The sequence below is a fragment of the Capricornis sumatraensis genome, chromosome 16 (assembly GCF_032405125.1).
Source record: "Capricornis sumatraensis isolate serow.1 chromosome 16, serow.2, whole genome shotgun sequence".
NCBI lineage: Eukaryota > Metazoa > Chordata > Mammalia > Artiodactyla > Bovidae > Capricornis > Capricornis sumatraensis.
In genome coordinates, this window is record NC_091084.1 from 22085293 (window position 1) to 22156122 (window position 70830).

The 70830-nt window shown below is 38.8% G+C and overlaps 1 protein-coding gene and 1 non-coding gene across 2 annotated transcripts; both read left to right on the forward strand.

Annotated features, from left to right (window-relative positions):
* The first annotated feature begins 17425 nt into the window (after positions 1-17425).
* Positions 17426-59767, forward strand: ZC3H12C (zinc finger CCCH-type containing 12C). The gene is made up of 6 exons (XM_068989203.1): positions 17426-17449; positions 22687-23435; positions 47736-47875; positions 55222-55456; positions 57445-57551; positions 58368-59767. Exons 1-6 carry the CDS (start codon positions 17426-17428, stop codon positions 59765-59767), a joined length of 2655 nt encoding a protein of 884 aa, XP_068845304.1.
* On the forward strand, positions 35898-35969 carry TRNAS-GGA (transfer RNA serine (anticodon GGA)). Its single transcript has one exon. It is a non-coding gene; the product is annotated as a tRNA-Ser (tRNA).
* Positions 59768-70830: the final 11063 nt, after the last annotated feature.

The following is a 70830-nucleotide window of genomic DNA, read 5'->3' on the forward strand; positions in this document are numbered from 1 at the left end:
GCCTGCAGATCTCTGCACCTCTTGATGCTCATGTGCTCCCTTCTGTGTGTGTTCTAGGATTTCCTGAGGTTGGAAGTTGAACCAGCAGCTGTGTTTTTCTATGCTCTTTCCTAGTTTAAAGTATTTCAGGGCATACCTTCCAGATACTCCCCACTCTTACCCCCCAAATTGTAAAGCTTTGGAAAAAAAACTAGTTCTTTCCTGACCTGTTTCTGGATGGGATGAATAAATTGGCCAAGAGAAATTGCAGAATTACAGAAAGTACTCCACATTCTTTAAAATGGACGGTGGAGACAATTCTAGTTAATCTCTATAAGTAAGAAAAACAAAATGCCTTAAGTTGCTGCCCTTTAATTTCCAATTAACTTTTTTATTTTTCAGTGTTCTTTCAGGCCTTTTGATTACATTAAAGAGACCTCTTTAGAGGTCCTAAGGTCTTTAATCTCTCCCTTTGAATAAGAACATCTATAGGGAATCAGAGGCATGTAGTGTCTGAAGTCAATCCTGATCCACAAATTAAAAAGATTTTCTGTACTAAGAGAGTAGGTTCAGAATATAGTTACTATAAGTGTGACTCTGAAGAAAACATCAGGAGCTGGCTTGTAAGAAAAAAACCTTCACAAAATTAATTTTGTGAATCTGGTTGATGTAGAAAATTTTACTACTGGCCTAGGTGGCTGGGAAGCACATGCCAGGTTGGCAGCTGCAGCTTGGCTTCTAGACCATCACATGCTGGGATAGCACCTGAGTGAAGATCTGGCAGGTAGAAAAAGCACTTTGGAATTCCTGAGTGACAGCCAGAAAGCAGAATGTGAATTTGGCAAGAGCGCTACCAGGTGCTGAGTCTTGGGCCTAAGCATTCCTCAAAATAACAGGTAGATTATAAATGTTTGTTTCCCACATTGATAGCAAATGAGTACTTAAGTTTTATGTGCATTTTAATAGACTGACTACTTACTTGATGATAAGCACCTAGTATATGCTAATTCAGTTCAACATGGATTTATATTTGATCAAAATCCTGAAATAATTTTCCTGTCAATGTGTACTTAGCCTCTTCTGCACTTTTTTGTGTTAGCTCTTAAAAAATAATCAGAATTAGAAGATAAAATAATCAGAATTAGAAGATAAAATAATCAGTTATTTATTTTAGAAATACTAGGTCGAGGGACTTCCCTGCCAGTCCAATGGTTGAGAATCTGTACTTCCACTATAGGGGGTATGGGTTTGATCCCTGGTCTGGGAACTCAGATCTTGCATGTGTGTAGCATGGCCAAAAAAAAGAAAAAGTACTGAATCTAGAGACTGATAGTTTAATTGCTAAATCTTTGCTTCCTAATAAGGTAGCCCTATGCTTACCAAACCCAATGGCTTAAGAATCTCTTCCAAGAGTGAGAAATGTGGTGAACGGGTTCTGTGCTCCCTGCACCCCCTTCTCCCCACGCATGTGTGTGTGCACGCACACACGATGCACACGACATACTCAGGCACAGAGGAGGAAAGGTGCACCGACAAGGGAGGAGGTCCAGAGACTGTGCTAAGTTTTTATATTCAACAATCTTTCATCAGTCTTTTTATCTAAATAGTTAGTCACTTTGTTTAACAAGCTGTCCTTAGAGTATCCATGGTACCCCTTCCTCAAGAATCTTCCACACTTAGGTGCTTAATAATTTCTGTAATCATATTAGCATCACTCTACCGTCACTGATCTTTCTTTTCAGGTTTTGGTTTTTATGGGGAGACTGGATGGAGCAACTAGGATGGGAGTATTTAGACTGCCAAATGGCAGCATTAAGTCTCTAGGTATCTTGAAGGCTGAGAAAGAAGATTGAAGGTGCATTGAAAGGGGAGGCAGAAGAGCAACTAGAACGCACCTCCTGCCCCTGAACACTGCCGGTGCCCTGGCGGTGCCGGTTCTCACCTTGCGCTCTTCTTTCCCAGTCGGTCCTGGCCCTCTGGGGCTGGCGGAGGCTGGGAAAGGACTGCAGGGTTGAGAGTGGTAGTCTGATTAACTTTGACGAGAATTACAGGGTAAAGGAGAGCCAAGCTTTGCCTCACTGAACCAACTCTGTTTTCTCGTTTGCGTGTATGGGCTCACTTGCTCAGTCGTGTCCGACTCTTTGCGATCCCATAGCCTGTCAGGCTCCTCTGACCTTGGGATTTTCGTGCAAGAACACTGGAGTGAGTTGCCATTTCCTCCTCCAGGGGATCTTCCCAACCCGGGGATTGAACCTGTGTCTATTGCATCTTCCGTATTGGTCAGCAGATTCTTTACCACTAGTACTACCTGTTTTCCCAATTCACTGCTATTCCTTCTTTTTTTTCCTCTTAAGTTATTGTCCTTTTATTTATTACTAGTCTTTAATTCATACATAAGTGGGCATGCCTTTTTTCTCTCCTGCCGCATTGAATCCATTCTCCTGGTTTAAAGTTCTTAAAAGAAAAAAAAAAAAACTTATATCTCTCTCCCCACCAAAATATCTTTCTATCTCTTACTCGTTTCCTGCCGAACTTTTTAAAAGAATAAGATGCTGTCATCTCTTCTTCAGATCACACTTCCTCCTTAACTGGGAGTTTTCAGCCTGTGGTTCCCTGAGGCGTCCATTGATAGAAACTGGGCATTCTCTGATTTGCATGGGAAAAAGAATAGTATTTATATTCATATCCTCTAATTGAAATTTACTGTTTCTCTCAATTATCAGTGTAAGCAACAAGTCCAATTTTAATAACAGCAAATGTTTCCCTATCAGCCATAGAAATCAAATGTTTCCCTATTGTGTTACAGTTGAAATAAATATTCTTAACTATCACTTTTAACTACTTTTGAATCATGAGAATTATTAGATCTGCTACATCTTATTATTTTAATGTATAAATAAAAGGCATATATTTTACTGTATCACATTTTTACATATTTTGATGACTTTTAATAGAATTGATTTTTTATAATGCAACCTGTTTTTATTTTACCCATTTAAAAACATTGCTTTGAAAAGTGGTGTGTAGTCTTCATTAGACTGATAAAGGATCTATGATGTAAAAACTTGGTTAGGAGCAGCTGCCTCTTAACTCCATCTGTCTTCATATCTCCAAAATACCTCCCTCAGTGGCCACTCATCACCTTTACCCAATGTCCTCAGTCATTCTCCAGTGTATTTGTATCATTTGATGCCATCAATTATTTTTTGTTACTCTCTCCCATTTTGTCTTTAATATCAAATCCTTACTGGACCCATTGGCTCATCTTAGAAAATATCTCATAATACCTTCCTAAATTATCTGCTTTGAGTTTCTTGTCCCTCAAAACTAATTACAGCTGGAATTACCATCCTAAAATGTAGTCAGAAATATGTCATTCACATTCTCAGAAACTTTCAGTGGTTCCCCATTCTTTCTGCTTTTATTTCAAGTTTTATTTTATATTAGTGTATGGTTGATTGAATTACCTTTCTAAAATGTGGGTAGAACTACACCATTGCCTTTTTCAAAAACCTTCAGTAATTTCCAGGTAATGAAGTTAAGACATTAGTATGGCATTCAAGACTTTGCATGGACTATCTACATCTTGACTTTCTAGCCTCTTCTACAGCAGTATTAATCTCACATTTTTTCTGTATATTTTATCATCTTTCATGTCTCTGGGCCTTTGATCCTGTTTTCTCTAGGGAAAAATCGTTCTTTCCGTTCCTTGCTCCATTCCACACGTTGCCCTACCAGAGACACATACACAATAGTATATATAGGAATGTGTCATCATTGTCATCCTGTTCTTAGCTTATACATCCACCTCTCAGAACTTTCTCAAATCTGAGCCAATGTCTTTGTCTCTTGTATTCCATGATATCAGGCTTCCTTGGTGCCTCAGTGGTAAAGAATCCTCCTGCCAATGCAGGAGATGCAGGTTCAATCCCTGGGTCGGGAAGATACCCTAGAGAAGGAAATGGCAACCCACTCCAGTGTCCTTGCCTGGAAAATCCCATGGACGGAGGAGCCTGGTGAGCTTCAGTGTATGGGTCGCAAAAGAGTCGGACATGACTTAGCAACTAAACAACAACAACTCCATGATATGTCACTATTAATAGCATTAATTTTGACATGCCCTATATTGTATAGGTATTCATCTATTTGGTTTCTTTAGTGTATTTATATTCCTTAGTGTAGCAGCTTTATTCATGTTTGTACCCTCTCTCATCTTCACTCAGTATCTCTCATAGTAGGCATTTAAATAAATGTAAACATTTCTTGAGTGACAATATGAATTCACTGAATACTGAGTTAACCTGGTTGATTTTGTTTGATTAGGTGAGCATGAACCAGGCTGCTATTGTTCTGCCTTTCACCAGAGTATTATAAAAAGTATTAGTTGTGCACATTTAAAAATAGAATTTGGTCACCTAGCTAACATCTGCAAAAATGCCATAAGAACTAAGTTACTTCATATCTAATGATAATACTATCAAAATAGATTCCTAAGTCATAGCATTTTTTTTTCATAAAAGATTTGTTAAATAACAATTATTTAAGGGAGAAAATTATTATGGCTTTAATTTTTTACAGTAACTTACAGATCTTAAGAGAAAGCTAATTCTGAAAAGTATACTAATTTATTACTTTATTAAATGTTAATGAAATTATGAGAGAGGTGGAGGCAATGGCTGATCATTGTCTACAACCATTTATTATAAAATAATTTTCCATAATCCACCATCTATATTGCTAAACTGAAAGAAATGTTTTCTCATTTTCTATAAGAAAACCTTTGTTTCCTTTCAGGTGCTTATTATACTTTGTTCTAATTTTACTTCCATTTTCTTCCATGTCCCTTCACTTATACCCACCATCAAAATCAATGTATTTCTTGTAAATTACTGATTGCCAGTCCTTTTTTTTTTTTTAAACAGGAAATAGACCTCTTTATTTCTGCCTTATTTTCCCTCATCCCAGCCATTTAAAAAATTTTTATTATTGATTTTTGGCTGTACAGGGTCTTTGTTGCTGCACACGAGCTTTCTCTAGTTGCGGTGAATGGGAGCTACTCTCTAGTTGCAATGAGTGAGCTTCTCATTGCAGTGGCTTCTCTTGTTGCAGAGCCTGGGCTCCAGGTGTGTGGGCTTCAGTAGTTCTGGTGCATGGGTTTAGTTGCCCCAAGACATGTGGAATCTTCCCAGACCAGGGATTGAACCCATGTTCCCTGCATTGGCAGGTGGATTCTTTACCACTGGACCACCAAGGAGGTCCCCCAGCCATTTTTATACTCATATTCCTTAGTAAGCTTTTTACCATTACCTTCTTTTTTTTGGAATATTTTTTTCTTCCAGTTTTATCAAGATATAATTGCTATAGCACTGTATACATTTAAGGTTTACAGCAGAGATTTGACTTACACACATCATGAGATGATTATTACAACAAGTTTAGTAAACATCTATCATCTCATATAGATACAAACTTAAAGAAATAGAAAAAGTATTCTTCCTTGTGATGAGAACTCTTAGGATTTACTCTAAACTTTTGTATATAATGTACAGCAGTGTTATTTATATTTATCATGTTGTACATTGCATCCCTAGTACTTTTTTATCTTATAACTGGAAGTTTGTACCTTTTGACTGCCTTCCCCTACCCCTGCCCCTAGTAACCATGAATCAGATCTGTCTTTTCCTATTTTTTTTGTTTGCATTGAAGTATAATTGACCTACAACACAATGTTAGTTCCTGTTACACATCATTGTGATTTGGTATTGCTATACTTCTCAAAATAATCACCAAGATGAGTCTAGTTATGATGTGTCACCATATATAAATTCCTATTTATTGATACTGTTGTCTTCTAATTACCCTTATTAGCCAAAGTATTCCATGACACTTAAGTCTTGAATTGCTTTTCTTCTAAAAAAGATAAACTTTTTTCCAAAAAAGTTTTTGGCTTTTCCAAACTAAATGTTATTCCCCTTTCCTTCTGAGAAACATTGTTCTAAATTATTTTATTAATTTAACAAAGTTCATATTGTGAGATCATGAACAAAGGCAGAATTTTAGAATTATATTAATGAAGACATAAAATAATGAAAATCAGGTTTTCATCTTTTGTACTGAAGTTTCACTTTCAGGATAAACTTCTAAGATAAGAATTAATATTTACTATGTGCCAAGCACTTTTTTTCGATCCCTGGATCAGGAAGATACCCTGGGGAAGGGCATGGCAACCCATTCCAGTTGTTGTAATTCTTGCCTGGAGAATCCCATGGACAGAGGAGCCTGGTCGAGCCATGCACAGAGTTGGACATGACTAAAGTGACTTAGCACGTATGCACGCACGCACTGTTAAGTTATTATATGTTTATTACAACTCTGTGCTCTTGATGGTGTTTTTATCCCCATTTTATGGTTGAGGAAACTGAGACCCGGAGCAGTTGTGTCATTTGTCCAGGATATTTGGATACTTTCTGAGAGAGGGTGTGTTACGGTGTCCGTTCTTATGGCCATTACATTATGAGATCTCTTTCTTGCTCATCCTGTTTTCTGTGAACACCATGCCGGAATAAGCTCTGTCCTAGAACTTATAGTAAGGGGTCCAGTACAGGTTTCAGAATACCAGTAAATTAGATATTAGAAATAGTGGTGCGTATATAGGAACACATGGCCCAGTCTAGTCTAGTTCCCTTTGGTACGTGGGGCAATTACTTTGTCACTGAGAAGAAGTTTGGGTAGAACACCATATCCCTTTTCTAACATTAGCAAAATTGTGGTACCCAAATGTGGCAAAGCAAGTAAATTAAAAAAAAAAAAAAAACCTAACAAGCTAGTCTTATGATTATTGATGTAAAAATTCACAGGGAAGTATCAGCATATATACTATAATCCTCCAAAATGTTTTGATATTGGTAAATCTGTTAATTTAGTTCACAGTATTAGTAACTCAAAGATGATTATGATCATCTTCAGTTCAGTTCAGTTGCTCATTCATGTCCCACTCTTTGCAACCCCATGAATGGCAGCATGCCAGGCCTCCCTGTCCATCACCAATTCCATGAGTTCACTCAAACTCACATCCATCAAATTGGTGATGCCATCCAGCCATCTCATCCTCGGTCGTCCCCTTTTCCTCCTGCCCCCAATCCCTCCCAGGATCAGAGTCTTTTCCAATGAGTCAACTCTTCACATGAGGTGGCCAAAGTACTGGAGTTTCAGCTTTAGCATCATTCCTTCCAAAGAACACCCAGGGCTGATCTCCTTTAGAATGGACTGGTTGGATCTCTTTGCAGTCCAAGGGACTCTCGAGAGTCTTCTCCAACACCACAGTTCAAAAGCATCAATTCTTTGGCGCTCAGCTTTCTTCACAGTCCAACTCTCATATCCATACATGACTACTGGAAAAACCATAGCCTTGACTAAGATGGACCTTTGTTGGCAAAGTGATGTCTCTGCTTTTCAATATGCTATCTAGGTTGGTCATAACTTTCCTTCCAAGGAGTAAGCGTCTTTTAATTTCATGGCTGCAGTCACCATCTGCAGTGATTTTGGAGCCCCCAAAAATAAAGTCTGACACTGTTTCCACTGTTTCCCCATAATCATCTTAATATATCATATTAATTCAATCCACATTTAAAATTTTTTTTCCTAAATCTTTCATGTAGAAGGAAAGCATATTTCTATAAGGAACTTTCTAAAGGCCACATATTGTGTGGTATGTAAATGTATAGCTCTATATACATATAATTACATATAGGTACAGAGGATGAGATGGCTGGATGGCCTCAGCGACTCGATGGACATGAGTCTGAGTGAACTCCAGGAGTTGGTGATGGACAGGGAGGCCTGGCGTGCTGCGAGTCATGGGGTCGCAAAGTCAGACACGACTGAGCAACTGAACTGAACTCAACTGAATACTTACTGAGTGCTTACTTTGTGCCTGGCACTGTACCAGTGTTAAGTGTTTTGTATATGTTAACTCATATATCTCAAAACAACTATTTATTTACAGCTGAAGCATGAAGAGGTAAATTTGCCCAACATGATATAAAAGTATGTTTTGTATGTATGTGTATGTACAACCTAACCAGCCATCAGTGTAATGTTCTGTGTGCTAAGTATAATGCTTGATAGTAAAACACTAAAGACATTCCTGTTAATATCAGGAACAACACACAGTAATCACTGTTAACATTACAATGTAATTAGACAAAAGTATAGGGCAACAGATATAAAAATTGATAAGAAAGAGGCAATCTGATGATTTTACATTATTATATATGCCTGGAAAACCCAAGAGCCTCAGTGAAGCACTAATAGAAATACTGAGTTCCCTGAGATACCTCATTCACTGATGTTTCATATATGAGAATAAAATAATTATTTTTTTAGACACCAACAATTACTAATTAGAAAATATGAGGGAAGGAAAAAACCACCATTCATAGCAAGAACAAAAGCAAAATATTTTAAGACAAGTTTAAAAAGAAATTTATAAGCCCCCTACAAAGAAATCTAGGGAACTATATTGAGAGAGGAAATTTCAATAAATTATTCCTGATTAAGCAATATAATCTTTCGTGCTCTTAAAGCAAGTATTACTGTAACACACTCTCCATCAAACTCCGATTAGCTTTTTGGTTGAAACTTGTCAAAACAGTTCTTAAGTATCAAAGCACATACATGCAAAAGATTCTCCTATGATTCAAATGGTGTGTAACGTTTTGAAAAGCCTTCCCCGGAAAGCTCTTCATGATGTGGCTTCCCTGGACCTCACCTTTCTCACCTCACTTTCTGACTGCTCCCCTTGCTCACCTCCCACCAGTCATCCAGGCCACCTTGCTGTCCGGTGAACACACACTCATCTCAGAGCTTTGTACTTAGCCCTGCCTCCTCCTGTCACACCTTTCTTCCACTTCATTTCGGTATCTGCACAGATACCACCTTATCAGAGAAGCCTTCCCTGATTAAAAGTCTCTCTGTATTCCCAAACACATGTAAGAATTAAAGATTTTAAAATTTAATAAAAAAAAAAAAAAAAAAAAGTCTCTCTGTAGTATCTGTTGTCACCTGACGTGTGTTTATCGTTTGCATCCTCTCCCTCTGTGAACTTGGTGAGAGAAGGGACTGGCTTTGTTCCTGCTGTATCCCCAGGACCTGACACCTAACAGGAGCCCATTTGCCAAATGAAACCGGCATTAAAAATTACAGGTTTGGTCACTCAGAATTCTGAGGAGAGAGTGAAATTACAGTCAATCTTGTTTTTCCTTGAACAGTTTGCTCTTGAACATCACAGGCAGTAGGGACACTACCCACCCTCTGTAGTCAGAAATTCTTCTATAACTTCAGTTGGCCCTCAGGATCCAGGGTTCCGCACCCCTGGATCAGCCATCCCAGAATCACATAGTCTTGTGGATGCATGCATTTCAAACCCAGTGTTGTTCCAGAGTCAACTGTAGTTATGTTCTGTGAAGTTACTACAAATACTGAACCACTGCTCCTGAGGAAATACAAGATTAGGTTCCTGCAAACCTTCTGTCAGAACATTTTTCATGGACCAATCAATCCATAACCTTATTGTATATGTGGTACTGTTTGAAAAAGTGAAAGCGAAGTCGCTCAGTCGTGTTCGACTCTTTGCAACCCATGGACTGTAGCTTGCCAGGCTCCTCTAATCCATGGGATTTTTCAGGCAAGAGTACTGGAGTGCCATTTCCTTCTCCAGGGGATCTTCCTGACCCAGGGATTGAACCCGGATCTCCCGCATTGCAGGCAGACGCTTTACTGTCTGGGCCACCAGGGAAGCTAAACAGTACTGTGGTACTGTTTGCTGCTGCTGCTAAGTTGCTTCAGTTGTGTCCAACTCTGTGTGACCCCATAGACGGCAGCCCACCAGGCTCCCCTGTCCCTTGGATTCTCCAGGCAAGAACACTGGAGTGGGTTGCCATTTCCTTCTCCAATGCGTGAAAGTGAAATCGCTCAGTCGTGTCCGACTCTTCGCGACCCCATGGACTGCAGCCCACCAGGCTCCTCCATCCATGGGATTTTCCAGGCAAGAATACTGGAGTGGCGTGCCATTGCCTTCTCCTGTGGTACTGTTGAGAGACACTTTATTAAGTATACACTGTCAATTCATCAACATTGAACTCGAAACCGTAAACAGCTCTGTAACTCGTACCTGAACAAAGCTTACCTAACACGCATATTTCTTCACAAGACACATCACATCTTTCTTGCACTTAGCACTTCAGCACTAGACTTGAGGCCCATTTAAACAGCAAATTCACCAACAGAAAGCACAAAAATGCGAAAATCATAGAGCTAACCAGTCCTTTTTAGGACACTTGTTTCAACATGAGGGATTTGTTCAGCCTCAGCTGGAATGTGTGCTTCTGGGAACTCAGATTTTTCGCCTCTCTGCACATGCACATGGCTGTGGAATGACTGTAAAGCACTGCAAAGATTGATTTTGGGTAAATAGATGTCAGTGAATAGGCGAGTTTGCAAGAACAGAATCTGCAAATAACGAAGACCAACTATACATCATTCTTCCAATAATATTTACTGTGTTTCTACTGTGTGCCATGCCCGCAGACGCTCAGACATTTATCAAGTCCCAACCGTATGCCAGGCCCTGTGCAATACTCAGATGATCCAAAAATGAGTTTAACAGTGTTCTGGGAAAGGTTTCAAGGCAGAGTTGGGAACCTTCAATACTAATAGGTGAGATTTTTACCTGTGAAGCTATGGAGAAAGGTATTTTAGGAAAAAGAATCTTTAAGTTCTTCAACTTGGCTGTATATTAGAATCATCTGGCCTATGGCCATATTTCACTCAGACCAAAAAAAAATAAACATCTCTCGGGATGAAACTCGTATGCCAGTATATTTTAAATCTCCCCAGATGATTCCAGTGTGCAACCAAATTGAAAGAACTACTGCTTTAAATCCTCGTGTTTGGCTGGAGTGCAGGTTATGTGAAGGGAAGTAAAGAACAAATAAATATGGTAAAGAGATTCTCGGCCCAGTTATTGAAATGCTGTAATTTAGCACATATTTATTAAGCACCTGTAGGCACTCTGCTAGTGCTGGAGATACAGCAGATAACGAAATACAAGAATCTTTGGTCTGCTAAGAGTTTATGGTTGAATTGTTTTGGCAGCTGTTTAGGATGATTCATAGTCTAGATTTAACTTACAGTATTTGGTGATTTGCATTTAGAAGGAATCTTGTCCTAAATGCTCAGAATTCTAAATTTAATTGTAAATTACTATATCATCCTCTGATATGAATAGAACTCCATAAAGAAAAAATTGTGTTGTGAACTTCTGTGCTAGTCTTAGCATTTTCTAATACAACCAGTAATTTTGTTAGCTTCTCAAGAGTTTTCCAGTTTCTCTCACACTAGGACAATTACCTAAAACCATTAGTTCCATTGGAAGTACTAACTCAAGCATTTCATTTCCCTTCTTATAGAAATTGGCGTATAAGAAACAACTGTCTTGAGTATTAGTAAGAATTTATATTCAGATCAAACTTACAATTAACAAAGAATTTTAACTGGGTCATAGTTGGTTTGCATCCTTTTATATTATTTGCCGTAAGCTATGTTTTATTTTTTCCTGAGTTCCTTTATATTTAATGCCCTATTATACTATCTTCTAGATCATTAGCAAGAACAGAGACCCCTAATGATAGCGTCCTCTTATAATTCTGTCCGATACGGTTATTCCTTATGGTCTGAGTCTGTCAATTTCACTTTTAAACTTTTGGTCAAGCAGTTTTGAATTAGCTTGCTAAATAGTTATTTAACACCTAAAAAAGAAAAGACCTGTGCCAACCTCAGCTTGTATACATACTCTGAGCTGAAATGAATGTGCATCAGTGAGCATGTGTGGGTGGGAAGTGGGAGGTACCGTGCTATGGGGTCAGAAGGAGAGACTAGGCTTTGAGAGGGATGTTGTAAATGTTATTATCATTACTGTCAGAGATAAGGTGCCACATATACCATCCGGTTGTGTTATAATGCAGAGAATATGTCTTGCATATATTTCATATAAAATTGTAGTTTGGGTCAGCTTTTCCTCATTTTCAGTGCTGCTTAATACAACTGTGTGTTCTGTTAACATGGATGATATCATGTGCTTCATACTTCTTTTAAATCATACAGGTCCCTTTTCCCTCATGAATTTTCTCTCCTGCTCACCACATAGCTGCTTTAGCAACCTAGTACATCATTTGGGTTCATTTATATTCCCTGAGCTCTACTAAAAGCGCTCATTCCTTGAGTATTTGCAAGTTTTATAGGAATTGAAGGTTACCTTTTTAAAAAACTTGCTTGTTTATTTGAATTTTTTAGAAATGTGAAATGGAGCTTGCAGGGCCTTAGGGGAGAAAATTGCCTGGCCATCCAGTGGTTAGGACATGGTGCTGTCACTGCTGTGGGCCCAGGTTTGATCTCTGGTCTGGGAACTTCAATCCCACAAGTCAGGCTGCACAGCCAAAAAAAAAAAAAAAAAAAAAAAAACAACACTAAATGGAAAGCTAGTCATTAGGAAATATTTGAAGTCTTAGGATATAGGTCATATTGTCACTTAAAGTGACTATAGAAAAGTTTCTTTGTTTTTAGATCACTGAGAAGAAATACTACTTTGTGGATTTACTATTGGTCTCTGAACCATAAAGAGAATCAAAAGTTATCTTCTCTTAGTGATACGGCACTGAAGTTTTCTTATCGTGAAACCTTAAGAATTTTGACTTGGGGAAGCATAATCTTTCTTTGTTACAGAATTGGTTTTTTTTATTTTTTTAACTTTATCCCTTCACAGTATTTTTAAAGTGGTCTGTTCAAAGTTAATTTATGTGAGTTTTTTTAATCACCTTTTTTTTTTTCTTAGTCGCTCTTTATAACAAAACATTATTGAATATTATTTTTTCCTGCCTTAGTTCTGAACCAGCTGAGAAACAGACAAAGGAGCCAGGCAGATGGACATAAAAACAGCAGTTCTTATTGATGAAGGTAATGCAGAGCATGACTTAAGAGCACAGCATAAAGGGCTTAGTAACACTGAACCCCCAAATTAGAAAGATTTAATCACTTAGTCTCAGGCAGCACTGGAGAGCAAAGCAACTCTGTGCTGTCTGCCCCAGGGTGGACCCCAAGAGAAATGTGTAAGGGGTGGGGGTGGGGGGGGGCTTGGCTTACACAGACCCCTTCCCCAGGTGAGGAGGAGGAGGCCAGAGGGTAACTCCAAGGGATGCCTCTCTAGTCAGGAAGTTGGAGCCAGAGGAGGAGACCATGAAGAGGCCTCTCGTGCCTGCCAGGCCTGAGCTTATTACTCAGTTGCACAGCTGCCCTGAATATGGAAAGCAGCCCCCATGGCAGAGGCAGGGCTGTAGAAACATTGCAGGTCACCGCGGGCTCTTTGATAAGCTCACCCTGTTCACCAGGAGAAATAAAAGCTGGCAGGGAGCATTTTGTTCATGTGAATGCCTGCATTCAAATTTGCAGGAGCCCATTTCTTTACTGGCCCTATTTTTCAGTCAGATGTCTTCTAGATAGCAACACACTGCTGGGTACCATTTTGATTTTTTTTTTTTTTTTTGGTATGGATTATGGAAGATTAAATGGATCTGCCCTCAAGGAGCTTACAGCCTGGTTCATAAGTAAATGCTATATCATGCAATACAGACTATTCATGTTATGGAAATTAAGTAAAAACTGGACTGGTCCAGGGTTTTATGGAAAAGTAAGCCTTGAGCTGGAATTAGAAGTACAAATATGATCTGGGTAGGTGAGGCTGTGCAAGAGAACATGAGTGAAGGGGCCGTTGTTTCAGCATCTGTGACTTCACCTTAATTGAAGTGGGAAATAAGATGACAGAGCTTAGAGCAGCCCCCACTGTAAGGGCAGTCTTGAGAACAACGCAGAGGACAAGAGATGTGATCTCCTGCTGAGATTTGTTTTTTAAACCTAGGAGTGGTGTCAGTGAAAATTACTTTGGCAGGGATGTACTTAAGGAGTATTGCAGGAAGGAGATAAATTAAGAAACAAAAGTAACCTAAGCCTAAGGAAATGAAATATAGTAAGGGTCTCTCTTGCCCATCTGACTTACTACACATATAATAACTCTCATAGGTTAGAGAGTAGTACCTGATTGATTTTGCTCCATTCTTTTACACCGGCTGCTTAAGTTAGGTTTTCGGTTAGCTGGTTGTTGTTGTTTAATCAAATTAATAAGAGTTTTTTGTTAAATTTAATCTTTCACACTTCTGGGGACAATTGGGAAGATTTGAATTAATAATCTGATTTCAATGGTGGTGTTGTGAGGATCAGAAGAGATTGTAGACTGAAGGAGAACTAATGCGTACTAAGAGAAAGGTTCCAGGAAGCCAGCTTGGATCTCCCCTGACAAAGAGAATTGATGCCAACACCAACATGACAGCCCACGTGTTTCACACTCATACCTCAGCAAACAGTTGGATTCTCAAATGTTGGGGAAGCCTTTGACACTGACAGACTTTAGTATCACTGCTGAAGCCACAGTCACACACTGCGCCCTGTGCTCAGTCAGTTATTGCAGAGATCCAGACAGCCTAATACAGCTGTTTGCATTTTCTCTGCAACTGGGAGTGGACCAGGACCACTGGACTCAAAAAGGCGGGGGAGGGCCTCTTTTCACCTACAGATGTTTTAATGTGCTTATCAAGTTATCCAATACTAGCAACCAACATAGTCTAAATACCACAGCAGGATCTGATTAGCTTTTTCAGACCACTGCCTTTATTTGCTGTTTGCAAAAAAGCTTAATCCAGTCCTAGGGATCAGGCTTCCTGCTGAGCCTGTGGGTACTTTTCTCTCATTCTTTGTGTTCACAGTGGCAGGAATTAGTGAGAAGATTCCTGCTCCCCCTGAATTAAAGCTATCAAGTAGTAACTATAGTAGCAATGGGGAAAAAGAGAAGAAAGTCCAAAGGAGAGAGGGACTGTCTGTTCATACTAAAGAGTGTCCTTTTCATATACAAAAGGGAAAAGGGTTCAATGTAAACTCATAAATATTGACCTCACTATCTCTAGTCAGTACATGTAGCTTACGTTTTATTTGGTTTTAGTTAACAACTTTGCATGAATATGTATTTTTTATCTTGATCTTACTTAATCAAATTCAGTTTTACCAAAAGTCTGTTAATTAACTATACTCGTGGCCTTGATTTATCTTTCTTACTTTTTACTCATGAGATTTTTTTTAAGTACCAGCACACCACCAAAAAAAAAAGATAAAATTCTAACTTTTTTGATTCCTGTGATGTTCATATGCATAAAATTTGAACTCTATGAAATTTACTTTATAATTTTCAATAAACTGTAATATTAGAAATGCTTTATATTGATCTCTAGTGGCTGTATGAAATTAGGCCATGGGTGTAACTGTTGCAAAAACATTGCTGTAATCCTTGGTAGAAAAAGAATAATTCTTCCTTTAGAAATTAGTTTGATACTTAGAATCTAATCATTACATTTAGTTTAAAAATATTTCCACAGATTTTAAAATTTTCTAACATTTTTGGAATGACATACTTCCGTGGAATATTAAGTTCTTTTTGAGGAAAAATATCTGTAGACAAACAATGACCTACAAACACCATACTTGATATGTTAGTTTTCTTTCTGGAAATACCAATAATTTTTAGGCTTTTAGTAGGCATACGGAATGTTTTCAGTGAGGTAACTGAAAAATTTTAACCGTATATTTTCCTCTTATTTTGTAAACAGAAAGCATCTATCTGACTTAAATTTGGCTGAGCACAATAAAGACACGCCCAAGAGTCCCAACCAATATTAACTAATTTTCTAAGTTTTCTCAGATGGTCCTGTGAGTAGTGTCTATATTTGTATGTGAGAAGAGAGATTGATTTAGATTAATTGAGATTGTTTGGGGTGCCTTAGCCAAATTTTATACCTGTAGAGTGCTTGATTATGTAATGGGAAAGCCTAACCTCAGCTTAAATGAGCTTATATCAGAAAATTGTATTTTAAGAGGAGCTTTTTGCCTTCACTCTTCTAATTTGCACTGGAATAAAAGAGGATGTGTGTGTGTGCGTGCGTGTGTGTGTGTGTGTGTGTTCTACATCACATAAGCAAGTAGTAGAACAGCTCTAGATATTGTTTAGTAGGGAAATATTCTCACAACACCTCATGGTGTTTAAATTTTGATTGAATTTTCATAATCAGAGACCACTCAAGATATAATTTATGCAGCTCTCAAAAGCAGATAGTCCATAACATTATAAATAGTCTGGCAATCTTTGAAATAAATCAGGATAACAAGCTTCCTCACTGACAGGGATGATTGTTGTATACTTGTTGCCCTTTTAAAATATTTCAGTGTTTCTTCTTTGTTAATAACTTCTTTGTTACTTGTTCCTGAACTGAAATTTGTACATCTTACAAATTTTATGGAATACAAATACAACACATAACATCATGTTGTATATTAAAACATAACGAAAGATCTTTCTTTAATTACATGATTAGTTTCGATAATATAATAATTTTACATTATTTGACATAAAGTGGGTCATTTTGGTGGTTTTAGATTGAAATTAAATAGTTTTGTCTAAATTCAGTTTAGATGACTCACTTGGCACAAAGTTGCTTTATCTTACTACACTGTACTTCTAATGAACTTTAAAAAATCAGTTCTGTTTATAAGCTCTTAAACCTTTTTCTTTTGCAATCTAACTTTCATCATCTCTGTTTTATTGTCTTGCAACAAATCAACCAACACTTACAAATATTTTATATTTCCTAGTATTTCTAGGGAAGTAGTTCTACTCTAACCTCTGTCTCATTTCCCCTGTAAATCATTTATTAAAGAAAAGGGGTTACTGCAGTAGTTAATTACTACTTTGACACACCTCATTTTCTTTTTTTCTCAGAAACAAAAAACTAAAAGACTAGAGGATAGCCTAAACTTTTAGGAAACATGCAACTTTTATTACTTTAAAATATAATTGATTTCTTTGTTTTGTTTAAAAACAAGGAGGAAAAGCTGAAGTCTGCCCAAGCCAGGTGTTTCTTGTTGGCAGCCTGCTCCCTAATGACTCTGCTCTCAAAGAGCAGCTGCCTACTAGTCAGCTTTGTATGGCCTATTGTTGCTGCACACCCCCTCGTTAATACACAGGCTGCCCCGGGCAGACCCAAGAATGACATCAACTTGCTTATCTTAGAAACCTGCGAACCTGACGCAGGGTGCTGAGGTTGGCTTGCATCTGCCTGGCCGACTAATTGTGAGCTTTCTGGCCTGTGATTGGCTGTTACTCCACTCAGTAATAGGTTAAGCAAAGACATTGCCATTCCATCTGTTCACTCATTCATTGTTCTTCTTGCCTGCCTGGAAGTCTGCAGCTAAAATTGTGTTAAGGAGTTACTCCTGAAGCTGCTACAGAAACCAAATGTCTTTGTATTTTCCTGTGAACGTGAGTATATGTGTTACTTAATGCCTTGGAAGTTAAACTTTGCTAAATATTCAGAATATTATTTTGAACTCTGTTAAGGATAGAATGTACACATTTGAGAGGCTACAAATTGTTACATAGGTGCCAAAATACCAGAAAATGTAATTCTTTCTGTAAAACGTGTCTGTGAAGCAGACTTTTTACATTTTTATGTTCTGCAGTTATATAAAAGATTACTTATAGTTTCATAAACATTTGCAAGACAGTAGGCATGTAAGTAACCATTTGTACTTAAAGATAAGTTAAAATGTTATGATATTTTGATAAACAGTGAATTTAGATTTTATCTTCTTGTCGCATTCCTAGTTTCCTTAAGGTGTCACTGTCAGACCTAGATGCTGCAAAATGATAGTAAGATTTGATCGATTTTTCAATTGTCTTAAAAATCTAGCTTGGGGAGATGGATTGCTATTTGATGTTTCATCTTGTTGTAATTATGATGATTAAGCATTCATTTGCTTTGTCAGCAGTTTCAGTACTCATGTATAGTTTCATGAGTTTCTTCCCACTTTTTTTGGGGGGGGGCTTGCATTAGTTTTAGGTATGAGATTGAAGATGTCACTTAGAGAACTGTTGCTTTCAAGAGATCTGTAATGGGGAAGGGAGGAGACAAAGACTTTCATCTATCAGTTGGGAGGAAAAGAAAGAGCATAAAGGGTTAAAAAGAGGTTTTCATTTCTACCACATGCCCTATTGTGTGAGCATATGCGTAAGTCTATTGAAACTTTTCAGAAGATGGGCAGGCCACCAGTTGCTGGTCTCCTGCAGTTCCAGTAGACATCTGTTGCCCCAGAGCATTAACCAATCTGCTCAAAGGGACATCCTTCTTTTGTTAGCTAGAGGGATGCAGACAACAGCACTCACTGAAATACAATGGTGATTAAATACACAGAGACTACAGCAGTAGGTATTTATTACATATTCATTATTTTATTTTCATTGTTCTCCTACTATTACCATTTGGATAACAATCAGGACCCCCTTTATGGCATTGTAACTCGATGTTACAAACAAACAATTTGATTTAACAAGTTTATGGTCTAATATTCCTGATTAATATGATGCTCTTTAGAATATAAAAAAATTTTTTTTACTGGATTTGAGATAAAGGAATATCGCAGTTATCTAATGAGAACTTTAAAGAAAAGCTCACTAAATGGGGGAATCTTTGTGTATGCAGCAGATTTTTAGTAAATAGCCATTGTATCATAAATCTGCTTTCAGCTAGTATAAAACTTCTTTTTGGCAATTAAAACAATTGTTTATACTTTATCATCAACAAAATTAGCATGACATTTTAGTTCTTTTTCAACATATAATATTATTTTATTTTTTAACTTACTAGGCCTTCAGCAAGAAAAATTGTTCATTTCCAATACAATATTTGAAGGAAATCTAAAGCTCTGTAAGTGCAGAAATCTGTTTTTAGACCATTAAATGTTTCCCTAGTACATTTTGTGTTCATGAATATAGTACATAAAGGGCGCTTATAATGGGTCTCTGATATAGAGCCTAAAAGTGAACTGTATTCTTGGAGTTTTTTGATAACTGTGGGAATATAAACACTGACCTACTTTGTGTATGAGACTGTCTAGGCTGCTTCTTCATGAAATGAGGAAACTTACTCTTGTTAATAGATGATTAAAGATGATTTATATGTATTTGCATTTCAAATGGCAAAACTTAAAAGTTCATGGTTTAAAAATTAAGGAGAAAAATTTTTTCTTTCTTGCATATAATAGTAAATTTTGTCATGTTTTTGGAGTCTTTGCTAAATATTTTCGAAATTATATTGATCATTTTCAAGGCACTGAAGAAAAATTTAGATCATATACCATTCTTTGTTCTAAGATGTCTTATAATAAAAATTCCTTGTAAAGTTTTGCACATTACATTAAGTACTACTGCAGTCTATGAGACTATTTTTGTTGGCTTTAAAATTTTAAGAATAGCATTTAATTTTTTCTTGACTGGATTTCAAAATATTGCCAATTTTTCTTAGTGCCATATTCATTCAGGGCAATCTTTTACTAATTACAAGTGAATAAGAAAGCATTTTAGAGATTCAAGTTTTAAAAACTAAATCTTTACCATTTGGGTCAGTAAAAACAAGTTATTTCAAATTTATATTATGTAATGGAGAAAATATATGCATCTTACAGGTCTGATAATTAAACTTGTCATTATATGTACTATTTCATATTTAGTCCGTTGATTTATAGGAACTAAAAATTATTTAACTGCTTGCTTAGTACAAGATGACATTGGATAACTTTCTTTGAGGTAATCAGTGAAATCTGGACGATGAAGAAAGGCCTGTCAGTGTGAAAAAAGAGTTCAACCAGAATATTTTAAAAGAAAAGTTATTTTGCCTAACAAAATTAGGTATAAATTTTTTGAAGTAGTGTAAATCAAGCTTACACTTATACCTAATATTAAAAATCATGTTAGCTTACTTGGAAACATTTCAGTTTCATAGTACATATAAATTATATGAATTGTCATAGCCTAAAGGTGTGGTATTCACTCAGTACAAATGAGTTTTATCCAGCTTAATATTATAAAAAGAAAACAACTGATAATACCATTTTATCCCTATCTAATCATTGTAGTCCTATAATAAAATTACACAGAGCAGATTTACATATTGTTACCAACACTTTTAATATGAGACTGAAAGTGATAACAGAAAAGATTTAAATATGTTTTTAGGCTGTTTAATTTTCAGTTTAAAAACTTTATATCTGGTTTTACTTCTTTGACAAATGTGAAAATTCTTTAAACATAATATTTCATTCTAATGTTCCCCACTGGCTGTATTTTTCATAAAGTGTTCATTTTGTTTAAAACAGTCCAAATGAAAAACATTACAGCTCAATATTAAAATAATATTTCCTAGTTCAATTCAGGGATTTGGTCGGTGAATCATTATCTTGAAGAATTATCTCACAACAGCACTTATGCAAAAACCAAACTTTTTAGGGGAGATCAAAAATGTTGCCCATTAAATACACTTCCTGCAGTCAGAGCAGATTGTGAGGTTTACAGAACAATGATGTCGGAGCTTCCAGATTGGTTTGGCAGCTGCATTGTTCTCAGAGGGTAAACCAGACGCACTTAAGTCCCAGTCTCTTTTATAGGCTTTTGTTCATACCAAATTATTCTTTCACTGTGCTAGCATTCATGATGGCACGTTAAAAGAGTGCCGCTTAGCAACCAGCTCTGGTTGCCAGGCAGCCCAGCTTCCAATAGGTTTTCCTTGTTTAAGATACTTTTGGTAGAAGCTCTACCAAGGCCACAATACAGATTTTTCTTTTTAACTGTATCCCTTTATTAGAATGCTGTTGTGATTTGTTGCTTGCATTATGGTGTCAGTATATTACAGTAGTTAATAAATCACTGAGTATAAAGATTTGCTTTCAAAATCCCGTCCTTTAATTCTAATAATTGGGCTCATGCACATCCATATTAATAGAAAAAAATTGAAATGGATACAGCTTCATAATAGAGCAGATGTATATAGAGGTCTCCCAAGGAAAATTTCTTTTTTTATCATTTGTGCAATCAGAAGCAAAGAGAGGGTGATGTTTCTTTAAAAACTAATGAATGCCATATTAGAACAATGATGTTAAAGTTATCTGTCTTCTCAAGGGATAAAACCTGAAGAAACTCCTGTGGAAATGTGTAGGAGTTCTACACTGGAGGGATTTTAAGTGTACTGTTATCAAGCTAAAGATTCCATGGTCTCTTCTCTAGTATTTACCATAGTTAATATAATTTATTTCATTATGTGGAAATACTTCATTCTGTAATAAGTTCATCAAATGCATTCAAATGTGCAGCTTTTTAGAAAATCACTTAGCCTTTTCTCTTAGCATTTATATAATAGCTTCTTCCTACTGTAAATAAGATGTTGAGGAACTGTAGAATAAAATGTTTTTCCAATTTTCTTTTTTAGGTTATATAAATAGGTGTTTTATGACAGTTTCCAATTCAGCTGCCACTGGCTTACTAATGTTAATCATGGATAGAACCCTGAAATTGCCTTAATAAGTAAACTACTGATGTGCATATAGTCCCTACAATGAAGCACAAGAGAAAATAATTTTATTTTGCTAACCTGTTCCTGGTAGAGAAATAATGATTAATCTCAATAGACTCTAAAGAAACTAGAAAATTGACAAAAGCATTTTAAATGTAAAAGCATTCCTGCATGAGGAAAGTAGAAGAAAAGATGACTTTAACCAAATGCAGATAGCAGTTAGGTAATTATCTAATGTGATACAGAAGTATTTTCTGCCATCAAATTCAAGAAATTAAGATAACATTTATTCAATTTTATTTTGAATAAATTTTATTCACTTATTCAGTGTACTTAATTATCTGCTGCTAATGAAATATATTCCTATACTTTCTATAATTGTGCTAGAATGAGAGCTTTTCCCCCTGGAATGAAAGAGACTAGTCTTTGGCACTTAATAAGGGTAGCACAGTGTTGAGAGTTGTATTCTGTTACTGTGTTCAGGATTCACAAAATAAAGATTATTAGGGCAAAAATATTCACTTCTTAAGTGGACTATAATTCACTTTGTAATTATTTCATTCCTTGTTGGCTCTTGTAGAATCTATGCTCTTTTATTACAGTACCTAAATTATTTTTGAAAGTCTTTAGATTAATCCAGATTAACAGCTTTTAAATTATAGTAAGTTAATGTTTTCCTTTTCACATGACTTTCTCTTTAAAAGAATTTTTGCAAATTTTTATGAATTATTTTAGAGAAAATGCATATAACCTGTCATAGCACATCTAAAACATGCTTTTAAAAAAAAATAATAATCTGTGTGTCACTATAGAAACAAGCCTTTCTATCTCTGGGAAAATCTTCCACGTGGATTGAGAAGCAGCATGATACTATGGGGAAACCATGGGTTTGGAAGCCAGACAAAACTGGGTAAAAAAAAATCCAGTTCCTCCACTTATTTACTTTGCTGCCTTGGAGGGAATACTTAACCTTTCTAACTCCTAACTTCATTGTCTGAAAAAGACATGATACTGTCTTGGAAGGGTGTTATGAGTAATGAGAGGATGTAGACAAAACAAAGTTGATATTCAGTAGTTTGATAACTCCCAACTTCTTTATTGAACCAGAAATGAACCAGTAAATATGAAATTCTAAATATTCTACATTTTTCTCTAGGAATACGGGGTGCTTTGCATTCAAGAATACAGAAAAACCAGCAAAGTGGAGTCAAGTACACATAACAGCTTCATGGGCTTGAAGGATCATCTGGGGCATGACCCAGGCCACCTTTATGTGGAGAGCACTGACCCACATTTAAGTACATCTGTACCTTGGTCAATGGTAGAAAAACCAACAATGGATAAAGTTAATTCTGGCAAGGAAGAAAAAGAGGTGTCTGAAGAGAATGCGAGCTCTGGTGACTCTGAAGAAAGCACAAATTCTGATAATGAGTCAGAACAATTGAGTAGCATTTCAGTAGAGCCATGCTTATTAACCAAGACTCACAGACAGCTATGTAGGTCTCCCTGTTTAGAGCCTCACATACTCAAATGCAGTGAAATTTTGCAAGACTTTAAACCTGAAGAGTCCCAGCCATCCAAGGAAATGAAAAAACCCCCTGATGTGGTGCGAGAATACCAAACAAAACTGGAGTTTGCACTGAAGTTAGGTTATTCTGAAGAACAGGTTCAACTTGTGCTAAACAAACTTGGTACTGATGCTTTAATCAATGATATTCTGGGAGAACTTGTCAAACTTGGAAATAAAAGTGAGGCTGAACAAACAGTGAGTACACTTAATATTATAATGCGGGAAACATCTTCCCTGGAATCTCAGAGGTCTGAATCTCCGATGCAAGAGATTATCACAGATGATGGGGAGAATCTGAGACCAATAGTTATCGATGGCAGCAATGTGGCAATGAGGTAAGTGGAAAATCTTCACTCATTATTACTGAACAATCTTCAAAACATATTTCTAATTTTGTGACCCTTTCTCTTAATGTCAAATTTGTTCTTCATCCCAGCATTAGTTTCAGTATTTCTAATTGTGTCTTTCTTAGTTCTCGCTCTTACTTCCAGAGTGGTCAGCCATTCTCACCTCATTTGTCCCTAAATAAAAGACCTCCTTTTCCCCAGATATGTTTCCCCCCACTCATCTGGCTGACTTTACTATGGTATAAAAATTAGCACATATCCCAGTATAAAGTTAAATATTCGTTTTAATTGAAGAACTTGAGTATGATCATATTGAACAGTTTTGGAACCTAGAGGGATAAATGGCCTATTTCTCTACAAAGTCAAATAACCATAGGATAAAATCCCAGTTCTTTGAGAAGATTTTTTTTTTTTAATTTGGGAACAAAGCCATAATTTCAGGTATTTGGGTTTTTTTGTTGTTGTTGTTATTATTGTTCCACTTAAGAAATGTAATTCAAAAATAATTTTTTAGGATTTTGATGGCTTAAAATGTAAAGTGAGTCTAAATTCAATTTGTATATAGTTAACTGCCCACAGTGTTCAGAATACTATGGGGATATAAAGATATATAAAGGTATTGGTTCTTCTTTCAGAAAGCTTAACATTTCATGTATTGTTCCTCAAAGTGATCTGAGAATAACTACCAAAGAATCATTGGGGATAATTTGTGTGCATTCTAGACCAGTGCTGTTCAATGGCACAATCAAAAATTAAACAAGTAAAATTAATATAAAAAACATTTTAGCTAGGCTAATAGAGACAAAATATTATTTCAATGTGTGTCCAATAAAAAACTTGTTAGAGATATTTTGACATTCTTTCTTTCATATTAAGTATTAAAATTGGGTATCTTACACTTATAGCACATCTCGGTTCAGACTTGACCATACTACAGATGCTTAATTTGTAGCCTGTGTCTGCATATTAGACAGTGTAGTTCTAGAAACTGCCAAGTACATGCATAGACCTACCAAGTCTAGATCAAGGTTTAGCCCAGCCATCTCCTTTTCTAACAAATAGCCCCATTGATAATGGTGCCTACTAAAATTTGAGAACCACTGTTTTCTAGGTGTTAGCAAGAATTTCTGCATAGGGTATGAGAAGGACTAACTTGTAATCCTCAAAATAATACTGCTTCTTCTTGATGGAAAGGGAAAGGTGATCTTTCATTCATAAGCAAACTTGCCCAGGGTAAAATGAATTCACATCCAAATATGTCTGACTTCAGAGTCTATACATTTTTCATCATCTAATGAAAGGTAAAAAGCAAGTTAAAAATGTTCAAGTCAGATTTTCCAAAACCTCAAATACCAAGCTAGAGAATTTAAACTTGGCTCTGAGCCACAGGTAACTGACAATTTTTGAGGAGGGAAATGTCAAGAGTAGAGCTGTGCCTTAAACTGATAATCTGCCCATGATATTTATAGTGGATTATAGGAGGCAGGCAATCAAGCTGGATGCAAACAACACTTTCTAATGGAGTAAAAAGGGCCTTAAGTATCATAAAGGTATGAAGTGTACATACAACTTTGAGAAGTCCTTCAGCAAAATAATCTCCCTGTTGTTTAATCTTTCCCACATTTGGCCATGAAATGAGTTTTTTTCTTACAAACAATCCAGAACTATTGAACAAGTACCTTAACAGAGTGATACTGTGTAAAGCCGAAACACCATGGAATTGCCAAACAAGCGAGTAATGAAGGAAGGCAGCCTAGAGAAACACCTGCCGCCATAGCCATATGCAGCCAAAGCAGCAGAGGGGTTTTTAACAAAATACATATTCCAGGGCTCAACTTTGACTCAGAGTGTATGATAGAGCTCAAATAACTCTACAGTATGTTTAAAGGCCCAGGTATTTCTGATGCATAGTCAGTGTTGAGAACCATTCATCATGAAAAGTATGGATAGCAATAGGTTGGGAGGTGGAAAAAACTGATGATCCAGGGAAAGAGTAGTTTAGAAAATACCAGTCTTAGTAGTGCTAGTAAAACCAAGAGACACACAAATGCAATCAAGGAAGAGGCTTTAAGGAGAGAATATCCTGTGGGTAGATCTGAAAAAAGATCAAGGACATGACAGCCAGGAAGTCATTGTCTTCAAGAGCCATATGGTATTAAAGATAGAAACCCAGTTACACAAAGTCTGTGAGCTGCAACTACTGAAATCCACGCCTTAGAGCCCTTGAGCTGCAACAAGAGAAGCTACCACAATGAGAAGGCTGTGCATGGTAACAAGAGAGTAGCCACAACTTACGGCAACTAGAGAAAGCCCTTGTGCAGCAAGGAAGACCTAACACAGCCAAAAGAAAAACAGAAAAGAAAGACTAACTGGTAGAGTTGAAAAAAAAGTAATAAACAATAGTTAAAAAAAAAAAAGAAACCCAGTTACAATATGTCAAAAAATGAAGAAACAGAGCTAAGCTGTTATTCTAGAAAGTTGACAGGAAGGGAAGGAAGAGGAGGAGTTGGGAAAGGACTTTTTAGTTTTACATAAAATGAAACTATATCAGCTGAGGGGCTTGGGAGAAAGTCTTCACAACAGCAATAATATGAGAGTTCAATTTTTGAAGCAGAGTTCTCTGAAGGAGGAGACAGGAAAGACAGAAGTGGAGAATTTGGCATTGGAGGTAAAGGCATTCTGGGGTTGTCAGAAGAGCAACCTAGAGGGGAGGAACAGCATCAAAGCCCATAGACGTGAATTCTTTTAAGTGGATGTCCTTTAGATAAATGATGTCACAGCTGAATCAACTCACATGATTGAAATCTAGTTCCCAGCGGCAATTAAAAAGTACTTTGATAACTGAAAATCTGCATAAAACTCTAAAATTTTGTATCTCAGATGATGAGATACAAAAATAAATGACATAATGGAGGCATTTCAAACAATCTATTATATATAATTATTGAAAACACACTTGTGCTGCTGCTGCTGCTAAGTCGCTTCAGTCGTGTCCGACTCCATGCGACCCCATAGGCGGCAGCCCACCAGGCTCCCCTGTCCCTGGGATTCTCCAGGCAAGAACACTGGAGTGGGTTGCCATTGCCTTCTCCAGTGCATGAAAGGGAAAAGTGAAAATGAAGTCACTCAGTCGTGTCCGACTCTTAGTGACCCCATGGACTGCAGCCCACCCAGGCAAGAGTATTAGAGTGGGGTGCCATGGCCTTCAACATAAATTATTGAAAACACACTTGTACCCCCACCTTATTTGGGCCCCATTCTGTTCCTTTTACTAAAAAGATGGAACAATGCAGATTCAGTTCTCACCTCCATCATATATTTTATTCTGTCACGTAAACTGAGATGCTTCAGGCATTTCAGGAGAGAACAACTTGACAGCCAATTTTTATTCTAGCAGGATTATACTGTAAGTCACAGTGAAATGTTGTACCACACCCATAACTTTGAAAGTGCCAGAACTTACGGAAATTTACAGTAAATGTTTACATTCTGCCACTTATGAGATCTACATAAAGTAAAAACGTCATTTAGAAATGCATATCTACTTCAGATTCAAAATCTTAATTTTAACAAAAATGCAGAGAGATTTTACCTATTTCCTGTTGTATAAAATATAACAAACATGCTTTTACTTTTTAACCTAACATCCTACTCATGGTACTTTAGCACACCTGTTATATAATAAATTTATACACATAGTAAATTATAAAAGGTAAATGTGAGGGTAAGTTAAGAATAGAGTATTATTTTATTTCCTTTCTGATTTCTCAAGCAGGTATATTCCATACATAAGATGAATATATTTTAATTTCACTTAAATGCTAGTAATAGAACTGATACAAATGACTCTTTAGATGTAAATTAAAAGGAAAGAAAGGCACTTGATTAAAATTACAAAAATGGGCTGTTAAAAAAGTTAGTTCTCTACACACTATGTTTGTGATTCTGTGGAACTTGTTTAAACTGTCCAATCTCAGTTTTCAGGATTCTAAAAAGGGGGGAACCTTATCTTGCAGGCTTGTTATTAGAATTAAAGATGATCAGTACTGAGGGCCTGCCATGTAATAGGTGCTCAGTAAATTACAATTATTATTACATTAAAAAGCTAGATTCTACATTTTAATCCAGAATATAGTAACTAATGTAATGAAAACTTAGTTGTTTCAGTTTTTTTATTCAATGTTTCAGTTCAGTTCAGTCGTTCAGTCATGTCTGACTCTTTGTGACCCCATGGACTGCAGATGCCAGGCCTCCCTGTCCATCACCAACTCCCGGACCCTGCTCAAACTCAGTCCATCAAGTCTCAGTGATGCCATCCAACCATCTCATCCTCTGTCGTCCCCTTCTCCTCCCGCCTTCAATCTTTCCCAGCATCAGCATCTTTTCTCTGAGTCAGTTCTTCACATCAGATGGCCAAAGTATTGGAGCTTCAGCTTCAGCATCAGTCCTTCCAATGAATATTCAGGATTAATTTCCTTTAGGATTGACTAGTTGCATCTCCCTGCAGTCCAAGGGACTCTCAAGAGTCTTCTCCAACACCACAGAATTGTGTTGAATTATGTGTTAATTCAGTGTTTAACCCATAGCAATTTATCAGTTCATCTTGTTCTTATGAACCTATAGGTATATTTTAATTCTTCATATTTATATCATCAATTGTTTTCAATGATTTCTATTTGTTTCATAAAGGAGACTTGGGCTCTTAGATCTGGGTGAACCCAAAATTGCCCAAGGATAAGCCCTATAACTGTAATATACAGCATAGTTCCCAAAATTAGAGGGATCTGTGTTGCTTTGCAGGAAGCATACTTCTTTCAGCTTATTAATATCCTCTTAAAAATGTGCCACACTGATAGAAGTTCTGGGTAAGTTTCTTAAATAAGCAATTCACCCAAAATTGACAAATATTCAAAAATAGAGTAAACTAATAAATTTAGCAAAAGCCCTAAACTTTTGTGCCAAAGTACTTGATTTCTGAAATATAAAATAGAATAAAATTAATATTTAGTGAAGCTGGACTAACTAGCAATTACTGACAAAAAGGTGCAGTTAATTCTTCAAAAAGCTTAAAGAAACCCAAAAACTTCTCAATAATTTTGCAAATTGGTCATTGAGCAAATAGGCCTCTTTCCATAGTAGGGTGGATACTTTGATAAGTGTACCATGAAGTGTATCAGTTCAGTTCAGTTGCTCAGTCATGGCCAACTCTTTGCGACCCCATGGACTGCAGCATGCCAGGCCTCCCTGTCCATCACCAACTCCTGGAGTTCACTCAAACTCATGTCGGTTCCATCCAACTGTCTCATCCTCTGTCGTCCCCTTCTCCTGCCTTCAATCTTTCCCAGCATCAGAGTCTTTTCCAATGAGTGAAGTGTATACTCCACATATAGACACAGAAATAAAGCATAAGCAATATTTATCATATTGCTAAAATGAAATTCTAAATGATACTGTGATTTTTATTTCCTCCATGTAGCTTTACCATTCTTCAAATTCTGATTCGGTTAAACCTGCAGTAGTTCAGCAGTGGAGTACAGAATTATTCTTTATCCACATGTATCCGATAGTTTAGTTTTTCCTTAAATGAGTCCAGTGTTTTTATTTGCCTGTGGTTTTAGGTTCAGATGACATTTCCTGCCATTAACACTACCATGTTGTGAACCATCAGGGAAGGGAGTGTAAGTTGGATGTTAGTGCTCTTAGATTCCTAAAAGTTTTTTATTTCTTCAGTACGCTTTCATAACCTAGTCACTGGACTTCATTAAAATTATATCTCCATATTCTCCTTTAGCTTCTACCAAATATATGAAATAAGAGTGATGAACAAGAAAAAAAACCCAGAGCCTCATTACTTCCTCTATGCCGTGTACAGCACAAATTCTTCTGTTTCATGGAATAGAAGCTAGGCGCAGCAGCCTTTTCTATTTGATATGAACAAACTGTTGAGACTCCTCCTTATCACTACTCCCCTATTATTGCAATTCCTCTCTCTTCGTCAGTAAATCCAGCCTTTTGGTTTCAGAGTGAATCTCCTAACTGGTGGGTAGGCCTTATTGCTGCATGTTTGTGTAGAATATTCAGTTCAGTTCAGTTCAGTTCAGTCGCTCAGTCGTGTCCAACTCTTTGCGACCCCATGAATCGCAGCACACCAGGCCTCCCTGTCCATCACCATCTCCCGGAGTTCACTCAGAGTCGCGTCCATCGAGTCCATGATGCCATCCAGCCATTTCATCCTCTGCCGTCCCCTTCTCCTCCTGCCCCCAATCCCTCCCAGCATCAGAGTCTTTTCCAATGAGTCAACTCTTTGCATGAGGTGGCCAAAGTACTGGAGCTTCAGCTTTAGCATCATTCCTTCCAAAGAAATCCCAGGGTTGATCTCCTTTAGAATGGACTGGTTGGATCTCTTTGCAGTCCAAGGGACTCTCAAGAGTCTTCTCCAACACCACAGTTCAAAAGCATCAATTCTTTGGTGCTCAGCCTTCTTCACAGTCCAACTCTCACATCCATACATGACCACAGGAAAAACCATAGCCTTGACTAGATGGACCTTAGTCGGCAAAGTAATGTCTCTGCTTTTGAATATACTATCTAGGTTGGTCATAACTTTTCTTCCAAGGAGTAAGCGTCTTTTAATTTCATGGCTGCAATCACCATCTGCAGTGATTTTGGAGCCCCAAAAAATAAAGTCTGACACTGTTTCCACTGTTTCCCCATCTATTTCCCATGAAGTGATGGGACCATATGCCATGATCTTCGTTTTCTGAATGTTGAGCTTTAAGCCAACATTTTCGCTCTCCTCTTTCACTTTCATCAAGAGGCTTTTTAACTCCTCTTCACTTTCTGCCATAAGGGTGGTGTCATCTGCATATCTGAGGTTATTGATATTTCTCCCAGCAATCTTTATTCCAGCTTGTGTTTCTTCCAGTCCAGCGTTTCTCATGATGTACTCTGCATAGAAGTTAAATAAGCAGGGAGACAATATACAGCCTTGACGTACTCCTTTTCCTATTTGGAACCAGTCTGTTGTTCCATGTCCAGTTCTAACTGTTGCTTCCTGACCTGCATACAGATTTCTCAAGAGGCAGGTTAGGTGGTCTGGTATTCCCATCTCTTTCAGAATTTTCCACAGTTTCTTGTGATCCACACAGTCAAAGGCTTTGGCATAGTCAATAAAACAGAAATCGATGTTTCTCTGGAACTCTCTTGCTTTTTCCATGATCCAGCAGATGTTGGCAATTTGATCTCTGGTTCCTCTGCCTTTTCTAAAACCAGCTTGAACATCAGGGAGTTCACAGTTCACGTATTGCTGAAGCCTGGCTTGGAGAATTTTGAGCATTACTTTACTAGCATGTGAGATGAGTGCCATTGTGCGGTAGTTTGAGCATTCTTTGGCATTGCCTTTCTTTGGAATTGGAATGAAAACTGACCTTTTCCAGTCCTGTGGCCACTGCTGAGTTTTCCAAACTTGCTGGCATATTGAGTGCAGCACTTTCACAGTATCATCTTTCAGGATTTGAAACAGCTCAACTGGAATTCCATCACCTCCACTAGCTTTGTTGATAGTGATGCTTTCTAAGGTCCACTTGACTTCACTTTCCAAGATGTCTGGCTCTAGATTAATGATCACGTCATCATGATTATCTGGGTCGTGAAGATCTTTTTTGTACAGTTCTTCTGTGTATTCTTGCCACCTCTTCTTAATATCTTCTGCTTCTGTTAGGTCCAGATTATTTCTGTCCTTTATTGAGCCCATCTTTGCATGAAATGTTTCCTTGGTATCTCTAATTTTTTGGAATAGATCTCTAGTCTTTCCCATTCTGTTGTTTTCCTTTATTTCTTTGCATTGATCGCTGAAGAAGGCTTTCTTATCTCTTCTTGCTCTTCTTTGGAACTCTGCATTCAGATGCTTATATCTTTCCTTTTCTCCTTTGCTTTTCACTTCTCTTCTTTTCACAGCTATTTGTAAGGCCTCCCCAGACAGCCATTTTGCTTTTTTGCATTTCTTTTCCATGGGGATGGTCTTGATCCCTGTCTCCTGTACAATGTCACGAACCTCATTGCATAGTTCATCAGGCACTCTATCTGTCAGATCTAGGCCCTTAAATCTATTTCTCACTTCCACTGTATAATCATAAGGGATTTGATTTAGATCATACCTGAATGGTCTAGCAGTTTTCCCTACTTTCTTCAATTTAAGTCTGAATTTGGCAATAAGGAGTTCATGATCTGAGCCACCGTCAGCTCCCGGTCTTGTTTTTGTTGACTGTATAGAGCTTCTCCATCTTTGGCTGCAAAGAATATAATCAATCTGATTTTGGTGTTGACCATCTGGTGATGTGCATGTGTAGAGTCTTCTCTTGTGTTGTTGGAAGAGGGTGTTTGCTATGACCAGTGCATTTTCTTGGCGAATCTCTATTAGCCTTTGCCCTGCTTCATTCCGCATTCCAAGGCCAAATTTTCCTGTTACTCCAGGTGTTTCTTGATTTCCTACTTTTGCATTCCAGTCCCCTATAATGAATATTAGGAAGATATTTTCTTTGCTAAAAATCTTAGGTGGGCCATTTTTGACCGATAGGATCCCTTCCTGTATTGCTTCTATGTTTATATTTACCTTTAAGAAAGTTCACTCTATAGAGAAATTAAGAGAAGGATTTGAGCACTAAGACTGCCGACAAAGACACCTATTTATATTTGAAAATATATGCATAAGTTAAATTGTGGACAACTTCTGGCAAAAGAACTAAGAATATTGCTTTTGTATACCAATCTAATGGCAGAGAATACAGACATAAAACAACCATCTGCTTGATCCCTACCCATCAAAAAGACTTGCTTAGAAACCAGCTGGTGTGCCATATATCTGAACCTTACCTGGCGTGTAGAAAAGCACTCCAGGTGAGTCATTAAAGTCATTTTCTTAAAGTCTAGACAGATACAGAGTCAGAATATGAACAGAAAAATGTCCAAGTTGTGTTAACTTTTCTTTATATCAAGAATAGTGGACTAAGCCTACATATTTATAAAATACAAGCAAAATTTAGCAGTGTTTATAAATAGGATTTATTTATATAGATTAATCTTTCAAATGGTACAAAGGCTTTTATGTATCTAATCTGATTTGTGAAAGTTATATGGACTTGAGAACTCTTTTCAGTGTGAATTTGAATATTGAAGTCTATCTTGTCTAGGCTCCAAAATTTGCCTTCAGTTGTTGGGTGGCATTGCCATCCTGTTGCCTGTTTACCATTTTATTATAGCTCTGTTTACCATTTTAGTATAGAGAGATATACTAAATCCTCCTGGACACCTAATCCAAGTTTTTGGTTTAGATTACAGATGTGAGACTGCAAATTGCCAGGGTTCAATCAAAGTTGATTTTGGTTCTCAACAAAATGTCTCAAAATTAAGTGCAGTGGACCTGCATAGTCCAGTATGGTGACTACTGGCTACATGTTGAGCTTTTGAAATGCGCCTAATCCAAATTGAGATAGTCTGTAAACACATACCAGATTTTGAAAACCTACTACAAAAATATGTGAAATATATCAACAATTTTCATGCTGAATATGTATAAAAATGATATTTTTTGATACATTGAGTTAAATGAAATATATTACTAAAATTAATTTCACCTACTTTTTACTTTACAATACTGTATTGGTTTTGCCATACATCAACATGTATCCGCCACGGGTGTACACGAGTTCCCAATCCTAAACCCCTCCACCTCCCCCACCCCATACCATCTCTCTGGGTCATCCCAGTGCACCAGCCCCAAGCATCTTGTATCCTGCATCAAACCTAGACTGGCGATTCGTTTATTACATGATATTATACATGTTTCAGTGCCATTCTCCCAAATCATTCCCACCCTCTCCCTCTCCCACAGAGTCCAAAAGTCTTTTACTTTTACTTTTTACTTGTTAAAAGGTAATTTTAAATTATATATGTGGTTCACATCATACTTCTATTGGACTTCTCAGTGAAATGTTTTCTAAGTCCCAACTTAGTAAGCGCTTAACATCAATTAAAGGACAGCTTAATTTCCCTCTAGATGACTGTCAGCGTCGTAGGTTCTACCTAAGGTTAGTTGGCAGTGTCCTGTTTCTCTTATTGTTTTAGAGAAAATCCTAGATACTACAAAAAGAATCAGAGAATCAGAACTAGTTTTTTCTGCTGTTTGATTATATCAGGGTGGGTCTGACAAAGACAGATACTAGTTCTATTCCACTGCATCTCTTTATAATCCTAAGTGTGTCTTCTACATGTCATCAGTCATGAATTTTAATAGATGGTCAGTAAATGGTCATAAACTTTCCTGTTATCTCATATGTGCTTATTTAAACCTTAACCTAGGAAATACCAATGTTAATAATCCCATTACATATGAATAAAGTTATTGATAATTATAAATCACCTAACTAGTGATTATAAGAAATGGGAAGTCACCCGATTATAATAGGAAAAAGTGATTCAGGTTTTACATTTCTGCATCTACTTAACAGACACGTTCTCTTCAGCATCTTTAGACTAATGATCCACTTGGATCTAGATTAGCTAGATGTGCTTCCTATTATTAATTCTGGCTTCAAATTGTGGACCTTGTAAAGTGAAGAAATCTTTCTACTTCCCTTTTTCCTAATCCTTTTCCATTCTCAAAACTTTGGCCACACCGCTCTGTCTGTATCAACTGTGGAAGGTAAGAGTAAACTATTTCATGTTAAGACTTCCATTGTAATTTTGGTGTTGAAATTTTCATTGTCCTAAATCAGTGATTTTTCAGACTTTTATTTTCCTTTAAAGCAGTACAATCCTGCAAATCTTAAAAGGAAGCCCACTATTTAAAACGAACAAAGGTAGAAGTGGGAATTAAAAATTTCATTCATTGCTCCCTACAGAGGCCTCTGAGCCACACTGGGATTTCTATTTAGGACACAACTTGATAAACTTGATCAAGTTATCTGCAACAAGGGAGCATTTTCTGGGTGTATTGCCTCCTGACCACTAGGTTTAGGTTCAAAGTGATCTTGATGTAGCGGGAGAGAGATCAGAGAATAAAAGTTGAGTAGCTTTAAGAGTGACAAAATCGGCATAAATTGCTCCTTATGAGCCTTGAATATAAAAAGTTCTAGATGCCCATGAGTCAGCATATGCAATTATACATATTTAAATACAATGTGAAATTTAATTAGACTACAGTGATAGGGAGGAAAATATTCTCTTGTTTGCATATTGAAGATAATATCCAGCTGCACTCCTTTCTCCCTATTTAAGGGAAATGGGGTAAATGTTGGAGAATTTCTTCTTAACGATCATTTAACACTGATAATGCATTAGTATTTGAAAGGGTTGCTTAAAATTAAAATCTATTTTCACATATTCAACATGATTTATGTGCAATAAGGCCAAAAAATTGAAAAATTAAAGTCATCAAATATTTGAAGAGCACCTAAGTATGTTAATAATTTAGTATTCAATAAATATTTATTATTATTATATTAATATAATTAAGCTAACTATATCTAAACTTGAAGGACTTAGGACTTTCGGTACTAAAGATTCAAATATGGTTTTCTAGTTTAAAAGGATACATTTTACTTATATTTCTCATTGTAAGTACTTCACTGCCAAACTTGTATCCTTATCATTATATGTAGCTGATTCCCTGGTGACTCAGATGGTAAAGCATCTGCCCGCGATGTGGGAGACCTGGGTTTGATCCCTGGGTTGAGAAGATCCCCTGGAGAAGGAAATGGCAACCCAGTCCAGTATGCTTGCCTAGAAAATTCCATGGATGGAGGAGCCTGGTGGGCTACAGTCCATGGGGTCGACACAACTGAGTGACTTCACTCACTCGCTCATAATGACCCATTAAAGTCACGAAAGTTTTATGATCATATTTGAATAGTCCAGTGGAGAGTATAGCAAACTTACAGGTCAAGGTTTTGATTTAAATTTTAAAAATTGATATATAAAAGCTTATAAAAAACTGATGGATTATCTTTTAGGGTTTTTTTGATTTTTTTTTTTTGAGTCCCCTGATTAGCTTGATCTCATTTTTGTTTGTTTCCCTTGTGGCTCAGCTGGTAAAGAATCCGCCTGCAATGCAGGAGACCTGGGTTTGATCCCTGGGTTGGGAAGATCCCCTGGAGAAGGGAAAGGCTACCCACTCCAGTATTCTGGCCTGGAGAATTCCATGGACTATTTCACTTTGTGATCTCCACATATCAAACACATTGATCTAAAAAAAAATCACAATTTACTTTCAGCAGTGAGATTAAAGCTATTACAAATTTACTGGTTTCATTTTCATTCCAAAACAGGCTTTTTTACCATTTTCTAAAAATTAGGACCAAAAGGATATGAGAAAGTGAGAAACTAGTATTTGTTGAAACCTTCTGTGTGCAGGCAGTGCTCTGTGGATGTTACCTTGTTTAGCTCTCATGAGCTTCCCTGGTGGCTCAGAGGTTAAAGCATCTGCCTGGAATGCGGGAGACCCAGGTTCGATCCCTGGGTCGGGAAGATCCCCTGGCGAAGGAAATGGCAACCCACTCTAGTACTCTTGCCTGGAGAATCCCATGGAAGGAGGAGCCTGGTAGGCTACAGTCCATGGGGTTGCAAAGAGTCGGACATGACTGAGTCACTTCACTTCACTTCACTTCTTCAGTTCTCACAATCCTGTAATGTAGGTGGGATTACCTCCATTTTAAATATGAGAAAAGTGAGGTTCTGAATAAGTAACTTGCCAAGGTCACACAGAAATGTATGAAAGAAAATACTTAAATTCATGTCTAATTCCAAACTTTGTTATTTTCACTGAGTTGACCTATTCATGAAAAGCCATCTCTATTTAATAGTAATGCTAGTTAGTCATAGTATTAGTAGTACTAATACTATCCTGGTAATTAGTAGTCCTAATTTACTATTGCTTTCCTGGTGGCTCAGATGGTAAAGAATCTGCTTGCAATTCAGGGGACCCAGGTTCAATCCCTGGGTCAGGAAGATCCCCTGGAGGAGGAAATGGCAACCCACTCCATTGTTCTTGTATGGAAAATCCCATGGACAGAGGAGCCTGGTGTGCTACAGTCCATGGGATCGCAAAGTCAGACACGACTGAGCGACTAGCACTTTCTTTTCTAATACTTTCAATTTACTATTAGCAGTAATACTAAACATGCCCTTCTAGGTGTGATTTTTACAGTTAGATTTTAGATGAGTTAAGGAAAACCTTTTAAGAATGGCTTTCCTTTGATCATAAAGTGAAGTGAAGTCGCTCAGTCGTGTCCGACTCTTCTCGACCCCATGGACTGCAGCCTACCAGGCTCCTCCGTCCATGGGATTTTCCAGGCAAGAATACTGGAGTGGGGTGCCATTGCCTTCTCCAACTAATTCACTAGTTTAGTATGCAATAAAATAACAGAGGCTTTGAATAAGTTAAACTGGCTAATAACAACTAATTAGTTTTCTTCAGTGATCACTGTTCTTCTACATAGGCAGGATAATTAATTCACAGATAGTCTTTCTGGTCTATCTTCAACTATTCTTACACTACATAATCAATTAGGGACATCTTTTTACAGACATATGAAGAGAACACAGGTAGCTTTATGTAAGTTGAGTTTGTTAAATCTATTTGTTATGACAAGGGATTTCTGACACAAAAATTGCTCACTGCACACTGAACCCTGGAGAAGTGATGAAACAAGACAGCTGATGTTAGGTATATGGGAGTGGGGTAGGGTGAGAAGTCATGGATAAATTAAAAACTGGCAAGTATCTGCTGAAGCAGAGCCAGTTTTTAGGGGGCATAAGAAAAACTGATAAGTCACCATTTTGGTCTCTTTAGAGAAATCCATTTGTTGTTAAGAACTTAAGACCATTTACTATCGTTGATGCTGCAAAATGCAATAGTCACACTATTTCCAGAAGGATCCTAAAAACTGCAGTGCAAACGGAATCTAAGAAAATAAATCATTACAAAACCATCATCATTTTTCAAAGAAATGTGCTCAAAACAGTGACTTTTACAAAAAAGTCCTTTGATCATATACAAGTGTATAAGGGATACACTTATTACATAAATTTTAGAAAATAAGAAAATAAAAACCACCTATGATTTCCAAGGTTCTTTACAAGCATTATAAGGAACAAGTTTTGTGTGTGTGCTTAGACGCTGAGTCATGTCTGACTCTTTACAGCCCTATGGACTGTAGCCAGCTATGCTCCTCTATCCATGGGATTCTCCTGGCAAGAATACTGGAGTGGGTTGCCATTTCCTCCTCCAGGGGATTTTCCCAACCCAGAGATGTAAACCATGTTTCTTACCATCCCTTGCATTGGCAGGCAGATTCTTTACCACTAGCGCCACCTGGGAAGCTTATAAGTAGTAAGTTAATTCAAACCAAGTACTCAAACTAAAGCAAAATCAAATTTGAAGAAATAACAGATAATTGGAAAAAGGTTGCTTATTTTTCTTTTTTAATGCCATGGAAAGAATTATAAAGAAGCTGTCCCTTCTAATAGTCGCTTTCATTCCCTTGTTAGGCTTCTCCATGTTTTTCGATTGCTCCTCATGTCTGCCATGGGAAGATAACAGTTATAATTCTAAAATTACCCTTCCTTATCCTGTGGTTAACCTAGTAATGATTATGTGTATATATAACTTATCAGTGTAATACACGAGACTATGTTTCCTAAATACACCAGATGGAATGGTTCACCCATTTTCCCTCTCTTCTAGGTCCTGTATTGAGGCAAGCTACATTAAAATGTGTGGTTCCCTGAATTTTTCTCTGTGTCACAAAATATATCTTTGTTATCTATTAACCATCACAGGTGACTAATTTAATGGCACATAATAAGCAAGTATACTTCAGTTCTCTAGTGGAAAGTATATATGATATTTTTATGATATAACAAATATCATATTAGTTTGAGTGTTTATGAAATTGCCCTTCTGTTGAAGATGGAAAAGTAGAATTGATGGGCTTTTCAGATTTGTTACCGTAGTATATGTGAATAACTTAAAGATAATCCCATTAGATACGAGATAAAGTGAACCTACAAAATAATGAAAAGTTATGATAGTGGAAATCATATAAAGAATATGTTTGTCAAGATAATTTGTGTTCATTTCAGCTCCCCATGGTTTCCAGTTTCTAGTTCACTAGTAGGTACATACGTCTGAAACTGAGTGGGAGGCCCTGGATACACGCAATGAGGCTTCAATTAGCCAAGTCCCAGACCTTCGTAGCACTTTTCACAGCCTGGTCTACAAATTAATTTCATCTTATTGTCTGGAATAAGCTCTACAATGAATTACAGAAATCTGCTGGGGAAGTTGCAATGACTAATAAATGAGCAGTTCGTTTTCCATGTGGAATATTAGTTGCCCATGTGCTAGAAAACCTCTCATTCAAAATTTGGGCCCATAACCTTGCACACCCCTAGCACATATTTACTCTCAGTATCAATAAGCACATACTAACCATCTCCCAGGATTTTCAAAAATCTTCTACTTGGAGTACAGAATGTGATAGCCTTTTGTTTATCCAGGAGATCTCTTCCCAACAGATGAACAGCATTTAGACAAAAGTTGGCGTGTATAGCCCTGTAGTTTCAGGCTCATGCTGCTGTTTTGCAGCCTGACTCCTTTTGTTTCCCCTTCCTTCCAAGTTATCAGGGCAACCATTTGCCAACCTGATGCCTTAATTCTAGGACAGTTTCTTACTCACATTCTCAGACTCCTTGTTACTTTCTCTTGACCATTTCTGCCTCCCTAGCTATGTTTTGCATGTTGAATATAGGGGGAGTCTTGGAGGTGGAATCCATACCAGAACATTCAAGTAAGTTATCCCCAAATCCTAAAGCCCTTGGGAACCATCTGTCCAAGAAGCCATCATCTCCTCCCAGGTCCCAGATGAGCAAGGAAGACTGAGGGTGGGTGGAAGGGAGCAGCCGCAGAGAAGGGTTGAGAACCTGGAGAAAGAGATAGGTGCTTTCCATTTCATAATCTCTTCTTTCCGTTTTTAAATTCATTCTTACTGGCTGTCCAGTTCATTCTTCATTTATTTCCTGAGATCCAGAGATGCTAATAATCCTTCTATTTTAAGTAGGGTTTTTCTAAAATTCGGTGTAAATATACCAGTTTGTCTGCTTCAAGTGAGCCTTCCTCTGGCCACTGCAAAGCAAGATTTTGTAAACATGCCTATTCCAAACATGACCGAGTAAAATAAGCCCTTTAAGAAAGAGACCTACTGGCAGGCTCCTTATATTTTTCTGCATTAAAGGCCAGGTTTAATCACACACAACCTTCAAGCTGTATTACCCATTTTGCTCACCAGGAACTTAGAATTAGCAATGACTTTGGCATTTTCCCTGGGAAACCAATCCCACTGAGCAAAGTAGTTGAAAGGATACTTTGTAGCAAACATCCAGGGTCTCTTTCCTAATCAAAAGTGGCCACAAATGTTCTGAGTCGCCAACAGGACTCGCTTGCAGTATACCATCCTGTTGCCAAATTGTTGAAATAACAAACGGAGGCCCATAGGATCATGCCAATTCATAAATATAGAATTAGCTATTTCTACTACGAAGCAAAAAACCCCAAATGCATACACATATAGCCTGTAAGTGACTACAGAACCGTAATGAATTTTCTTCTCTGTTTATATGGCACTAGAACTACTGGAGAAGGTGATAGCACCCCACTCCAGTACTCTTGCCTGGAAAATCCCATGGACGGAGGAGCCTGGTGGGCTGCAGTCCATGGGGTCGCTAAGAGTCGGGCATGACTGAGCAACTTCTCTTTCACTTTTCACTTTCATGCATTGGAGAAGGAAATGGCAACCCACTCCAGTATTCTTGCCTGGAAGATCCCAGGGACGGCAGGGCCTGGTGGGCTGCTGTCTATGGGGTCTCACAAAGTCGGACACGACTGAAGCGACTTAGCAGTAGCAAAACTACAGTTTGTAAACATCATTCTACGTTTTTAGTAAACACCCAACACTCAACAGTTAATTTGTACTGGTAGCTACACTGTGTTCACTCTGACATCCTGTTTTTCATAATTTTTTAAATCAAGATCCCTCTGTTTTTATAACTCTATCAGAGCCTCCTTCAGTTGCTCCTTATATTATAACCAGCACATCCTTCAACACGCCTCATGAAGTTAGGTCCAGTTCCGTCTCCCCCAGCCTCTCCCAGTCTGTGGAAGTCCCATCTGCAGTTTGGAATCACCCAGTAGCTGCTCATTTTCCTGTTACTAGGAATGGTTCTGGACCTTGGCAGCTGGCAGGGACTTCCAAGACAACAGCAGCCATTCCAGGGGTTTCCTAGTTAGCATTCATTTCTTTGGCCTGTTCAGGAAACGACTGGCTGGGGAAATATTGGATACCCAGGACCAACCCTACATGTCCCCAGGTGCCTGTCCGTTTCCTCACCCCAACCATAAAAGAGAAAGAAGACGTTAGCCGTCCCCCATGTGAGATCTCAGGCTGGCCAACTGCTGAGTGCTTTCAATCCGATTTCAAGGTACGACTGGATGTTACAATTACTATGTTTGAGAGAAAACATGGCTTTCAACTTGATAATAACGTATTCCCAAATTGCCCTCCTGAATAGTCATACCAATTTGTACTCCCACCTGTAATGTATGAGTTACTTCTGTCACACATCCGTGGCAACATCTGGTGTTTGCAGACTTTATTTCTTCCCATATGATGGGTGTGAAGTGGTGTCTCACTTTGGCTTTAATTTGCATTTCTTCACTGTTGAGCTTTTTTTCATTTGTTTGTTGGTCATTTGGGTTTCCCCTCTTGTGAATTCACTGTTTATATCTATTGCCTTAAAAAAAATAATAGGGGAGGATTACCCTTCTCAATGTACAGGAATACTTTATGTATTCTGAGAACTAGTCTTTTTATCAGTCCTATGCAAATACCTTCTCCCAGACTATGGCATTTTTATTTTGTCTATGGAATCCTTTTCACAAAGAAGTTTTATGTGCTCAAATGTATCATTCTTTTCCTTGGTAGTAAAAAGAATTTCTCTATCTTGATATGAATGTTTCCTGTAATTTCTTCTAAAAGTTTTATAGTATTTTCATATTTAAATTTTTGATCTATATACAATTTATTTTTATGTGTGGTATTCGGTAAAATTACAATTTTATTTTCTCCACACAAATAATTGATTGCCCTAGTACCATTTGTTAAATGATCCATATTTTTCTTCATCTATCTGTAATGTCACTTTTATCATTTATACACATGTATAACTGAAACTCCAATATTTTTGCCACCTGATGCGGAGAGCTGACTCATTGGAAAAGAGTGTGACGCTGGGAGGGATTGGGGGCAGGAGGAGAAGGGGACGACAGAGGATGAGATGGCTGGATGGCATCACCGACTCAATGGACATGAGTCTGAGTAAACTCCGGGAGTTGGTGATGGACAGGGAGGCCTGGCGTGCTGCAATTCATGGGGTCACAAAGAGTCGGACACAACTGAGCGACTGCACTGAGCTGAACTGATATATGTGTGTGTGAGAGAGATCGATCTTAGGTTCACTTTTCTGTTGTTTATTTTCTGTTTTTTAATCGTTGCTAATATAACACTGATTGGATTTCTGTAGTTTTATGCAAAAATACTGACAGCTAGTGGGGAAGTTCCTCCTTTTTCGTTCTTCAGGATTACTTAACTATCCTTGGCCTCTTGTTTTTTCAAATGAACTTCAGGATCAACTTCTCAAGTTTCACAAAAAAACCCTTTGATATTGGGATTTCAGTGTACTAACATTAATTTGAGAATTACTATCTTCATACATTGAGTCTTACCATCTGTGAAAATGGGATAGTGTTCCTTTCACCTAGGTCTTCTCTTATGCTCTTTAATACAGGTTTTCAATTTTCATTTTCTCTATAAAGCTCTTATAATATCTTCTTTATATTTGTTTGGTTTTTGTTACTGTTACAAATAGGGTCATTTTTAAATTAAAATTTTAAATTGGTTTATGGTATATAGCAATATTAATCTTTAATAACATTGTCAAAGAACATTGTATGATAGATACAAGATGTCTGTTGAAATCTATTCTGTGGCCTAGTGCACAGCCAATTTTATAACTCTTCGTGTGTTCTTGAAAAGATTTTCTCTTTAACTCTGTGCAAGGTTTTGCATTTGTCTAGTAGGTCAAGCTTGTAATTAGTTATTCACTTGTCTGGATTCTTACTAAATGTATTCTGCTTTACCTGTCTCGTAGTATGACTGTGAATTTATTTCTTCATGTCATCCCATGATCTTTTTCATTACTCGTATGGAGACTGAGTTCACAATTATTACAGCTTCCGTGTGAATTGCTCCTTTTTTACTCTTATGTAGTAACTTTTTATTCCTAGTAATGTTTTGCCTTAAATATATTTTTTCTGATATTAATAGAGTTTTGCCAGTTTCCTGTCGGTTTATGGTGTGAATAACATAGCAGTTAAGGATGTGTTTAGCTGCAACTAGTTTCTTAAACAAATGTTAGGGAGCTGTTTGTTATCAAATAACAAAATCAGGGAGAGAAGTGGGTCCAGCAACAGTTCAGTTCAGTCGCTCAGTCGTGTCCGACTCTTTGGACCCCATGAATCGCAGCATGCCAGGCCTCCCTGTCCATCACCATCTCCCGGAGTTCACACAGACTCACGTCCATCGAGTCTGTGATGCCATCCAGCCATCTCATCCTCGGTCATTCCCTTCTCCTCCTGCCCCCAATCCCTCCCAGCATCAGAGTCTTTTCCAATGAGTCAACTCTTCTCATGAGTGGCCAAAGTACTGGAGTTTCAGCTTTAGCATCATTCTTTCCAAAGAAATCCCAGGGTTGATCTCCTTCAGAATGGACTGGTTGGATCTCTTTGCAGTCCAAGGGACTCTCAAGAGTCTTCTCCAACACCACAGTTCAAAAGCATCACTTCTTCGGTGCTCAGCCTTCTTCACAGTCCAACTCTCACATCCATACATGACCACAGGAAAAACCATAGCCTTGAGTAGACGGACCTTAGTCGGCAAAGTAATATCTCTGCTTTTGAATATACTATCTAGGTTGGTCATAACTTTTCTTCCAAGGAGTAAGCATCTTTTAATTTCATGGCTGCAGTCACCAGCTGCAGTGATTTAGGAGCCCCAAAAAATACAGTCTGACACTGTTTCTGCTGTTTCCCCATCTATTTCCCATGAAGTGATGGGACCGGATGCCATGATCTTTGTTTTCTGAATGTTGAGCTTTAAGCCAACATTTTCGCTCTCCTCTTTCACTTTCATCAAGAGGCTTTTTAACTCCTCTTCACTTTCTGCCATAAGGGTGGTGTCATCTGCATATCTGAGGTTATTGATATTTCTCCCAGCAATCTTGATTCCAGCTTGTGTTTCTTCCAGTCCAGCGTTTCTCATGATGTACTCTGCATAGAAGTTAAATAAGCAGGGAGACAATATACAGCCTTGATGTACTCCTTTTCTATTTGGAACCAGTCTGTTGTTCCATGTCCAGTTCTAACTGTTGCTTCCTGACCTGCATACAGGTTTCTCAAGAGGCAGGTTAGGTGGTTTGGTATTCCCATCTCTTTCAGAATTTTCCACAGTTTCTTGTGATCCACACAGTCAAAGGCTTTGGCATAGTCAATAAAACAGAAATAGATGTTTTTCTGGAACTCTCTTGCTTTTTCCATGATCCAGCAGATGTTGGCAATTTGATCTCTGGTTCCTCTGCCTTTTCTAAAACCAGCTTGATCAGGGAGTTCACAGTTCATGTATTGCTGAAGCCTGGCTTGGAGAATTTTGAGCATTACTTTACTAGCGTGTGAGATGAGTGCAATTGTGCGGTAGTTTGAGCATTCTTTCGCATTGCCTTTCTTTGGGATTGGAATAAAAACTGACCTTTTCCAGTCCTGTGGCCACTGCTGAGTTTTCCAAACTTGCTGGCATATTGAGTGCAGCACTTTCACAGTATCATCTTTCAGGATTTGAAACAGCTCAACTGGAATTCCATCACCTCCACTAGCTTTGTTCATAGTGATGCTTTCTAAGGCCCACTTGACTTCACTTTCCAAGATGTCTGGCTCTAGATTAGTGATCTCATCATCATGATTATCTTGGTCGTGAAGATCTTTTTTGTACAGTTCTTCCGTGTATTCTTGCCACCTCTTCTTAATATCTTCTGCTTCTGTTAGGTCTATACCATTTCTGTCCTTTATCGAGCCCATCTTTGCATGAAATGTTCCCTTGGTATCTCTAATTTTTTGGAAGAGATCTCTAGTCTTTCCCATTCTGTTCTTTTCCTCTATTCCTTTGCATTGATCATTGAAGAAGGCTTTCTTATCTCTTCTTGCTCTTCTTTGGAACTCTACATTCAGATGCTTATATCTTTCCTTTTCTCCTTTGCTTTTCACTTCTCTTCTTTTCACAGCTATTTGTAAGGCCTCCCCAGACAGCCATTTTGCTTTTTTGCATTTCTTTTCCATGGGGATGGTCTTGATCCCTGTCTCCTGTACAGTGTCACGAACCTCATTGCATAGTTCATCAGGCACTCTATCTATCAGATCTAGGCCCTTAAATCTATTTCTCACTTCCACTGTATAATCATAAGTGATTTGATTTAGGTCATACCTGAATGGTCTAGCGGTTTTCCCTACTTCCTTCAATTTCAGTCTGAATTTGGCAATAAGGAGTTCATGATCTGAGCCACCGTCAGCTCCCGGTCTTGTTTTTGTTGACTGTATAGAGCTTCTCCATCTTTGGCTGCAAAGAATATAATCAATCTGATTTTGGTGTTGACCATCTGGTGATGTGCATGTGTAGAGTCTTCTCTTGTGTTGTTGGAAGAGGGTGTTTGCTATGACCAGTGCATTTTCTTGGCAAAACTCTTATTAGTCTTTGCCCTGCTTCATTCCGCGTTCCAAGGCCAAATTTGCCTGTTACTCTAGGTGTTTCTTGACTTCCTACTTTTGCATTCCAGTCCCCTATAATGAAAAGGACATCTTTGTTGGGTGTTAGTTCTAAAAGGTCTTGTAGGTCTTCATAAAACCGTTCAACTTCAGTTTCTTCAGCATTACTGGTTGGGGCATAGACTTGGATAACTGTGATATTGAATGGTTTGCCTTGGAGACGAACAGATATCATTCTGTCGTTTTTGAGATTGCATCCAAGTACTGCATTTCAGACTCTTGTTGACCATGATGGCTACTCCATTTCTTCTGAGGGATTCCTGCCCTCAGTAGTAGATATAATGGTCATCTGAGTTAAATTCACCCATTCCAGTCCATTTTAGTTCGCTGATTCCTAGAATGTCGACATTAACCCTTGTCATCTCCTCCTTGACCACTTCCAATTTGCCTTGATTCATGGACCTGACATTCCAGGTTCCTATGCAATATTGCTCTTTACCGCATCGGATCATTAGAAGCAAGATCCAGCAACAATGGATCCGTCCTATTGCAGTTCATAGTGTGGCAATGGAACTCATCCTCTTGCTTGGCACTCCCCCTGTGAGGGTTTGCAGGATGGGAGGCAGGGCTGTGGGCGCAGGGGAGGGAGCGGATAATGGGAACAATCTTTGTGGTAAGTGTTGCATACAGTATAATACCTGGGTTAGAATCTATAAAATCTATGTTCTGTGTTTGTAAGTGGTTTGCTATTTATACACATTTTATGAAAGTTATTTACTTACAAGAGGAAATCTTTCTACAGTGCAACTGATGGTTGCCTTTACCAGCCGAAGTCACCTGACACAAAATGCTTATGGTCCTCTCTTTAGAGCCAGAGGCAGTGAAACACTCAAGTCTCAGCACACCAAATGTCACAATGACTAGCAAAGCACAATTCACTCAAATCTCAAAGCATTAATGCAGAGTGTATTTATCCTTGGCTCTCAGCAAGTTGAGTTTGTATTGAGGAATAATTAGTATGTGTATCCTCACAAGAAAATGCCATCATTTGTTATAGTTTTCAGAAGACTGCTTACATTTCAGTATTTTCTAGGAAATTCAACATCTCTCTGTACCATTTGCTGGGGCGTTTTTGTAGAAGCCATCAGGTATCCCTTCTTTCCTAGCAAATGTACTTCAGACTCCTTCCTTTATCCCTTCCTCTGAAACTTTCAGTGCATCTGATTTCACCTCTAATCTTGTCCCAAACCATTAGGACAGGTCTATGGAACACAAAGAGTTCCTGTGGTTTGCATTATAGCCTCCAGCACCTACAAAGCAAGTTAGTCTATTTCTGTTTTGTCCTTCAAATATGATTAACTGTATTTAGACAGTTTTAGTGCTTCCCAGAGAACCACCAGAACAATATATTTATATACCTAATGTTTGATTTGTGTTAAAGGTTAACAGAGCATTTACTTACCTTATTCCATTCAGCCCTCCTTAGCCCAAGAATTAAAGAATTTCTGCCCCTTAGATAAGAATGGAGCCTTCAGGGCTGAAACTATAATAAGAATGTAATTATTTCAGTGAAAGCAGGAGACTGTTTCTTTTAAAACATTAGAATAGTCTTACTTTGAATTATTAGGTTAAAGTGCACAAGCAGAGCCCAGTGCTAAGATAAATATTTATTGAATGACCACACTGTTAGTTGGGCATTTTCTTTTAGATACTAAAACTGCTAATCCAATTTTGAATGCCCTTTTGTCATTAATCCTTGTCCAACACAATATTGTTAAAAAGAAACCAGGTGTCTTTTCACTGAAGGACATAGAAAGTGTTTCTTGTATGAGATTAAGCATTGAATTTTTCATTTGAGTGTATGTGTGAATGTGTTTTACGTTAGTCACCTAATAAATTTTGTGCATTGCTTAATCATTGGATTGAAATATATACATTAGAACTGTTGAGAAGGAAAAGTTTTTAGAAACTCTTATGAAGTATTCTGTTTCCACTGTTTTTACAGATTTTTTTTTTCTATGTGATTTCTTTTTTTACATTGACTGAAATTATTCTCACTGTACTCAGGCCCAGCTTTCCCTCTCCTATCTAAAAGAGCCTTCTCTTTCTAACTAGTTTACCTTTACAACTTCTCATTTGAAAACTCACTTTTCTTTATTCTCCACACAATAATCCTAATTTTCTTTTTGTTCCTTACAATTTTCCATTCCTTAGTTTTTTCATTGTTTCTCTGAGCCATAAAACTCCATCTTAAACTTGAATTTCTTTTAACTGTTTTAATTATGTTATCATGTCTGTTTACAAATTTGAATTAATGAAGTCAAATTTAGGTTTCGTTGTGTTTTAAGTGTTCTAAAATAACATTTCAGCCATGGAAACAAAGAAGTCTTTTCCTGCCGAGGAATAAAATTAGCAGTGGATTGGTTTTTGGAAAGAGGCCACAAGGATGTCACCGTCTTTGTTCCTGCTTGGAGGAAAGAGCAGTCCCGGCCTGATGCGCTTATTACAGGTGAGCCCGTGAACTTCCGCGCACACCTGAGCCAGTGTCCCAGTGAATAATCCATGTGTCTGCCACAGTTTACTCAGTCCCTGGTGGGACATTATTTTCTAGTTTAAAAACTATCTGGTTATGTTAACTAAACAGTAATTCTTGCTAGTTAAGCCATTTTTTTTCTTACTTTCCAAGTTTTTATTTCAAATTTTGTAAAAATTCTGACCTTTAGAGACATGTTAGGAGTCAGGAGGCCTAGATTCAAATTCCTGGCACTTTGAGCAGCACACTGACCCTTCTGGGCTCCAGTTTTCTCATCTGCTGTATGAAACTAGGCAATAATCAAAAGACCCTGATGCTGGGAAAGATTGAAGGCCGGAAGAGACGGGGACAACAGAGGATGAGATGGTTGGATGGCATCACCGACTCAATGGACACGAGTTTGAACTCCAGGAAATAGTGAAGGATAGGGAAGCCCGGCATGCTGCAGTCCATGGGGTCACAACTTAGCGACTGAATAACAGCCGTGACTACAGAGCAAAAAAACCCCTAGGGTCATGCTGTCTGGTGTCAAGTAGAGGAAATGATTCAATCCCAATAAAATATCCATGTTTTGCATTATCTTGTAATTTTTAAATGTATGAGTTTCAGGCAGAAGTGTCCCTTGTAACTGTTAATTATTGCTGCTCAACATTTTGCTCAGGTCAGTGGTTCATCAACCCCTCCTGCCCCTTTCTGCACCTAACATTAACAAAACTGAGGAACCCGTGTGAAGGAAGCTACACTGTTCAAATAAGAAACCAGTGGAGTGACCACCCACCACGTACTCCAAGGGAAGTTTAAGACTTTATTTTTCTCTATAATTATTAAATTAGAATAAGAACCTGAAGACAAGTTATGATGGAGCCCAGAGTCATGGAATCGGACCCTAGCCTATGTAAACTGTAAAGTGGGAAGGTTGGGGATAATTCAGTCAGCAGTACCAAGACACTGGATAACTCTTTGGAAAAAATATGCATATTTAGATCCTTATCTTACACCATATAACAATAAATTGCAGATGGTTGAAGAATTAATTGTCAAAAATCTCCATCAGAGATTATAAATAGTCTTTGAATGGCTGGGTAAGACCTTCCTAAATTTAAAAGTTTTAGAAGAAATTATGATGGGAAAGATAGATTTAATTGGATCAAACTTCTGTATTTCAGGAAATTTTCTTGAAAATAAGCAAGAAAAATACAACAAATAAAGAATCCACATCCATAACATAAAAAGAACTCTTACACATTGATAAAAACAGTACACATTGATTAAAAACAGTATATTTGGAAGAATGCAAATGCCAAATAAGAGGGGGAAAAATGTTCAACCTCATTAGTAAATAAAGAAATGCAAATTTAAATGGCTTTTTTTTTTAACCCATCAAATTAGCAGAGATTAAAAACTTGATAATACTCAGTGCCTGGAGGGAGTTACTTGTACACTGCTATGGAAACATAGATGTTACAACCTTTCTGGAAAAGTTTGGTCTTAAAACGTTAATACTTGAATCTACTAGTCCCCCTTCTAGGAATAATGCCCCAGAAAATAAACAAAGGTATGGGGGGGATTTTTGACCACAAAGACATCCAGTGCAATATTACATATAATAGAAAAAAAAAATGGAAATAAACCATATATTAATTAGAAAAATGGCTTAGTAAATAAATATATATCTATATGATAGAATATGTAGTATTAGAATATTTAGGCAGAATTTTTAATGATCTCAGGGAATGCTCTTTTACTTTAAGGCAGGTTTTGTTATTTTATGGGTGTGTGCACATATATGTACATACATAATACACACATATAGAAGGAAAAAATATATAGAAAATGATTAGAAGGAAATATACCAAAATATTAACAGTAATTCCCTCTGGGTCATGTGTTATGAAGTCTTATTTTCTCCCTGCTTCTTAGTACTTTTTCTTTCCCAATTTTTGACAGGAAACTATAATGCATTAATAATCAGGGGGAAGATAAACTGAAAAAGAAAAAGCAATATTTAAACATGTAAATGAAAGCTTCTTGAGTGTGAAAGGAATATGAGATCCAAAAGAAAGGAAAATCGTAATGCTCAGTGTGAGATGTGGCTGAGTTTAATCTTTAAGATACTAGCACATCAGTTCTCTGGAACTCATCAGTATGCAGTTTACTTTGTGAAATGTGTACCACTATTGTCAGAGGCTGTTAGGTGTTTTCTCCTCCAGGTAATAATTCTCTTGACGAAAACTGTCAACAAGGTAATAACTGGTAAGTTGAATAGTCCAGTCTTTTTTCACTATACCAAAATAAGAAACTTGATAAGAAATATTTATGCCAGGTTGGATGACTCACAAGCTGGAATAAAGATTTCTAGGGGAAATATCAGCAACTTCAGATATGGACATGATACCACTCTAATGGCAGAAGGCAAAGAGGAACTGAAGAGCCTCTTGATGAAGGTGAAAGAGGAGAGTGAAAAAGCTGGCTTAAAACTCAGTATTCAAAAAACGAAGATCATGGCATCCAGTCCTGTCACTTCATGGCAAAAAGATGGGGAAAAAGTGGAAACAGTGACAGACTTTATTTTCTTGGTCTCCAAAATCACTGCAGATGGTAACTGCAGCCATGACATTAAAAGATGCTTGCTCCTTGGAAGAAAAGCTATGACAAACCTGGACAGCATATTAAAAAGCAGAGACATCACTTTGCCAACAAAGGTCCATATAGTCAAAGCTATAGTTTTTCCAGTAGTCATGTACAGATGTGAAAGTTAGAGCATAAAGAAGGCTGAGCGCTGAAAATTGATGCTTTCAAATTGTGGTGCTAGAGAAGATGACTGAGAGTCCCTTAGACAGAAAGGAGATCAAATTAGTCAATCCTAAAGGAAATCAACCCTGAATATGCATTGGAATGACTGATGCTGCAGCTCCAATACTTTGGCCCCCTGTTGCAAAGAGCCAACTCATTGGAAAAGACCCTGATGGTGGGAAAGATTGAGGGCAGTGGGAGAAGTGGGGGGGGACAGAGGATGAGATAGTTGAATGGCATCACTGACTCAATGGACATGATTTTGAGCAAATTCTGGGAGAAAGTGAAGGAGAGGGAAGCCTGGCATGCTGCAGTCCCTGTGGTCACAAAGAACTGGACAGGACTTACTGGCTGAAACAACAGCAAGAAATATTGTTAAGTTTTCAGATACAGATTGAAGCTTGCTCTTTAGCTGGGCTTCCACTGATTGAACAAATATTAAACAAATGAGCATAAGACTGTTATCAAGTACTGTGCTAGGAACTAGAGATTAAATTAATTTACCAGCTAGACTGAATTCATATTTATTTAAGTTAGGACTATTTATCCTAATTAATTATCACTAATTATCTTCCTAATTAGTGTCCTTTTAATCTTAGCTGGTAAAGAAATTCAAATTAAGCAAGATGGTGATGACTTTTAGGCTACCATCTTACTCCTCCAGTCACTTCCAGGATCCAGGCATATTGTACATGAGTAAACACTCCCACAGATAAAGGGCCACGGATTATGCATGAACAGTGCATAAAATGGACAGTGAATAAACTGGAAGACTTCAGAATACACATCTTTAACTAGCTTCCATATTCCTTTCACAGTCATTTATTGAGTATTCTTATCTGAGTCCTGATGATGGGTACACTGATAAATGAGATGTCAAGGGGCATCTCAAAATATTTGTAGAGGACACACAGAATAACTATAATATGGCAAATCCTGTGGCTGAGACTGGGCTTTTTATCTTGTTTTGGTTTTCTATGATTTTCAAAAGAGATCAAAAATTACATGCATCTATTAAGGACTAGATCTGATAGACAAGAGTGCCTGATGAACTATGGATGGAGATTCATGACGTTGTATAGGAGACAGGGAGCAAGACCATCCCCAAGAAAAAGAAATGCAGAAAAGCAAATTGGCTGTCTGAGGAGGCCTTACAAATAGCTGTGAAAAGAAGAGAAGCAAAAAGCAAAGGAGAAAAAGAAAGATACACCCACCTGAATGCAGAGTTCCAAAGAATAGCAAGGAGAGATAAGAAAGCCTTCCTCAGTGATTAGTGCTAAGAAATAGAGGAAAAGAATAGAATGGAAAGACTAGAGATCTCTCAAGAAAATTAGAGATATCAAGGGAACATTTCATGCAAAGATGGACTCAATAAAGGGCAGAAATGGAGGGACCTAACAGAAGCAGAAGATATTAAGAAGAGGTGGCAGGAATACACAGAAGAACTGTACAAAAAAAATCTTCACGACCCAGATCATCACGATGGTATGATCACTCACCTAGAGCCAGACATCCTGGAATGTGAAGTCAAGTGGGCCTTGGGAAGCATAACTATGAACAAAGCTAGTGGAGGTGATAGAATTCCAGTTGAGCTATTTCAAATCCTAAAAGATGATGCTGTGAAGGTGCTGCACTCAATATGCCAGCAAATTTGGAAAACTCAGCAGTGGCCACAGGACTGGAAAAGGTCAATTTTCATTCTAGTCCCAAAGAAAGGCAATGCCAAAGAATGCTCAAACTATTGCACGGTTGCACTCATCTCACACACTAGTAATGCTTAAAATTATCCAGCCAGGCTTCAGTAATACGTGAACCCTGAACTTCCAGACGTTCAAGCTGAATATTTAGAAAGCAGAAGAACCAGAGATCAAATTGCCACCATCTGCTGGATCATCAAAAAAGCAAGAGAGTTCCAGAAAAACATCTATTTCTGCTTTATTGACTATGCCAAAGCCTTTGACTGTGTGGATCACAATAAACTGGAAAATTCTGAAAGAGATGGGAATACCAGACCACCTGACCTGCCTCTTGAGAAACCTATGTGCAGGTCAGGAAGCAACAGTTAGAACTGGACATGGAACAACAGACTGGTTCCAAATAGGAAAAGGAGTACGTCAAGGCTGTATATTGTCACCCTGCTTATTTAACTTATATGCAGAGTACATTATGAGAAACTCTGGGCTGGAAGAAGCACAAGCTGGAGTCAAGATTGCCGGGAGAAACATCAATAACTTCAGATAGTCAGATGACACCACCCTTCCGGCAGAAAGTGAAGAACAACTAAAGAGCCTCTTAATGAAAGTGAAACAGGAGAGTGAAAAAGTTGGTTTAAAGCTCAACATTCAGAAAACTAAGATCATGGCATCCGGTCCCATCACTTCAGTCAAATAGATGGGGAAACAGTGCCCCAAATCATTGCAGATGGTGACTGCAGCCATGAAATTAAAAGACGCTTACTCCTTGGAAGGAAAGTTATGACCAACCTAGACAGCATATTCAAAAGCAGAGACATTACTTTACCAACAAAGGTCCATCTAGTCAAGGCTGTGGTTTTTCCAGTGGTCATGTATGGATGTGAGAGTTGGACTATGAAGAAAGCTGAGCGCCGAAGAATTGATGCTTTTGAACTGTGGTGTTGGAGAAGACTCTTGAGAGTCCCTTGGACTGCAAGGAAATCCAACCAGTCCATTCTAAAGGAGATCAGTCCTGGGTGTTCTTTGGAAGGAATGATGCTAAAGCTGAAACTCCAGTACTTTGGCTACCTCATGCGAAGAGTTGACTTATTGGAAAAGACTCTGATGCTGGGAGGGATTGGGGGCAGGAAGAGAAGGGGACGACAGAGGATGAGATGTTTGGATGACATCACTGACTCAGTAGACATGAGTTTGAGTAAACTCCAAGAGTTGGTGATGGACAGGGAGGCCTGGAGTGCTGCATTCCATAGGGTCACAAAGAGTTGGATACTACTGAGCGACTGAACTGAACTGAACTGATTAGTTGAAGGACACAGTGTTTAGTGAGAGCTTGCTAAACACTGTGCTAGGTGCTTTCACACCTGATAACTCATTGATTCCTCACAGCCTATAAACAGCATTTGAGAACGTAAAGAAGCAGGCTCAGTAAGACTACAGTTGCTAGATAGAGAGAGTGGCAGAACCTGAGATGTATCATGAGTTCCGAACTCTGAACACTCATACTTCTACTTCTCTACCACTTTTCTAAACCAAAGTTCTGGCCCTGAACTCATTTTGTCTGGGACATCATGAAATCTACATGCCAAGTTGACCCATGTCACCTCTCCGTCCCCTATACTCTGCTCATACTTCCATTGTGACAATTACAAACCTGGCTTGCGCAGTCTACATGCTTGCCCAACCCAGTAACAGAGGCCTCCTTGAGGAGGGAATGTTCTTCATTTTGGACGTCATTGACACTTAGCACAGCACATACCACAGAGTAGGCATGTAGTGATTATCCACTGAGAAGAGAAATTTTTCAGAAATCACTAACTCCAGTTAGTAAGCACTGAGGAGAAGTGAGCCTTTTTTAAAAAATATTATGAAATCTGTCAGCTCATACCCAGCACTTTGTGCTAGCACCTACCATGGTAGGAAGTCCGGGATTGAAAGAACTAAAGTAGGAAGAAGGCATGGTGAGGAGACAATTTTATCATCAATCAAAATATGAGCTCTGCTACCTTTAAAAAAACAAAACAAAAAAACCCCAAACACTAATCAGTCAGTAGAGTTAGAAAGTGCTGAAAGAATGTGCTAACCAAAGAGAAAATGAGCATTCCCCTGCCTGTCCATTTTTAATCAATGGCTGTTTTCCCCACGTAATCGCTTCTAATACCTTACTCAGTCCAGCCCCACAAGACGGCTGGTCTTTGTTAGTAGCTGTCTCAACAGGAAAGACACAGAGCACAGAACGGCCTCGTCCAGGACAGCACTTGTGACTTCACTGCCTGCTTACTCTTTGAAACGTTTGCATCTGAAGACCCTTCCCTTTGCTACCTCGATGTCTTTACTTCTCAAACTCCGCCACCATCATCACATCCGCTAGTTAGAAAAACAGCACCACAAAATAAACATGGGGGAAAGAATCTGTTGCTCAGACATAAACCCACCACAGCTGCTTTGTTAGGACAGTGTCGTGCTAGGGAGGTGTGAGAAGCTAGTTCACTGTGTAGAGCTGGTGGCTCCAGCTATCAAAGAAAAGCTTTATGTGATGAAAATCAGACTTTGGTCAGTCATGTTTCAGTTTTATGCTTTTTTTTAAGTTTTACTCTTCATGTTTTTCAGGTTCACTTTTTTTGGCTTTTTTTAAACCTTTTTTTAATTGAAAATCCTGAAGGAAAACTGTTACTGGGAGCTACAAATTTGCTCCATCTACAAACTATAAATCATAATCCCTAATTAAATGGGTGCATGCACCCCGTTCATGTTATAAAAACTGACTTTGTATGAAAGTTGTGAGATGTGTTTTGTATGTATTTATTACTAAAAATCCTACCCTGATTATTCTTGCAGATCAAGAAATCCTACGTAAATTAGAGAAGGAAAAAATCCTGGTGTTCACACCTTCGCGACGAGTGCAGGGGAGGCGAGTGGTGTGCTATGATGACAGGTTCATCGTGAAACTGGCCTTTGAGTCGGATGGTATAATTGTGTCCAATGATAACTACAGGGATTTGGCAAATGAGAAACCAGAATGGAAAAAATTCATAGATGAGCGATTATTAATGTACTCATTTGTCAATGACAAGTAAGTAAAACCACTTACAGTAACACTGCTTCCATGCAAATCTGAGTATCTCTGGCAGCAGGCTACAGACTTGTCTTTTTGCCACTGACCAGACATAAGACAGTTTCTTCCAACCATTGATGTCCCCACTCATCCTCAGTGGGAGTCAGAAAATGGCAGAGTCCTGTCTTAGGAGGCCCTGTGTGAGATGCACGCTGCCCTGAGTGACTGACATGCGGAGGCTGGCCACCTTCGGAGGATGCAAATGCAGAACACACTGACCACCAGAACACTGCCTTTCAAAATCTATTTTAGAGCATTGAGAGCTTATTTAAATGTATTATTTTTTTAAAATATTGTAGCAGTGTAAGACTATTCATGATTAAATTGATAATGGACACGTGACATGCACAAAGATGTCAGGTTAACTGTATTTACCAATATGTGGGAAAAGCTCACCTGCTGATAATCAAAAATGAAAATTAAATCTACAAAGAGTATATTTTTCACTCAGTTAATTCACAAAATTAAAAAACATATTTTTGTATATGCCTTATGCTATTATCACTGGAGAAGGAAATGGCAACCCACTCCAGTATTCTTGCCTGGAAAATCCCATGGACAAAGGAGCCTGGTAGGCTACAGTCCATAGGGTCACAAAAAGTTGGACATGACTGAGCCTCTTCATTTCATTTCACTATGCTATTAAAGACATAATGAAACTGATAAATTTGGGTATGGTTTAGCAGAAGTCTTAAAAATACCCTCTCAAAGCAATGGTCTCATTTCTTGGAATATATAATGAGGGAAAAAGGAAGATCAAAAACGTTCACTTCTGTATATTTATAATTGCAAAAGTTCAAAAACAACTAAAGGTACAATACAGAAATCAGTTACATTGCGGTACATCTCCTAGTGAAATATTATTCAGCTATTCAGAAACATGGGAAAATACTTGTTAAAAAGCAAAGTATAAAATTGCATTTGTGCTTGTAAAGTGCCGTGTGCATAGAGAAAAATAACTAAAATGCAACACATAATGGAAAATAATTAAGATTGTGGGATTGAGTTTGTCTTCAATTTTTAACCTTTTAATATTACCATATTGTGCGTATAATAATAGTAAACATCATAGTTGCTCAATGGTATTACTCAGGCATGTTAACACTCCCTTAGGAGTTGACACATTATTCACATTTTACAGGTAAACGTGGTTTATTTCATGTTCAATAACATAACTAGTAATAGAACTCCTCAGTCATAACCTCTTAACAGTATTCATGCCATGAATTCTTGCTTCCATTGGACAGTCAATCTAAAATAATAGTTTATTTCCTTAAGATCTTTTCTATCTCAGCTAATAAGTAACCTTGTTATAGTGGGAAGAGAATGAATGTGGAGTTGGAAAAATTGAATCTTGGTTATAACATGTGAACTGAGATAAAAATACTTAGTTCATCTAAGCCTAAGTTAGAAAAGTGTACTCACCTGTGAAATGGAACTAATTCTTCAAGGGATTATTGCTGGGATGAGATGCAGCAATGTGTGCAGGGCATCTGATGCATGCTAGGGGTCTGGGTCGTTTCAGTCTGCCCGATACTCTCTCCCACCTCTCCCTTCTGTCCTTCAGCTGCTTTTCCTGACTCCCACCTGCCTCATATTGTTTCACAAGGTTAATGTTCTTAAAGCCTGTCCTAAAATGCCATTGTGATCATTTTCTTAAGTCCTTACAAAATCCCATGAGAAAAGGAAGACTTAATTAGAACATGCTAGGCCCAAAACTTGTTGGAATTAAAACAAATGCAAGTTCAGCTTGAAACATTTTAATTTTGTTTTCATTAAGAAAACTTTTTGTACTGATTTTTTTTATCCTATAAATGTTGAATCAAAATACTTGGATTAAAATCTCAAAATAAATACCTTAGGGTGAATATTCTTTACACTCTGTCTTTAGAACTAAATTGTCAACCTTTTACTTTAGATATAATTTTGTATTATGTCCATGACAGGTTCATGCCTCCAGATGACCCTCTTGGCAGACATGGCCCAAGCCTGGATAATTTTCTAAGGAAGAAACCTATTGTTCCTGAACACAAAAAGCAGCCTTGTCCGTATGGTAACTTTCTTTATAGTATCTGATAAATGCCTTTCATAGCTCAAACGGTAAAGTATCTGCCTGCAATGCAGGAGACCCAGGTTCAATCCCTGGATCAGGAAGATCTCCCAGAGAAAGGAATGGCCACCCACTCCAGTATTCTTGCCTGGAGAATGCCATGGACAAAGGAGCCTAGTGGGCTACAGTCTATGGGGTCACAAAGAGTCCGACAAACTGAGTAACTACACTTTCAGTTTTTTTTCACTTTAGAGCACAATATTAAATGTTTGTTATTAAAATAAACATTTAAAATTTTGGATGGCATATAGTATGCGGTTCTTTTGAAAGTAATTAAACTTAAAAAATAATAATTCTTTTTACCTAGTTGGGTTCAGTGTATATGCATTTCCCCTGAATTAAAGCACTGTTCTAAAAACTCAGATTAATTCTACATGAAGTTAGTTTTCAGGTCGATAAAAACTTGGAGTTCTTCCATCTAGCTGCACGTTAGATTAGAGTGCCTTTATCACATCACAGCAGCACATTTTGCTCCGCAGAACAGAATGTCCTACCTGACTGCAGAGTTGTACTGGAAGAGGAGAGGCAGGTAGGAGTTGAGGACATGGAAGGAATTATTACTCAGTCAGCTGACTTTCTTATTGCTCTTGATAGCGCTGACGTGGGAAGACTGAAAGGTGGCATTTCTCAGAAGCAGGGAGCAGAGTGGCCCTGAGCACAGCTCCCATTCCTGCACTTGCTTCTTTCTTAAAAGTGCCACAGTGAGTGTTCAGGATCTGGCAGAATGTTCCTTTGCCTAATTGATTTTACTCTTCATAGGAAAGAAGTGTACCTATGGACACAAGTGCAAATATTATCATCCGGAAAGGGGCAGTCAGCCTCAGCGGTCAGTGGCTGATGAGCTGCGTGCCATGTCCAGAAACACAGCAGTCAAAACTGCGAATGAAGGAGGACTGGTGAAAAGCAACAGCGTCCCCTGCAGCACTAAGGCCGACAGCACTTCTGATGTCAAGCGAGGTGCTCCAAAGAGGCAATCAGACCCAAGCATAAGGACTCAAGTCTACCAGGACCTAGAGGAAAAGCTTCCCACCAAAAACAAACTGGAAACCAGGTCTGTACCTTCCTTGGTTAGTATACCGGCTACTTCTACCGCCAAACCCCAAAGCACTACATCTTTAAGCAATGGCCTACCATCTGGAGTTCACTTCCCACCTCAGGATCAAAGACCACAGGGGCAATATCCTCCGATGATGATGGCAACCAAAAATCATGGAACGCCAATGCCTTATGAACAGTATCCAAAATGTGACTCGCCCGTCGACATTGGATATTACTCCATGTTGAATGCATATTCAAATCTGAGCATCTCAGGCCCACGGAGCCCTGAAAGGCGTTTCTCCTTAGACACAGATTACAGGATCAGCTCTGTCGCCTCTGACTGCAGCAGCGAAGGGAGCCTGAGCTGCGGGAGCAGTGACTCGTACGTGGGGTACAACGACCGCCCCTACGTCAGCTCCCCCGACCCGCAGCTGGAAGAGAACCTCAAGTGTCCGCACATGCACCCTCACGGCCGCCTTAACTCCCAGCCCTTCCTGCAGAGTTTCCACGACCCCTTAACCAGAGTGCAGAGTTACAGTCACGAAGAACCAAAGTACCATCACAAGCCTCCGCTCCCGCACCTGGCCGTGCGCCTGCAGCACCCGGCCGTGGGCGCGCGGTCCAGCTGTCCCGGCGACTACCCGTCCCCGCCCGGCTCGGCGCACGCCAAGGCGCCGCACCTCGGGCGCTCCCTGGTGGCCACAAGGATAGACAGCATCTCCGACTCGCGGCTCTACGACGGCTCTCCGTCCAGGCCGCGGAAGCCCCACGCCCGCCAGGAAGGCCTGGGCGGCTGGGACCGGCAGGGCTACGGGATGGACGCGTACGGCTACCGGCAGACATACTCCCTGCCCGATAACCCCACGCAGCCGTGCTACGAGCAGTTCACCTTCCAGAGCCTCCCCGAGCAGCCCGAGCCCACCTGGCGCGTCCCGTACTGCGGCGCGCCGCCGCCGGACCCCCCCAGGTACCAGGACAGCCGAGAAAAGATCTTCGTCAACCTGTGCAACATCTTCCCGCCCGACCTGGTGAGACTCGTCATGAAGAGGAACCCTCACATGACAGACGCCCAGCAGCTGGCTGCAGCCATTCTAGTGGAGAAATCACAGCTGGGCTATTGAAAGATGATGCATCTTTGTGGTGTTTAGTAGTTTTTTTTTGTTCAGCTTAAACGCTGAGGGAGGTTTGCTACAATAGCACATGTGATCTCCTTCTCAGCAAGGAGGTTATATAGTATCCATTTATGTGAAATACTGTATCATGGAATCTGTATGTATAGCCCCACATAGTGGAAGTATCACGGGATTGCTTTACATTCAAACTTTTTTTTTTTTTAAACATTTCCTTTTTAAAGCTATATATCCTTGGCTGGAAATTTTTCCAGTTTATTAGATGTATCGGTGATCTTTGATATTAATCTTTGGTGCATCAGGGGTTTATATGCAGCACTTTTTATCTTTGTTTCATGTTTTATTAACTTGGTGTTTGTCTATCAACTGCAAGCAATTAACAATACCTTCAGAATGTTGAACATTTGACTAGACCTAGCAAACTATTTTTTCAAGCCAAGCTTAATTGGAATCTTTTACAGCTTTTTAAGTTATTTTTATTTGGGGAAAGTGGGCTTCTTTGTGCTATAATCATTATTTATAGAAACAAAGATATACTACAGCACTGACTTTATATTTTAAACAAAATGTAAGTTACAAGTTTATGTTGAAATGGGTAACAGTATGTATTAGAATGATTTACAATATGGCACTTTTCATTGTTTTATTTTCGTTTGGATTTTTTGTGTTAAGTAATTAGTTAATTTAATATGGTTGACTTAAAGGAAAGCAGATGCAATCAATGGAAAAAATTGTTTCCATTTTTTTATATAAAAAAGGCAAAAGCCGTTAACTGTTACAGTATAGAGCTTTGTTATCCAGCTATGATGTGCTTCTAGACAGTAGAAATGGAATTGAATTCCTAGACTTCCATTAACCTGTATTTTTTAATGTGTTTGTTTGTCTTTTTGTTTGGGGGCACAACAATACTGGATAAAATAACCCTTTTGCAGTACTTGCCTGTTTTTAATGAATCTAATTATTCTCAATGCAACTTTTATATTTAACATACTCTTTAGCTGTCCTGCTATTTATCAAGGCTGGCCTGAGGTGGTTTTATGTGTTGAGGATATGCAACATTTGTTGATACTGCACTATAGAAATGGTGATGGAGGAGTTGTAAATGGTAACTTAAAATTTTTGTAAGATACTGTATATTTTCCATTTTCCTGAAGGTAATTTTTGGGGGGGGGCCTGTCATATTATTAAGGCCAGATTCTTGCCACAAATAGTGTAGTTTAGATACAGACTGAAGTCTGTTCTTGTATTAGTAAGGGATATTTCTGGTTTCAAAGTCATGGGTTTTGCTGAGTGTGGATTCGTTTCTGTTGTTGGTTAGAAGAGAGATGTTGCAATCCGTGGCAGATAGTTGTGTGACTGACATGAGGACTTCACTGTTGCCTCCAGTTTTCGAATTTTGCTTAGTTTAACAGACTCATTCTGAGCTGTTTCTGGAGTCTGCCTAGATGCCATGGTTATCCTGATTATTCTACGTGCTACAGTTTGAAGTAAAGCCCTGAAAAACCAGAAAGTACCTTTTACTGTTGATACAAATTGTATCTTTTTAACTATAAGAACTATTTTGATTTGTAGATCTAGTTAAAACACAAATGTGTAACTCTGATTAGACTTTTGGGCAACATTTTATCCCTTATTTAAATACAAATTTTTAAAGTAAAATCGAAGTCTAGAATAGGGTAGAAAATAAAAGTAACAATTTAGGTAAATAAAAGTGTCTGTCATAGTTTTATATATTAAAATATATTAAATGGATTTATTGGCATTTTCTTTCTCCTAAAACTTATCTAGCGTGAACTTAAAATAAAGGTAAAATGCTGCCTGAAAATAACGTCCAAGCACCTTTGACTAGTACAACATTTTCACTACTCGTGTGACACTGTGTGTCGCATGAAGTAGGATTTGGGTTACAGTAAATGCTTCTAAAAGGCATTGTGCATATTGACATATCCAATAATCTGAACCGTGTTCAGCAAACCTAATTCAGGAAAGTGGGGTTCAAGTCGCTGCTGCCGCCTGCGAGGTGAGGTGCCCCTCGCTGCGCCTGCAGAGGATATGGGCGCTGCCGCACACACCTGCTGCAGCGTCCTCTGAGCGACCTGCTCACTTGTGAAATCGTTCTCCTGATTTTCTCGGTCACTCTCTGTAAACAAGTTTAATGTAGACGCTAACCCAGTGCCAAAAGTAGGGTTACAAACATGGAGTACCTTTCATTTCAGTCTTCTTCTAAGCTTGCTTTTTTTTTTTTAAGTATGAAATCATTTTTAAATTATACATGTAGATTTTGCTTCCATTTTCTTAAGTTTTTGCATTTGAATTGTTTGAAGATTTTGCCAAACTTTATTACTTTTCTTTAAATGAGCTCTTAGGTGAAATGTATAGAACACCCTTTAATTTGACCTCCTAATGTCTGTAGCTAACCATCTGTCATTGCTTCCTGGATTTTAGACTATGGCAAAACAGTGGAGCTTGCCGCTGCATGTCCTGACGTGAATAGCTCTGAGCAGCCACACTGAAATCCTTCAGTGTAATTGACTGCAAGTTAAGAAGTAGCAGTTTTCTTATGTCGAGGCAATCTGTACTCCTCTCCCTTTTTTGGAAGCACTGATGTTGCTTTCCGAGCTTAAGAATGAGATACAGCAATTTGGCTGACTTTAGATACAGCAATTTCTTAATTATCTAAAGCAATAAGTAAAAGGATCCATCATTAAATTAAATTCAGAGCTCATCTCAGAACTTCATTTTAGCCAAAGCTTTCACTTGAATCATATCTTCAGACTCACTAACAAATAACCGGAGAGAGGTGTGTTAGGAAGTAGTGAAACTGCCGGGGTGGTCAGCTGACAGAAGAAGAGGGATTCAGACTGGAATATTCTGCCCTGAGTAATTGACAGTTGACTGGACTTTACACAGTAACTAGCCGGTTTGTTGTCTCTGTGTCTTAGTACAGAGGGAATTGTACTCAACTGGCCAAATTCTGGCCCTTAGTATTTCCTCCTTTCTTGCATGCGATACCTAAGTTTTCAGTCTCCTTTATATGATCCCTGTATCCTGATAGAGTGTGTCATTGACCTAAACATTTGAAAGAAATGCACACCAGTATAAAATATTTGATACTGGTAGAAACTTGAACTTTGTGTTTTTATGAAAATTCATTTATGAGAATATGTAATATAACTAAAAGAGTGTTATATATATATATATATACATACACGCATACACATTTGTTAAGAAGTATTAAAAATGGAAAAATGTTACGCTTTTGATGGCTAACTTTTCCTTAATTGAACTGTTTCTTTGAGTTGTGGACGACCAAGTCTGGAGTCTGGATGACCAATGATAAGATTTAGAACCATTTGAATGGAAAGCAACTCTTTACTGGCTTTATTCCTGATATTTTTAAAGAATTATTTTAATAATTTAATAGAATGTGTAATTTTAAAACACACAAAAAACTTAAAGTAGTATTGCTTATACAGATAATTATTTAACATGTCTTTTATGGATGTATCTATATGTATATAGACAGTAATATATTTATAAAACAAATATACTTTATGTTGTAGTTGTTATAATAGATGGGAGGATGGATGGCTCTGGATATGTCTGTGTGTGTTTTGAAAACTTTCGAGCTGTTCTTCCCCTGACTTAATGGCAATTACCCTAAGGGATATTTGCTTTTCATTATTCTTGTTGCTACTCAGCTTCCTTATTCAAGATAAATAGGATGTACAGTTTCCTGGCCATTCTTTTAGATGTGGCTCATGCATTTTATTATCATCCAGCTCCTGGAGAATTTCTGAGTGACCTAAAATCAAACAGATTATGGCTGGAGAGATCAGTTGTGTTCCAAATATGTTAAACACAGAAATTCAGCTAGTATGCTGAGCTTCCTTGTTATACACCGAGAAAGCAGAATGTCAATAACAGTAGAGAGGTAAATGCATTACTTTATGTTGGTCTGGGAAACCCTGCAGGGCAAGGGCTGACGAACTCTTTCTGTAAAGGATAGGATAGTAAATAATCCAGGCTTTGAGAATCATATGGTCTCTGTAAACCATTCCCCTCATCCCTTAAAGTGAAAGAAGCAGCCACAGAAAATACAGACATGAATGGGTGTGGCTGTATGTCAGTAAAACTCTCACAGAAAGGGGCTACAGGCCAGATTTGGCCCAGGGGCCATAGTTTGCTGATTCCTACCCTAGAGGGAGAAAAACAGGCATATTAAGCAGCAAATACTGATATACATTAAGAAATCATACTTACATTTCAGTTCGCATTCAAAGAAAATCCACTATTGATGACCTTAAAAAGATTTCTCAGATAGTCACATATTAAAAGCATCTTAATTCACTTATGTTTTCTGCCTGGTCACACCCATTATTTAGTAGAGATAATTTCTTGTGTTTAACCATCCAAAAAAAGCATTCTGTAAAAAGATGTTTTAATAAATATTGGAATTTTTCATGAACTTTGTACTGATAAATGGGAATCCTTACCTACCTTTTGGTTTTTTAAGGGCCTCATGGACCAAAAATTCTGTTGTATTTTGAAAATTAGCATATAATTAGCCATAAAATATTTTAAAGACTGCATTTATCAGTTGCATTTTTCTGCTGGTTTTTGATTTCTAAAAAATGGCAGATTGGCCCTTCTTTAAAAATGGTTTTAAAGAAGATCAATATATTGTAAGTTTACATGCTGTAAACTTTATTCTGTAAAATTAAAAACTGTGACTAGTATAATTGTAAGTGCACATGTTGTATTGTGAATCTCTTTATAAGAAACAAAAATGTATACCTGCTTTCTCTATCCAAACCTTTAGTATAGATTTAAGACACCTTAGGACTGTCCTCAGTGAAATACTCTTAACAGGATCATGTATGGTTTTAAATTCACTGGAGTACACCACTGAGCGTGTTCATTCACAGTGCTTTGTAAATGATGTTAACATCATAAAATCACATCTGTTTGAACTGTAGTTTTGAATGTTGTCATCCCCTTAGGTTGCTATACTTTCTTTTAAGATTGGAATATAACTCAAGTTTTAACGGGTGTTTACTGTTTTAAATTTTTTTTTTTTTTCTTTAATGCCCTCTGTTAACCTGCTTTTTGCTTCTGTTACAATAATACTTTGTTATGTTGGGAGTGGCTTTTTCCCTAAAGCTCTTAGTCTTTCAGATTGAAAAGCAGTTTAAGGTTTTGACCACTTGACAATTTGGCAGTAAAAAAGGAAATTCTGTGCATGTTTCAATTCAGTTTTATAGATAGTGTAAAATTTCATTTTTTAAACCATATACCGAATTTGCCAATTTTCTGTCTAGGTATTTCAGATGAATAACAAATTGTTCATTTAAAGCTTTTGACCCCATTCTTGAAGCAACTTGTGCCTCAAGGGAAGAGAACATTGAAGAACAATGGTTTTAAATATGAAGTGTTTTAAAAATATGAAGATTTTTCTTCAGTTTGGGGAAATTATAAACATTTCATCTAATACAGAACACCTGTCAACATGCACACTTCCACAAACGTGCGGACATGGCATTGCCAGTGAACCCAGATACTGACTTTACCTTTTCCTTCTAGGTTTTATCCTTCCAGATCAGAGTCTTTTGCTGAGAGTAGAAATTCCAATTTGATCCTTCAAACTTATAAGAAAACAAGGCAAAGAATATGTTTAGAATAACCATCTGATGAATTCATGTGATTCTGTTTATTCTGTGTCTGTTCTGTGTGTTTGTGTAATGGGATTTTGACAGCTCCAAAAAAAAGCAGTATTTTAGACCTACCGGAAATCCATATCAAAACAGCTATGTGATTCTGCCACTGAGAAAAAAAAATATATTAAAAAACTCAGTTTTCTTACGGTGGTTTGTTTTTGTTTCATGAAGAAGCTGACATGCAGCAGCACAGCAGCCCTCTAAGTACAGGCGTCCTCCCCTCGCCCCACGGCCCGCCCGCCTGCCTGCCGCGCCGAGGAGACACGTCCCCTAGCGTCAGCACACATTCAGTATCAGTGTGTGTTAGAGCTGTGATTAATTCATATGACAATCAGAATTAAATGCCAAAGACAACTAGTCAGGCCTACCTTATGGTTCTAATAATGTTCCATCATTGATTAACTTAGGCTGTTTGTGGCTTTGCCTTGAGGCTTATCACCTCTTGTGAATCTTTGTTGTAAAGGTCTTTCTGCATCTCTGTTTGCATGAATCAAGTTTAGTACCTTACTAATGCTGCCCCCAATGGCACCCCATTCCAGTACTCTTGCCTGGAAACTCCCATGGATGGAGGAGCCTTGTCAGCTGCAGTCCATGGGGTGGCACGGAGTTGGACACGACTTCACTTTCACTTTCACTTTTCACTTTCATGCATTGGAGAAGAAAATGGCAACCCACTCCAGTGTTCTTGCCTGGAGAATCCCAGGGACGGCGGAGCCTGGTGGGCTGCCATCTCTGGGGTCACACAGAGTCGGACACGACTGAAGCGACTTAGCAGCAATGCTGACCCCGGTAGGTTCACTTCACTTCTTTTGTGACCTCCTAGGAATTTTTCATTTCAGATAGCAGATTTCTTTTACCCATCATTGCTTTTCAGACTTTTGCTTTTCTTATTTTTTTTCCTAAAGTTGCTATTTGCCATTGTTAAGTATACTCTTTTTTTCCCCCCACCCCACTTAAACTTTTTAACTAAGATCTTATGTATTTAGGTAACTTGTCTCAGCTTTGTCAGCAAAGTTGATTTCTCATGGTAAACTATGGTTGGCAGAGAACTCAGCAAATCCACAGTATTAGGTGGGAGAGTCTGAGCTGAGGATCTCAGAGAGTGTTAGACTACACTGCTGGCTGGGGCTAGTAGTTCATTTCTCCTCCACCTAGAACTTTTGTCTAAAGAGAAAAGGTTCACACACACTGATGAATCAATTAATGTTCCAGAAGAGGCGATTGTAAAAAGAAACTGTAGCTTATTCTAAACAAAATACCTCCAGTTGGCCCTCTCATTAGTTAGGGTATGTACTTAACATCATTTATCCTCAGCCTCAGATGCTGTTTTTAAATTAATGATGTTCATTTGGTGTTTTAAGCCTTGTTACAAGCATTTTTTTTTTTTTAGTCTTTCAGTGTTTTAAAGGTTTTCTTTTAAGATCTTTAACCTTTTTAAAAATGTATTTCTGTGTTAAGAGTACAGCCTTTGGAGGCAATATCTTGCTGCATATATCCTACAGGTAGAGACGGGCACATTAGAGAGGTAATAATGTCCCAAACCCTAGGCTTGTTTAGAGTAAATGAGTTAAACCCTCTGAACACGACGATCCATAGTGTGCATGTAATGACAACTATTGTTAGGTGAATGCGAGGTGCTTAAAAACAGTTGTTTCAGATGTTTTTATGAGAGCCTTCCTGTCTATCCATTCTGTTGCAGAAGAGCTGGACTCTTGTCATTAGTGTAATGAGTATTCCATGCCCATGTGCCTTTCAGAAGGGACACTTTCCCCTGTGAAGAGTTCTTGGCACCCCATGTCCTTGCTATCCCTGTGGGTGGCCCTTCTTGGCTTACAGATTTTGTATAGTATTTTAATGAGGAAATAGATGGAATAACAAAAATAACAGTAATAAAACAGAAAGCCTTCCAGAAGCTATAGTTCAGTAGGCTGTGGGCTGAGCGCCAGTTTCATTCCAGAACATTAGGCTGGGCAGACCTGTCTGCCCCTCCCCCACTGACCTGTAGGAAGGGGATATTGGCCCTTCACCCATCAAAACCTACAAAGCCAGTCTGGACAGAGGAGCTGGTGCTTCGTGGTTTATAACTAACTGCTGCTCTTAAGGGCTTCCCTGGTGGCTCAAACAGTAAAGAATCCGCCTGCAATGTGGGAGACCTGGGGGGTTCAATCCTTGGGTTGGGAAGATCCCCTGGAGAAGGGAACAGGCTACCCACTCCAGTTGGAGAGAGAGGGCTGTGGGGAGACCACTCACATGTGAAGGTCTGGTGCAATAGATAAAGTATAACCACATGAAACAGGCATTATCCTTATTTTAGAAATAAGAAGACCGACTTTAAAGCACTTGCTGAAAAGCAAACGCCTCTCTACATGCTTCCAAACTCCCTTTTTTCTTATTATTCTGCTGCAAGACAGTAATAGGAATGAACCCATGATCATCCTAGGTGTGTTATTTTATTAAAGTCTAGTTCTGAGGAATGCTACACCTGTGGCATTGTGTAGCCACTGTACATTCTTAGACATGCTAACTTACATGGGGGCAGGGCAAGACCTGGAAAACTTCACCAGAACTTCCCTAGAGGCACACCGTCCAGGCTGGTTCCTGTGGAGTCATGAGGAGCCCATCTCTTGTGTGGGTGGAAAGTTTCCCCAGAGAGCTGCTGGTTGAGAGGCCTGTGAGGACAGGCCCTGGCCCAGCTGCTAGGCCCAGGGCCCAGGCCGCAGCCCTTCCGACGAGCAAAATGGTTCTGTGGTGGATGGAGGTGGTTTTACAGTCTGGACTCCCATCTCCACTCCGTGGCGCTCTTTGTAGGCCTCGAGAGGAAAAGGCAGTTCACTCATTTCTAATGTTTCCGGTCACACGCAGAGTCCCCCTCAGGCGTCTTTTTCAAAGCCCAATTTAGCTTTCAGATTCCTGCAAGGCCTTCCGAGCACACAGCAGCTTCTGTGTGAGGCAGCTGCCATTTGCATTTTCCATGCTTTCTGCCATTTGCATTTTCCATTTGCACAAATTCAGCATGAGATTAGAAATAGAAAAGTTAAATTCGTTGTCGAACAAATTCCCAGGAGAGCCGGATGAGGGACCAAATACGGTGCTGAAAGAAGGTAAATAAAACGTTGCGATGGCCTTCCGGCCCTCCCATCCCGCGGCCTCGGTTCTGGGCGGCCGGGCTGGGAGCGCCGGGCGGCCTCCGCCCTCGGGCCGCGAGCACCGGACAGTGGGGTCCAGGAAACTGGCCTTGTCGCCACCTCAGCCTTCAAAGCTCTCTCCCCCTCCACTCTAAAGATGTAATTCTCATTCATTTGAGTAATTCTTTCAGACATGCCTTTGAAAAGATTAAGGGAGATGGCAAATACAATTTATGACTACATGAAATGCTATTGAGTAAACTCCAGAGGAGATTTATCGGTTTGCCATGTCTGTTACCAGATTAACAAATTCAGGATAAAGGACCTTTCGCAGTTGTAAAGGCGGCACATGAGAGGCGATCAGAGGGAAGTGAGGGTCCCAGTCCACGCTCAGCGGCATGGGCTGAGCGGAGCTCGCGAGGTGGGGAGCTGCAGGAGGGGCCCGAGGGGCCCCTGAGGCGCCTGCTGGCCCAGGGGCAGCTCGGGGACCGGGCCGCCGAGCCCAGGTCCCTCCCTGTCAGGGCGCAGCGCTTCACACCGCGCCGCCCCCCACCCCACCTTTCTTCCCGCTTCTGAGTCTCGCTGCGGAGGCGCTCTCTCAGCTCCGCCTCTTCACCACCCCAGCCAGAGTCCGCCCGCGGCTGAGACTCTGGGGAAGAAGACAGCGACAGGCTTCCAGAGATTCCCCCCATCTTTCTAACAATTTATAGCCTTTGAATCCGCTTCCCAGATTGGGAGTGGGAAATGCCAAGTGGCTAAAGCGGAGGTTCACGGAACCTTTGAACCCAGCCACAGGCTCTTGTTTGGTGGTTAAGATGCACAGTCATTTCAGGATCGGCCTCTAGTGGCCTCAGTGCCCGGGGGCTCCGGGGGTGGGGGAGGAGACCCACCAGGGGTGTGGTTCCTAACTTGCAGCCCATCTGGCAGGTCTCTGTGTCCTTTGAAACAGGTAGCAGTGTCACCAGACTGCCTTCCTGAGCCTTCTTTGCTGAATGGGAAGCATAAGCACAATTTCCCCGTCTCTGCGTGGGGTCAAAGTGCACCACCTCCCCCTGTCACCACGGGCAAGCTCTGCCCACACAGCCCTCCCCTCTGATCGATCCAACATTTTGGGGGTTCAACTGTATCATCCCAGGGGAAAAGAAAATGGTTTTGAGAGGCATCGGCTCTTTCAGATTGTAAAGCAAAACCTTGTTGTTCACAGTAATACTCTGCCAAGGGCCTGGGGCAAAGCAGAGACCCGACAGCAAGGAGAGCTGGGTGGAGGGAACCAGTGGCCAAGGCAGTGGAGGGTCCAGCCTCTCTCTGGCCAGGGGAACAGACAGCCTGTGGGAGACGGTGTGGTTCTGGGGTGGCGGGCACAGCAGCAACTTTTTTTTTCTTCTTTTATCAAAAGAGAACCATACATGTCTTGGATTCTGTTTTTAAATCAGTACTTCAGGCTGCTGTATGGCTAGAATTGATTCCTCTCATGTTTTACTCAGAACAGAAATGAGCATAATCCACAACCATTTGTTGCTGCCCAAGGCTGTGGACTAGAAGAGGACACTGATCTGGGAGAATTCCTCATACAGACCAAGAATGTTTTCTGGCCCCAGCTGAGTGAAGGGCACCCAGCTGACTCAGACAGCCTCCAGAACATTTAGTTCTGGAGTTTGACAAAACCAGTAAACAGAATTCCTCTCTGTCCAGTGCCCCCAAGCCTGTATGTGTGGTCCCCAGACCTGGGTCCCATCCCTGACCAAGAATCAGACGCCCGGGGGGAAGGGGCGGGTAGAGGGGACATCCGTGGTTTCACAAACCCTCCAGATGATACTGATGCTCATAAAGTTGAAAGTAAAACCAATGAGTGAAACTGAGAATTAAAGCAAAATAGTAAGCAGGTGAAACTCACAAGATCACCTTCATCTGGGCTTGTGCCTAAGGCAAGTGGGCTCCCTAATGTGTCAGTTTCTCAGTCATGTCCGACTCTTTGCGACCCCACGGACTGTAGCCCGCCAGGCTCCTCTGTCTATGGAATTCTCCAGGCAAGAATACTGGACTGGGCTGTCATTTCCTTTCCCAGGGGATCTTCTCCACCCAGGGATCGAATCCAGGTCTCCTGCATTGCAGGCAGATTCTAATACTGAATCCCAAATTTGACAGACACCTGTCTCACGCAGGAGCCCAGGCCTGCCTCATTGGAAGTAGGGCATGGAGGAGTCAAGATGGT

Coding starts and splice junctions, on each gene's coding strand:
- ZC3H12C (XM_068989203.1), top strand. CDS start 17,426: ATGTCTTTGTATTTTCCTGTGAAC. Junction 17,450..22,686: donor CTTTGTATTTTCCTGTGAAC/GTGAGTATATGT, acceptor ATTTTTCTCTAG/GAATACGGGGTGCTTTGCAT. Junction 57,552..58,367: donor AAAGCAGCCTTGTCCGTATG/GTAACTTTCTTT, acceptor TACTCTTCATAG/GAAAGAAGTGTACCTATGGA.